This window comes from Pelodiscus sinensis, chromosome 21 (assembly GCF_049634645.1).
Source record: "Pelodiscus sinensis isolate JC-2024 chromosome 21, ASM4963464v1, whole genome shotgun sequence".
In the NCBI taxonomy this organism is placed as follows: Eukaryota; Metazoa; Chordata; order Testudines; family Trionychidae; genus Pelodiscus; species Pelodiscus sinensis.
The window spans coordinates 17360388-17430602 of NC_134731.1; the positions used below are offsets into that span (position 1 = coordinate 17360388).

General features: G+C 50.5%; 1 protein-coding gene and 3 long non-coding RNA genes across 7 annotated transcripts; 1 reads left to right on the top strand and 3 right to left on the bottom strand.

Annotated features, from left to right (window-relative positions):
- Positions 1–8866: 8866 nt before the first annotated feature.
- LOC112547200 (uncharacterized) lies at positions 8867–16620 on the bottom strand. 2 transcript variants are annotated; one of them, XR_003090955.2, is made up of 4 exons: positions 15955–16620; positions 10943–11030; positions 9633–9913; positions 8867–9156 (listed from the first exon to the last, which is right to left on the bottom strand). It is a non-coding gene; the product is annotated as an uncharacterized LOC112547200 (long non-coding RNA). The 2 variants fall into 2 exon arrangements; XR_012897127.1 differs by lacking the exon at positions 15955–16620 and adding an exon at positions 11370–12641.
- A 1008-nt stretch (positions 16621–17628) lies between these two features.
- Positions 17629–25672, top strand: LOC112547199 (uncharacterized). Of its 3 annotated transcripts, XR_012897124.1 has the most exons (5): positions 17629–17918; positions 18872–19031; positions 23078–23278; positions 24804–24968; positions 25189–25672. It is a non-coding gene; the product is annotated as an uncharacterized LOC112547199 (long non-coding RNA). The 3 variants fall into 3 exon arrangements; XR_012897123.1 differs by lacking the exon at positions 18872–19031; XR_012897125.1 differs by lacking the exons at positions 17629–17918; positions 18872–19031 and adding an exon at positions 22619–22758.
- A 19-nt stretch (positions 25673–25691) lies between these two features.
- On the bottom strand, positions 25692–28510 carry LOC142819281 (uncharacterized). The gene is made up of 2 exons (XM_075905013.1): positions 26757–28510; positions 25692–26552 (listed from the first exon to the last, which is right to left on the bottom strand). Exons 1-2 carry the CDS (start codon positions 27397–27399, stop codon positions 26059–26061), a joined length of 1137 nt encoding a protein of 378 aa, XP_075761128.1. The 5' UTR covers positions 27400–28510; the 3' UTR covers positions 25692–26058.
- Positions 28511–29641: 1131 nt separating this feature from the next.
- On the bottom strand, positions 29642–54479 carry LOC142819282 (uncharacterized). The gene is made up of 3 exons (XR_012897128.1): positions 53775–54479; positions 30316–32671; positions 29642–30019 (listed from the first exon to the last, which is right to left on the bottom strand). It is a non-coding gene; the product is annotated as an uncharacterized LOC142819282 (long non-coding RNA).
- Between the last annotated feature and the right edge of the window lie 15736 nt (positions 54480–70215).

The following is a 70215-nucleotide window of genomic DNA, read 5'->3' on the forward strand; positions in this document are numbered from 1 at the left end:
CTGCTACAGCATGAATTATTCAGGGTCAGTGGTGGAGACAGTGTCCCCATTACATTTACAAATATTCCACAAAGAGTTCAAGGCTGAACAGAAATAGATCAAACATCTAATGCCAAGCTTAGTGGCCTCTCATTGCAGATGCAATTTTGCATAGTAATTAATGCAGGATCTGAAATACAACTTTGAAAAGGCGATGGAAAGGCGATGGAACCTTTCCTCACAAACGTAATCATTGGTTGCCTTATCACATGATACAGGGGACTTGGAGCGTGGAACCTTTGGCATTAGTCCTCCGTGTGGTGGATGATTAAAGAGGGAATTGTTCCTGGAGGCTAGTTGGGACTGATGTTTTCTATTAAAAAAATGCATGCATTGGTGGTAAGGTTTTGTGAAATAGAGGGCGCTCCTTTGGTTGTGTGTAGCTTATTATGCAGATGCGATTAAGCTATCAAATAAACGATTGCCATAAACTGGCTGGGTAGCATAAACCAAGGGTAGATTTTTTTCCTCCTTCTAAGAGTCAGAGATACCGATTTACCAAGTCCACTGAGTGAGATGCCCAGACATTGTGAATCAAAGACTTTTCTGTCTGGAGTGGGCATGATGATGAAAGAGAAGAATACTGAATCTCATCAGAATCTCTCATTCCTATTACATTTTCTTGATTCTTTCCCTCTTTTACTGCCTTTTCTTCCGACTTCTGATCATACTGTTCCCTGAAACACTGCGCCCCGAGTCCGCCAGCCAGAGCCTGATGAAAATGTGTAAATAAATGCACACTGCAGTTTCTCCAATGAATCATAGAGCTGCAAGAGACCTCAGAAGGCCATCAAGTCCAGTCCCCTGCCCAAAGCAGGACCAATCCCAAATAAATCAACCCAGCCAGGGCCTTGTCAAGCCGAGACTTAAACACCTCTAGGGATGGAGACTCCACTACTTCCCTAGGGAACCCATTCCAGTGCTTCACTACCCTCCTAGGCTACGTCTACACTGGCACCCTTTTCCGGAAATGCTTAAAACGGAACAGTTTTCTGTTGAAAAAGTGTTTTTCTGGAAAAGCGTCCGTGCCAATGTAGACGCGCTTTTCCGCAAAAAAGCCCCGATCGTCATTTTCGCGATCGGGGCTTTTTTGCGGAAAAGAAATCTGTGCTGTCTACACTGGCCCTTTTCCAGAACAGTTTTCCGGAAAAGGGCTTTTGCCCGAACGGGAGCAGCATAGTTTTTCCGGAAAAGCACTGATGATTTTACAGTAGATCGTCAGTGCTTTTCCGGAAATTGAAGGGGCCAGTGTAGACAGCTGGCAAGTTATTCCGGAAAAGCGGCTGATTTTCCGGAATAAGTGGCCAGTATAGACAGCCCTAGTGAAATAGTTTTTCCTAATATCCAACCTGGACGTCTCCCACCACAAACTTGAGACCATTGCTCCTTGTTCTACCATCTGTCACTATTGAGAACAGCCTCTCTCCATCCTCTTTGGAACCTCCCTTCAGGAAGTAGAAGGCTGCTCTCAAATCCCCCCTCACTCTTCGCTTCTGCAGACTAAACAGACCCAAGTCCCTCAGCCTCTCCTCATAAGTCATATGCTCTAGCCCCCTAATCAATTTGGTTGCCCGCCGCTGGACCTTCTCCAATGCGTCCACATCCTTTTTGTAGTGGGGAGCCCAGAACTGGACACAATACTCCAGATGTGGCCTCACCAAAGCCGAATAAAGGGGAATAATCACATCTCTGGATCTGCTGGCAATGCTCCTCTTAATGCAACCTAATATGCCATTAGCCTTCTTGGCTACAAGGGCACATTGTTGACTCATATCCAGCTTCTCATCTTCTGTAACCCCCAGGTCCTTTTCTGCAGAACTACTACTTATCCACTGGGGAACTACTACTTGGTCCCCACCCTGTAACAATGCTTGGGATTCTTCCGTCCCAAGTGCAGGACTCTGCACTTGTCCTTGTTGAACCTCATCAGATTTCTTGTGGCCAAACCTCCAATTTGTCTAAGTCACTCTGGACCCTATCTCTGCCCTCAAGCGTATCTACCTCTCCCCCTAGCTTAGTGTCATTTGCAAACTTGCTGAGGGTGCAATCCATCCCCTCATCCAGGTCATTAATAAAGATGTTGAACAAAACCAGTCCTAGAACCGAACCTTGGGGCACTCTGCTAGAAACCGACCTCCATCCTGACATTGAGCCGTTGATCACTACCCGCTGGGCCCGGCCTTCTATCCATCTTACCATCCATTTATCCAATCTACATTCCCTTAACTTGCTGGCAAGAATATTGTGGGAGACCGTATCAAAAGCCTTGCTAAAGTCAAGGTATATCACATCCACTGACTTTCCCACGTCCACAGAGCCAGATACCTCATCATAGAAGCTAATCAGATTGGTTAGGCATGACTTACCCTTCGTGAATCCATGCTGACTATTCCTAATCACTTTCCTCTCTTCCAAGTGCCTCAAAATGGATTCCTTAAGGATCCCTTCCATGATTTTTCAGGAACCAAGGTAAGACTGACCGGCCTATAGTTCCCTGGATTGTCCTTCTTTCTTTTTTTGAAGATGGACACTACTAGAGTGGATGAGAAGCTGGATATGAGTCAACAGTGTGCCCTTGTAGCCAAGAAGGCTAATGGCATATTAAGTTGCATTAAGAGGAACATTGGCAGCAGATCCAGAGATGTCATTATTCCCCTTTATTCGGCTTTGGTGAGGCCACATCTGGAGTATTGTGTCCTGTTCTGTGGCCCCCACTACAAAAAGGATGTGGATGCGTTGGAGAGGGTTCAGTGGAGGGCAACCAAAATGATTAGGGGTCTGGACTTATGAGGAGAGGCTGAGGGAGTTGAGTCTCTCTAGTCTGCAGAAGCGAAGAGTGAGGGGGGATTTGATAGCAGCCTTCAACTTCCTGAAGGGAGGTTCCAAAGAGGCTGGAAAAAGGATGTTCTCAGTAGTGACAGGTGGCAAAACAAGGAGCAATGGTCTCAAGTTGTGGTGGGAGAGGTCCAGGTTGGATATTAGGAAAAACTATTTCCCTAGGAGGGTGGTGAAACACTGGAATGGGTTCCCTAGGGAAGTAGTGGAGTCTCCATCCCTAGAGGTGTTTAAGTCTCGGTTTGACAAAGCCCTGGCTGGGTAGATGTAGTTGGAATTGGTCCTGCCTAGAGCAGGGGACTGGACTTGATGACCTTCTGAACTCTCTTCCAGCTCTATGGTTCTATGATTCTAAGCCCCAGGTCCTTTTCTGCAGAACTGCTACTTAGCCAGTCGGTCCCCAGCCTGTAACAATGCTTGGGATTCTTCTGTCCCCAGTGCAGGATTCTACACTTGTTGTTATTGAACCTCAGATTTCTTGAGGCCCAATCCTCCAATTTGTCTAAGTCACTCTGGACTCTATCCTTGACCTTAACTCTGCCCTGCTAACAGTCAGGCAGTAGGAGACAGCCTCATCCATTCATCTCACAGTAGTCTAAAAAATGGCAATATTCCACTCACGCAATGGATGATCAGATTCCAGTCTTCTTTACAGCTCTACACACTCCACAGAGTTCAAAATAACCTGAGAGTTCTTGATTAACAAAAAATCATCCAAAGGGCAATCATTCCTCACCTCAATCATTTCCAGAGCTGGGCAACACAGCTAGTGTTTTGTTTGACACGTGCAAACTTCCTAAGCTGAAACTGTAACCCTTGCCTAATAAGAGCAAAGATTTAGTGAAGAAAGCATAATGTTTATCAGTGAAGACTATAAAACCAGTGCTTCATATTTTTATTTCTTCATGCATAAAGGTTATAAGCACAGTATCTTTGCAGTTTGGAAGCAGAGGTGAGAGACGGGCAGAACTATGGGGGCAGAGTTAAGGTTATTTATATTATGTTACCTGTGCATTTGCTTGTTTTCAAATGTTTGGATTTTTTTGGAAAGTGGATCCTTTACACAGTATTTCCATACTTTCTAAAATTTGCAACTTTGAGTTTAGAAAACTTTCAAATTGATTTTGTTTTAATTGAAGTAAATCCCCCCTCCCATTCCCCAATTATTGCTAATTATTTCCATCATGACAACATTGAGAGAGCCCATTTTGCTAGGAGCTGCATACAAAAAAAAAAGTTAATGGAGATTGCCTATCTCCTAGAACTGGAAGGGACCAGTCTCCTGCCTTCACCGCAGGACCAAGTACCATCCCTGATAAGTTTTTGTCCCAAATCCCTTCTGCAAAGATTGAATTTACAACCCTGTGTTTAACAGGGCACTGCTCAAGCCACTGAGCTATCCCTCCCCCCATGAAACATGCAGTAAGAAATAGTCCTGCTGTGAAGATCTTATTGCCTAAATAGACAAGATAAGATGGAAGAATTTATTAGAGCTGGTTCAGATTCTGAAATTAGTGAGTTTCCTAAAAAACTAAATGAGAAGGGAAAACCTTGATTTTAGGGGGAGGGGAGGAGGGAATATAGTCCTTGTTTTACAACCAGTTTTAATAAATGATCTTCATTCAACAGACACAAAACTACTGAGTGACTTGTGTGATCTTGAGTTTTATAAAGGGGTTAATACTACCTCTTGTCCTCCTTACTCCCAGGGCTATTTTGTCTGGCCTGGAATTTTCCTTCAAAGCATGATCCTAAAGGAAATGCAGTTTCCACAAAATTGACATTTTTTGAGAATTTTGATTTCCCTGAAAACTTTTCACTTCTCATTGGGACAACTGAAATGAAACACTTCATTTCAGGTCCATCTGACGAGCAATGGACTAGTTTCGGTTTTTAATTGCCTCAAAATATTTTGTTGCTAATCAGTTTTTACAAAACATTAACTTTAGTTGCATTAAGCTATCACTTCATTGCCTCATGGGAGTTTTTTCCCCAGCCCCTATTCTTTCACCTGGCTCACATTCCCCGAAGGACTACATTTCCCATAAGGCAATGTGTTCTCCTTCAACTAGAGCTGTGGTGGTGCATCATGGGAGCATCTGTAGTATGGCCATTCTGACTTTGCTTCAGCTTTGCCATTTAGATTGTAATCTCCTTGGTACAAGGTATTTTACTGTATGTTTGTACAGCGCCTTGAACAATGGGGCTTTGATCTCAGTTAGGGCCAACAGATACTACTCTGTAATCCTTCATTTCTATTATTACCATGGATTTAGAGTTAAAACAGTTTGTGCTCTGCCTGCAAATATATATTTTTTCTGGTCCCATTCTGCAAATAGTTCAGGATGCAATAGGAGGAGATCTGGGGATTTGAGCAAATTAACCTGACTCAGATAGCAGGACATAATAATTCCTTCCATGTACAAAGCACCTTTCGTCCTGACACATTAGTTCTACAGACAGTGGGAAAAACCCAACCAAACCCTCACTCAAGACTGAATAAAACACGGCAGTGACACTGCCCACTGTTATTGACTCCAGTGAAAAGTGCCATGGGATTTTTAATTATCGTAATCCTCGGTATGCGATATCAGCATGATCCGGAGCTAGCTGACGCTGAGGGATTATCACTTCAGATGAGGAATAAGCAACAGGTCCAGAGACATTCTGAAGCATTTAGGTGCTTTTCCTCACTCACGTGCCAATGCATTTAGAGCCATAACTGCTCTCCTTTCTCTGTCACTTGCCTCCATACAAAGTTTTCTGGGGCATCAGTTGCTTCCGAACCTTGCCAGCTAATGCTGAAGGACAAGGAAGGCTAGGCTGTCATGAAGGATATAAATATATTATGATTTATTTTTAATCTGTATTAACAGTGGTGAGATTACAAAGTCAAATCCAGTCATATCATAAGGCAGGGAGAACAAGAAATGATCAATGAAGTGTGAGCTGGGTTCTTACCTTTCTCTTTGTTTTTGTTCCTACAAAGCCTATAGATAATGTAATATAGATCATACAGACAAGATCCAAGAGAAAGATATTTGAGAAACTTCTGTTCAAAGAGTCTTGCTGGCATGCATAATCTTGGAAGGCAAGGAGGAGGTTGCCAACTGTTCCATCTGTTTGGAAGGGAGAACTTGGTTTTGTGTGTGGCTTTAAATCTGCTTTCATAGAAACATAATATGTGGGAACAACAAGGAGTCCTGTGGCACAATAAGGACTGACAGATTTATTGGGCATCAGCTTTTGGGGGCAAAGACCCACTTCTTTAAGGTGCCGCAGTACTGGATCGTGACCCATAATTTCGAAATCACTAAGATAGATGTCCTTGGTACTTGTGAAGACCCTGCCTCAGCGGATCTACACGGATTTCTTCTGTGAATGGCAAATTGTATTTCACATTATTCTTTTTGTACAAGTCAGTTTTTAAGGAACTGCAAGAATGCAAGATAGGTGTCCCACACAAAAAGGAAAATGGGTTTTAAGGATGTCGGTGAGCACTGTGCTACTATATTGGGTGTCTGCTTATTTCAGGGAAATTAGAAAGCCTCCATGTGTTCATAAGCACTCAACAGTGTGGCTAACTAACTCCACTTCTGGAAATTTGCTATTGCTCGTGTCAGTCATTTTTGTACCAGCTGGCAAGAGTCTATGTGGCAGACAAATTGTCTCAAGGGAATAGAAGTGCATGCACAGCACGATCATTCTGAAGAGCCAGTTGGACTCAAACTTGGATTTCTATCATGAAATCCCAAAGCACCCTGCCTACTACAGCACACTTCAGCTTGCGCCACATGAAATGCAGCTGCTTCAGGGTGGAGGATGGCGGCCAACTAGAACACAGCCCGCTGAATATCGTCATTCCGTGCCTTTGTCCAAAGTGCCTTCCATGCAGGCAGGCAGCGCTCGTGAAAAATGCCACGAGCTCCGTACTGTCAATGCACGTGAGACAGGGCCTTTCCCTCGGGGTATGTCTACCCTGCAAGACTATTTCGAAATAACTAGCGCTATTAGTTAGTCCACATCTAAGCAACAGGCAGTTATTTTGAAATAATGTCAAAATACTATCAAGCTGGAGGACTTCTGACTCCGACTCCTGTAACCCTCAGTCGGAGGAAGAATGTTCTATTTTGAAATAAGTGCTGTATAGACACTCCCTATTTTGAAAAAAAGATACTCAATTGACATAACTCAAAATAAGCTATGCAAATTGAACTAAGCCCTGCAGTGTAGACATACCCTAGAGTTCCTCAAATGGTACGTCTACACAGCAATGTTATTTCGGAATTACAGAGTGGGCATCGAGAAAGCCAATTATTTTGAAATAATTTTGAAATAATAAGCTTCTTGCTCCAACTTCTGTAACCCTCATTTTACGAGGAGTAAGGGAAGTGGAAGGAAGAACACTCTTCCTTCGATTTCCTGCTGGGTAGACAGCACCAAAAGTCACATTAAGCCATTTCAACTTCAGCAATGCAATTGACACAGCTGAAGTCACATGTCTTAATTTGACTTTTGCCCGCAGTGTAGACATACCCCAAATGTGCACACCAAAAGCAGCATTCATCCATATTGGAAGGCTGAAGGCCAGAGTTGATGGTATTGGGATTTGAACCCATGCCTCTGAAATGAGGCTAGGTCTTTCTGAAAGACCACACCTTAAAGCAGTAATTCTACAGCCTGTCTGTGTGTCAAAGTTCTGGCCGCTCTTTATCCACTTCCTTCATGGGCCATGGGGGAACCCAATCACCTGCAGTTACTTCAGCCGCTTGCGTAAGGACAGTGATGACAATCAAGTCTGAGGGCTTCAGTTGGTCCCTCATAAGGTGTTAGGCAGGAATTCCTCTCCCCTGCCTTTTGAACAGCTATATTTTGGGTGGTTTGGCTTTTTCCCCTCTCATCTTCCTAAGAAGCATCCATGCTTGGGCGCAGCAGGAGACTGGACATGGGACAGGCTGGGCACAGACTAAGGCTATGTCTACACTTGCGTCTTCTTGAGCAAGTATGGTCATTCTTGTGCAAGAATCTGCAGAGTGTCCACATTGTCCGCCCGCTCTTGCACAAGGAAATTTACAGTACAGCGTGGTAAGAGAGGTCTTCTTGCACAAGAGCTATGCTCTTTTTTAACAGGTGTAAGCCCTCTTGTGCAGGAGTTCTTGCGCAAGCGGGCAGTGTGGATGCTCGGCAGGGATTTCTTGTGCAAGAAAGCCCTATGTCTAAAGTGTCCACCTGAGCTTTCTTGCGCAAGAGAGTGTCCACACTGCCATGGGCGCTCTTGCACAAAAGCACAGTGCACACATGGCAGTGTGGGCATTTTCTTGCGCAAGACTTCTTGCACAAGAACCCTTGCGCAAGATGTTCTTGCACAAGAAGCCGCGAGTGTAGACATAGCCTAAAAGCGGTGACAAGGAAGTCCTACAAGAACTCTCTGCCTCTCAGCTGGTACTTGTAAACAAATGTACAGCTTGGCTCAGCAGACAAAGCACCATAGATCTAGACTGCACGTGGAAGGGGAAAACGGGTGAGGCCCATCACCTGTGGCATTGGTGACTAAATGCCAAGACACCTATGCTTTAAAAGATATTGCTAGCTATGTTCCATTAGCAATGCTACATACTCACCCACATGCTGTCAGGCAACCGGCAACAGAAACACAGAACTTGACGGACACACTGAGGGATGACATTGCAGTGTTTGGTAACACTTGGAGGTCGCATAACCAGAGCCCTCCTGGCACCCAACAATGTCTCTACAGTTCCTGCTCTCCTGCAGCATCTCTTCTTCCAGCCACTCCTGACATACCACTAAACTGACTAAATGGGAGGCTTTTAAACAGGGCCAGTCAGTCCTTGACTGACGCCAGGTGTGGCCAATCAATCCTAACTGTCACAACTAGCTCTAGCAGGTTCTTGATTGACTCCAGGTGTCTTAATTAACCTGGGGTAGACCTTGGTTGGTTACCAGGGAAACAGGGACTTGTTTAACATGGGGCTAATCTACCTGATTTTGATTACTTTCTTGTGGACATCTGGCCCAACCCCGTCACACCACAAAAACAGATTTTCCATATTGTTAACAGCATGTTTGTGGAACCATGCCTGATGGCATGTCTACTGTCATCTGTGTTGTTCTTCTCATCCTGTGTCAATTGAGCCAGCGACTGTCTCTTGCCATACAGCACTTAGTAGCTTGCTTGAGGCCTCTGTGCACCACATCATCCCAGTAAGAGTTCATGGTTGAGCTGCACTTCCTGATGCTGGGTCTGAATTTGATTCCACGTTTCTGATGACGAGGAAAATGAGCTGAGTTATGAAGAATAAGCTTGGGGTGTTCTTCTGCCCCCCTCTAGTGTGGCCAACTAGGGCTCAATGAGCCCGTGGGGAGGGGAGGGGAGCGCAGCTAAGAGAAAAGTGTCTTTTTGCTCTGACAGTGGCAGCTTGTGCATTCAGATCTCGTGGTCTCCAGTTCAGTCCTTGCTGCTAACAACCCACCCAGGAGTGACCATGTTACCTGAGTTATAACAAGCATAGTCCCCAGGTTCCAAGGTCCTACTGATCTGTACAACACACCCATCACAAGGAAAGCACCTCAGTCTACAGGGCAGCTCCCCCTGGGGCGTTTTCCTTTGGAATAAGGGTGTTTTGTTTTTTACAGGGACAGAAAATTGGAGGCAGGGGGACTGGCTGCCACCAGAGAACTGGGCACTGGCAAGAGAGCCTCTCACCAAACCAGCCTAGGTCAACCAAGGAAATTCTTACTGTCCAGTGGCCAAGAGGCACTGCATGTGGTTTCCAGTGAACACCACAAAACCCGTCCCTGCAGCGGCTGTTAATTGACAATCTTAGCAGCTACTTCGTTACATGAGAGCTACTAGAACTCTTATCAGCTTCAGACTAGATGTGGAGAAAGCAGTGAAAGGAAGGACTGGCCATCGATCTTGCTCAACACAGGTATTCATCAAGCCCCCGCCTCATCCTGCCATGGCTCACTGTGTCTGAGGGAGAGGGATTTTTAGAGTTTTTCACATAGGAGAAGGCATCTGAAATGGCAAATGCAGAAAGCGTCAGGCTAATCCCAGGTAATGAGGAATGAGCAACCTTTTCACAGTTCAACCCGAGGCTCTGGGCCAAATGCAGCGGTGATGTAAGGGGGAGTGTAAGCTTCATGCAGGGTGTAAACAGCATCGTCATGCCCTTTGGCATTTACCCGGTGTGTTCCAGATCAGGAATTTACCAGCCAAAGAGCAAAATGAGGAGGCTGGCTGAAAAGACCAGAGGTGTGCGGTGTAAGAAACTAACTAGACTAGACTAGACTAGAATGTATCAAGTTAAAAGGTGGATGAGGGAAGTGTATTGCACTACCTGTTGGTTAATTGCTTCTCATAGTATTGCCCTCCTCCCCGCCAAAACCCTATACCAACTGGGCACTCTGAGTGCGTCTACAGTGCACCAGGAGCTCAAAATAAGCTATGCAATGTGAGCTACACAAATTGCGTACTTATTTCGAGTCAATTTCGAAATAGTTTATTTTGAAATGTGGTGCTGTCTACACAGCACATTTCAAAACAGAGCACAGTTCTGAAATGTCCCTTACTCCTCATGGAATGAGGTTTACAGGGATGTCAGAATAGCGTGCCCATTACATTTCAAAATAACAGGTGTGCTCAAAAGATGCAGAATAGCTATTTTGGATACCTCCAGTATCCTGAAATAGTGCTGCAGTGTAGACATAGCCTGTGTGGGTCATAGATGGTGGGGGAATCCTGACTTGCAAAGGCTAGCCCTCCAGCCCCCTTTCACTTGAAGCCCCACTCCTATGACCTCAGCTAGAGTGTGTGACGGGATCCACAGCCTGCCTGGCCCAGCCTGTGACAGAGAACAGTATGCAGAAATATAATTTATGCCATCATGTTCCGAAAGTGTCTGTCTGCTATGTACATTGGACAGACGTCTCAGACACTTCGCCAAAGAGTCAATGCCCACAAAACAGATATTAGACAGGATCACACAGAAAACACTGTTCCTTGCCATTTCAACCAGAAAGGACATTGTCTCAATGACTTGATTACCTGCATCCTGCTTCAAAGACCTTTTCAGACCACACTTGAAAGAGAATCCTCTGAACTGTCATTCATACTTAAATTCGGCACTTTACGCCTAAGTTTAAACAAAGACATTAATTATCTTACCCATTACAAAGATAGCTTCCTCAATTATCACCTCTAATATCATTAGCTCACAGACATTTACCTTCCCCCCCATCCCCCTTCTGTTCTGAAATTTGATTTGTCCTTTTCATATGTGTTCATTTTTTTTAATTGTATCCTTTGGTATATATGGTTGTGAAAATTTTTTTCCACTATTTGATTTGAGGAAGTGGGTCTGGTCCACGAAAGCTCATCATCTAATAAACCATCTTGTTAGTCTTTAAAGTGCTACATAGTCCTGTATTTTGTTTTTTACTAATACCAAGTCTGAATTTGGCCCCTTTTCTACCTGCAGTCCCAGGGTGATGGAGGCTGCTGAGGGTTTCAGTGTTTCCTTCACTGGGCTCCTTCCACTGAAATCCCATCAGAGTTATGGTGTGGAACACGTCAAACAGAAAACTCCTTCTGTGCGTGTCAGCAGCATCGAAGCGACGGGCTCTGCTGGCACAGCTAAGCCAACACAGGCTCTGGAATGTAGACGTAGCCTCGGCTTTCATGAAAAAAGTGTTTCAGGTCCTCAGATTTGCAGAGAAAAGGCTGAAAACACAACCCAAGTGGGTCCCTAAAGCTCAGAAAGCAAAGGCCCATGAAAACCCCAAATGAATTATTTGTTTATTTCTCTTTAATCTCATTATTTTAAGCAGTCTCATGACTTTTTTATTTGGCTCCTGATGTAGGTCCTCCTGAGCTTGGCTGTGCTCCCAGGATGAAGAACTTTGCATTGACTTAGCATCTCTCGGAGGCCAAGTTTCCTTTTTGCTATTCCAGGAAAGTAAGGAGGAGGCAGTGTGCGGCAGGAGGCTACAGAGTTAGCAGAAGTTGTATCAATTCTGGCTCTTACAAGTGTCTGTAGACACAATATTTTTGTTCCTGGGTCAGTAACAGGTTTCTTTGTACAAGGAAGACCACTTAATGCCAGGAATGCTGATGTCTGACAGGCACACCGTGCGCCTGGGTTTTCCTGGCCAGGGCCTCCTTTTTAGTTCTCCAGTCTCCATCCAGACAGAGATTAGAAATATGAAAAGCTTCCCTGAGAATCTACAACCATTTCTGTGGAAGTTGTGGGAAGGGGTCTGCCAGGACCTGCTGGCTGCGTTGGATCTTGGGGAGGTAGAGGAATCTCCTAGTGCAGTGTTTCTCACACTGGGGGTCCCACCCCAAAAGCGAGTGCATGAGGGCCACTAATAGGGTCACCGTGGCTGTGTCTACACTGGCATGAATTTCCGGAACTGCTTAAAACGGAATACTATTCCGTTTTCAGTTTTTCCGGAAAAGGAGCGTCTACATTGGCAGGCTGCTTTTCCGGAAAAGCTGGCTTCATTTGCAAGTGCGGTATGCCTACATTACCCCGCTAGTTCGAACTAGCGGGGTAATGTAGACATACCCTCTCTTACTATTCATGATTAGATAATGTTACTCTAAGACCTTGCTCCCAGTCAGCATTGCAAATTAAGTTGTACCTCATATCTGCATCACAAACTAAGCTGTGTCTTCTAGTAACTGTTGATCTTGTCTGAAGCTCTGTATAATTGTGTGGTGTGAGAGAATGCCATCACAGGTGTGAGGAGGTGTGAGTGAACACCATCACAGGTGTGAGGAGGTGTGAGTGAACGCCATCACAGGTGTGAGGAGGTGTGAGTGAACACCATCACAGGTGTGAGGAGGTGTGAGTGAACGCCATCACAGGTGTGAGGAGGTGTGAGGAGGTGTGAGTGAACACCATCACAGGTGTGAGGAGGTGTGAAGAGGTGTGAGTGAACGCCATCACAGGTGTGAGGAGGTGTGAGTGAACGCCATCACAGGTGTGAGGAGGTGTGAGGAGGTGTGAGTGAACGCCATCACAGATGCCCAGGTGATCAAGAAGAAGTGGAAACTTTGAAGATAAGGAGGAAACAGCCTTTGTGTCTTGAGGCTGAATTAAATTGGCAGCATTGACAACCTTGGAGACACTCTCCCCAAGAGTGAGAGACACCGATGGGCAGCCTGACAATCCCCATCAAAGGAGAACTCTGAAAACAGATTAACACCTCCTAAGGGTTGATGAGGGCAGCATGACACTGTATCCACAGACACCAATGGGAACTGACATGTATAAGAAGGGGGGGCTCTGGCCATGGGACGCTGGGTTCAATCCTGCAAACCGAGCCTCAGAGGAGTCTCAGAGGAACCCGACTCCTCGTTCAGTCAGCCAGGCCTGACCAGTGAGTCTGACTTGAGCCACCATGGACTGGTAACTATGCACCATCTGCAGGACCTGTGTGTGTGTGTGTGTGTGTGTGTGTGTGTGTGTGCAAGTGTCTTTATGAAGCGCATGCTAACTGCTTCTCTACTGTATTCTCAATAAACACAATGTATTGGCCTTTTCCCCTGAAAAAGATCCCGTGTGCTTCTTATAAGCATAACACTGTCAGGGATTTGGTTTGTTGGCTTCTGCACCCCTTGCTGGGACTGTCCCTGGGAGACAGCCCATAGTCTCCTATAAACAACCACCTAACCTCAGGATGATTCTTAACTACAACCACAGGACATACCACACTAATACCAACCCTGGCACTTCCCTTGCAACAAACCCTGGTGCCAGCTTTGTCCACATATTTACTCTGCTGACACCATTATCGGACCTAACCATGCCTATTAGAAGATCAAGAACACATATTCCTGTTCATCCAGAAATATAATGTATGCCATCATGTGCCTGAAGTGTCCGTCTGTATGTACATTGGACAAACTTAAGACACTTCGCCAAAGAATCAATGCCCACAAAACAGACATAAGACTCTCTCACAGAGAGAAAGCTGTTGCCTGCCATTTCAGCCAGACTGACCTTTCCCCCAATGACCTTAAAACATGCATATTGCTTCAGAGAGACTTTAACTCCAGACTTCAACAAGAAGCTTCAGAATTATCATTCATGCTTAAATGTGACACTTTATGTATGGGTCTCAACAAAGTGTGTGCGTGGGGTGCTGAGACGCTCTGATCGGGCATGGGCTCAGCCACCCGCGTGTGTCCTCTCCCCGGTTGTTGCCTCAGTTTCTCGTCCCGCTCGCTGTTCCCCTTCCTGATGCCTGCGGCCCCGTTCCGTGCCTGACACCAGAGTGCGGGGTAGGGGGGCCTGGGCCCACCCTCTCTCACGGGCCCCAGCCCAGGACCCTAAGGACAGGTTTGGTCGCCCCTGTCCAGCCAGCGGGGCTAGCGCCCGAAACTCGCCGGCTCACTGGCTCCACACCCTGTCCTGGGCTGCTTCCTACTCCGCAATCCTCACCCCGTTTGGTCGCAGCCCTGACTGGCTCGCTTCTCTGCAGGGGTCTGCCGTGCTGCTGGGCCGCCTCCCTGCCCCTCCTCCCCTCCGGCTGCTGCCGCCTCCCTTTCAAACGCCGCACTGGTGCTTTGCCGGCGGGACGTCACTGGCCGCCCCGTCATGCCCTCCGGCGTTCGCTCTGCCCGCCCCTCCCACACCACTCAGCTGTGCAGCAGTAGCCGTACAGGGGCTGCACGCCGCTCGCGTCTCCTGGTGAGCTCCCAGGAGCGAGAGCACGACCGCTGGCTCGGCGCGGGGCAGATCTGTTTCCGCGGGGCGGGGGCAGTTTGCCCCGTCACACAAAGACTCTAATTCTCTCACCCATTACAAAGATAGCTTCCCCAATTATCACCCCTCACAGACACTTCCCCTATTATCACCCCTATGTCATTACCTGACAGACACTAACCTTCCCTCCTCACCCCCACTCTGTTCTAAAATTTGATTTGTCAATTTCACATGTGTTCATTTTTTTGATTGTATCCCTTTGGTATATATGGTTGTGACAATTTTCTTCCACTATTTGATCTGAGGAAGTGGGTCTGGCCCACGAAAGCTCATCACCTAATAAACCATCTTGTTAGTCTTTAAAGTGCTGCATAGTCCTGTCTTTTGTCTGGATGACACTCTACCAGTCTGCTGACCAGGGTTCCTTTCTCCTGCCTGGGAGCGGGATCATTTCTGCTCTTTGGTCACCTGCCAGGCTGCTACCCAGCCCTTGGATCCTCCCTACTGGAGCAGGTTCTGCAGGGGCCGTGGGGCGGGATCCCAGTGGCCCAAGCCGGATTTCTAAACCCTCCTGGCCCAGTGGGGTTTCTACATCCCATCAGAGGCACCCTGAAAGGTGCAGCCCTGCTGAGCCTTGGGCACCTGGCGACAGGATCAGATGGAGTGGAGCTGGCGCGTGACCCTGACCATGATGTCCTCCTGCCTCAAGAGGACAAGGGTGTGTCAGAGACTTGGCTGCCTCCATGAATCAGGGGGTCTGTCTACACTGCCACCCTAGTTCGAACTAGGGTGGCTAATGTAGGCATTTGAAGTTGCAAATGAAGCCTGGGATTTAAATATCCCGGGCTTCATTTGCATCTTGCTGGGCACCACTATTTTTAAATCCCCATTAGTGCGGACTCCATGCCCGCGGCTACATGCGGCACGGAGTAAGTAGTTCGAATTAGGCTCTCTAATTCGCACTACTGGTACACCTCATTCCACGAGGAATAACGGTAGTTCGAATTAGAGAGCCTAATTCAAACGACCTTCTCTGTACCGTGTGTAGCCGCGGGCACGGAGTCCACACTAACAGGGATTTAAAAATGGCGGCGCCCGGAAAGATGCAAATGAAGCCGGGGATATTTAAATCCTGGGCTTCATTTGCAACTTCAAATGCCTACATTAGCCTCCCTAGTTCGAACTAGGGTGGCAGTGTAGACAGACCCAGGGATGGTTAATGGCAACTGGCACCTTGCGGTGGATTCATCTTCCTCTCTAATGATTTCCAGTGTCAGACCCCTCCCATTATAGGAGGAGCTCCTGCCTCCACCCCCTCCGCCTCCCTACGACAGCTGCTCCTTACCAGCTTCTCGTTTTCAGATTTCTCTATCTGGTTTGGAGGCCGTGTTTTTCCATTCCCAGTGGGTTGCATCTCTGGCACCATAGAATAGCTGGACTCCCTGTGGTGGGTGGAGTATCCTGGGAAGGGGGCGGGGGTTGACCCTAAATGGAGAAGTGAGATAAACTCATCCCCAGCTGGGGTCAGTCTCAGAGGCTTTGGCGAGTTTCGACAGGGCTCCCATTACCCCATGGGGGGACCATATCAGGTGGGAGGAGGATCATTTCTGCAGCGGTCCAGTTGCCTGGCTTCTGGCAGTATCACTTTTCTATTGGGTCCCGTTTCCCAGCTGGGTTTCCTTTTCTCTGGCATAGCGGCAGCTTGTGGAGATGGGAAATCCCCTCCCTGGCCAACCGGCTGATGCCCATGGCTGGGACACTGATGGACAGTTGCAGGGAAGCCCCCAAGTTCTCCAGTTTAAGGACTTGTGCTCTCCAGTGGAAGGAAGACGAGGGGGCTCCATTCTGCTGTCAGCTCCCAACTTTCCTGGGCTAGGAGTCTTTCTCCTTCATGTCCCTCTGCTGGAGACACTGGGGGACAGGAGCTAGAGCCAGCCCCTCAGACAAGGTCCCCTCTAAGCTGCGCGGCAGCACGGCCCTGCAGCTGCTTAATGAGCCCTGACCAGGTGCTCAAGGCTGCTGCACATGGAGCTGCCTGGCTGGGGAAGGGGGCACTTCTCCCTTAGCTACAGCAGCAGCTCCCTGCCGAGGACAGAGCAGCGAGGTAGGGACACGTCCCCTCCCTACTGGCTGGGAGAGGCTCGCTGCTCTCTCCTCAGCAGGTTGATGCTGCTACAGCTGAGAGAGAAGTGCCCCCTCCCCCAGCCAGGCAGCCCCATGCGTGGCAGCCCTGAGCCCCTGGGCAGGGCTCACTAAGCAGCTGAGGGTAGTGTCATTGTGCAGCTTAGAGGGAACCTTGCTTGCCCTCAGCTCCTTCTGCCCCAAAGGGATGTGAGCAGGGCCTTCCATGAGGACTTGCACCCCCAGCTGCTCCAGGAGAACAAGGAGGGACCCAAGGCCAAGCATGAACCTGGCTGGAGCAGGGGTTGGGACATGATCCCCTAAAAATCCCAGGATGGCCACTGAGCGAGGAAAGGAGGAACTTGACTCAAGTCCATCTCATGCCCTGCTCTGACTCTGCCTTGCCAAGGGGGACACTCCCATCCCACAGCCTCTGGAGCTGCAGGTCCCACAGCCTGTTGGAGCCGGCCTGCCTATGCCTGGGGTCCGGGGTCACTTAACTATAAGGGGTGTGGGGGGGAGGGGGGAGAACGGGAGGGAAGGAATATGTGAAGTTGCCCCTGCCTGGCATCTCTGTCCTGACTGGCTGATGTCAGGGTCTCTCTGTGAGGTCACCACCTCCCCACCACTATCCTCCAATAGGCTGTGATCCTGCAACAGGCCTTTGTGATGTCACTGCCATGCCCACCCCACACCTGCATGGATAATGCCCCTCGGGACAGGTTGACTGATCAGAATGCAGGGCTCTCAAGTGGGCTACAGACCAGCAATGGCTCATTGGCATCACTCAGCAATTATCTGAGAAGAACTGGCACACGAAAGAGAATCGGGAGCTGCACAGAGACAGTAACTGCAGAGAAGCAGCGCGATCCACCCAACGCAGGCTGGTTTGTGACTTGTTTGATCTTAAAAGAGAACAAAAGGACCTGAGTCTCCCAGCAGCTCGGCCAATCAGCATCAAGACTCAGAGCTGGGAGGCAGAGGAGTCTCAGCAGAAGTTCAAAAGGACGGCTCTCTTCCAGCCCCACCTCTCTGGGAGGGCCTCCCATAGTGACAGCCACCCCCCTGACTCCTTGGTGGAAGCAGGGCGGAATGAAAAAGGAGAAAAGAAGAGAAGAAAAGAAAGGGAAGGAGGGAAAGGGAAATCTAAAACGACAAACACTGACGGCCCCTGTGATTCTACGACAGGTACATCCTTGGTAGGAAATCAAACCACCTTAACCTAACGATTTCTGAGCCTAGAATTCAGGGGGTACCAGGTGGATCAGACCGATCAGGTTCCAAGCCTTTCTGAGGCTCTTACTTTCTCAGCAGGGACTGCAAAATCAACAGTAGGGAAGGAGAAAACTCCCAGCAGGTTCCTCCTTGTGCCCACATACATTGATCCCAATTCTCTCTCGGTGCCCCAGGAGAGACCTTGAGAAGGAGCCATGCTGCTGCAGAGCCACAGGAGCCTCTGAGGTTGTCCCTACACTGACCCTCTGTCCTGATTGGCTGATGTCAGGGCCTCTCTGTGAGGTCACCACCTCCTCTCCGCCGTCCCCCAATAGGCTGAGGTCCTGCAACAGGCCTTTGTGAGGTCACTGCCACATCCACCCCATCCCCTGCACGGCCAGCCTCTTTGGATGTGTAAGGGGGTTCCCCTGGATCAGTAGTGATGGCTGAACCTGGGGACTGAGCTGGGTGCACGGTGATGCCCCAGAGGCTGCTCCCTCAGCTGCACTCAGCTGTCATTAATTAGTAGACTTGAAGCCTGGAAGGGACCATAAGAGCATCGAATCTGACCCCTGCATCTGACCATTGCAACACATTTGTTTAAACAACTTAATCGTAGCCAGGCAGGCGATGAAATTTTTGGGTAGAAAAAGTACAAAAATAATAAAACACTGTAAAACTTAATTAAGTTTTCTCCAAATTTCAGTTGTGTTGACGTTACCCCCCCCCCCCCCCCCCACTTCTCTCAAGTACCCTTAAGGATACTCAGACCACTGGTTGAGAAACACTGATCTAGACGTCATCAGTCATCTAGAAATGGAGACGCCCTCACTTGCTTTGATAGTTTGTTCCCACGGTGAGTCATCCACACCGTGAAATATTTGTGCCTCATTTCTAATATAAATTTGTCTCTTTTCACCTTCCAGCCACTGGTCATCTTCTGCCTTTTTCTGTGGCATTAAATAGCCCTTTAATCCCGGACATTTTCTCTCCAGGAAGGCACTTAGACACTTCAATGAAGTCACCTCTCAGCTTTCCCTTGCAGAAGCTAAACATGTCGGGCTCCTTTCAATAGTTCATAAAAAGGTATTTTTCTCCAGCCCTCAGATACTCTGCAGATCCATCTCTGGTTTTCCAACATCTTTTTAAAATGTGGTCCCTACACCAGGCTGCCATCTCCAGCCTCAGTCTCAGGGATGCTGTGTCACCTCCTGGCCCTGCTCACTCCTCTGCTCATGTGTCCAGTGATGGGTGTAGCCATATTCACCTCACCCCCGCCCTGGGAGCCATGGTGAGCGGCTTGCCAGGCATGACCCCTAAATCCTTCTCAGAGTCCCTGCTTGCCTGGGCACAGTTCCCCATTCCAGGGGTGTGGCCTGCAAGCTTTGGGGCTAAGGTAGGATCTTGCATTTGGCTCTGTGAAAACCTGCTGTGTTTGCATGGGTCCAGCTTCCCAAGGGATCCAGATCTCTGTGTCACTGCCCCAGCCTCCGCCTTATTTACCTCTCGGTTCGTATTTTGTCACCCACCCACATTACCCACAGTGATTTCCTATTTTCCTCTGGCTCACTGATAACAATCATTTAAATAGCTTGTTCCTGAGAGCCTCTTTAGACCCTAGCAGAGTACCTGCCCTTCTCCAAATCTTCGCCGCCTGCTTCTTGCGTTGTGTCACCCCAAACTGGGCAGGGGTTTGGAGTGACTCACAGCAGGCTGAGTGACTCGGTGGGAGGAACACAGGTACACGCACTGGGCTAGCGGGAGATGAGTGCCACCCCATTACAAGTAAAAACCACACCCAATCCATTGGACAGGCTTAACGATCACAACCCTGAATTTGGCTTGGAAGCACGTGCCGTGATGCATACAGTTTCTTTACAGGAGCCGTCGAGAGCCCAGCGGAATACTATGAAAAGTTGAAACTGATTTATTAATTGTGTTTTTATTTGTTAATGTTGTTGTTTTGGATGTCATCTTGGCACATTGCATCCCATTAGTTAATCTTTCATTAGCGTTTGTTAGCGAGCGGTTCCCTTGCTAATGTTCAGCTCAGATTCACATCAGGTTACTGGCACTGAAAAAGAAAGGAAAATCCTGCAGGAAGCCTTCCTGTCTCTGTAATTATTTCCCTTGCTTCCACACTACTCCTGTTGATGCCTTTGGATTTAATTAGTTCAAAGAAGAATTAGAGACATTCCTGGAGGATGGATCCTCCAATGGTTAGAGCCAAGATGGTCAGGGCTGCCATCCCATTCACTTGGAGGTCTCTAATCATCTGACTGCCAGAGGCCAGGAGTGGAAGGCCGGGCTGGAGAGACCCATCCCTGTTGTGTACACTCTTCCTGAATCTCTGGTCCTGGGTTCTGTTGGATCAGGACATTGGGGTGGATGGACCAGAGGTCTGGCCCGGTATGGCAGCTCTGACATAATCTGTGCTGGTGGTTCCTGGGGTACAAGTGACTGCTGACTGTGTGATGAATACGTTTCATTTGATAGTTACACCTAAAGGCCCTGAGTTCTCAGCCCGATAGTTCTCAGCCCTATTGCGCTAGGTGCTGTACAAACAGGGCTGAGACACTGCAGTGTGATTGTGGCATGGGTTGCATGCCTCTCCAAGAGAGCAAAGTGAATATGGATCCAGGGGGATGGGATAGCCTGTACTGCTGTATCTTCACTGCTGTTCTTCGCTGGACTAGCTAGATCATGCACACCTCTGATTGGTGTGTCTCCTTAACCGTCTCAGTGAGGGTGGGGAAAATGGGCCCAGAGAAGGTAAGTGACTTGTCCAGCAGGTCACAGCTGGGAACAGAACCTAGGTCTGCTGAGGCTGCGGTGTCTCTGGGCCTCTGCGTTCCTTCACCTTGACACCTGGCTGTGCACTGTGGCCTTATGCACCCTGCCCCTAATTTCCCCTGGCTTTGCAGCTGGCTCAGCCATTTACTCCTGTGCAAAGTGTCTAGGAAACTCTACCCCCAGGGTGAGGGCCTGGAGATGTCTAGCTGGCAGCCTTTGCAAGCCCTTGGCACAAGTGTGAATGACACCATGGACAAAGCTGTGGGATTTTGCACTGCAGGGTAGAGCTGGGGGAGGCAGGGTTTGTGGCAGACTGTAAATGGGCTGGTGAAAACGTGCGTTTTTTCAGAGCTCGGAAAGGTGGGGGTTGGCAAAGAGCTTTGGTGGAAAGAAAGAAAATCAGAAATGCCAAACTATTTCATTTAGCGGCTGTCGTTCCAATTGGCCATGAGCCAACGCTTCGGTCAGCCTGGACCGGTTAGTTTGGTTTGGTTTGGATTTTGCAAGGAAAACAAAATGAGCAGTTAATTGTAACTTAAAATGGGGGGTGAAGATCCATTTCCAATCACAACTCTTTCCCAAGGACTTGCTCAGCCCCACTACGTCAGGTCAGGCTGGGCTTGATCCGGGTTGACTCAGCTGCAGAGAGGCCGGGGATGGCCAGCTCCCTGGGAAGGAACGTGATGCCTTGTGGGGCTTGGCTGAAAACATGCCTTGTTCCAGGGTCACATGTGCACAGCCTTTGGTCTGGGTGTGAAATCCCTGGGCAGGTGAGTCTCCGAGCTCATGGGGGATCTTAACGCCTTGGGTGTCCCCCTTCCTGTTTGCAAAGGGCCATCAGAGTGTCTCCAGGCCAGTGGTTTTCAAATGGCAAGTCACGGCTCAGTACAGGTGGGAGAATGTCGGGCACTGGGTCTTGTGGCTGCAGGGGATCAGGTGAGCAGTGGGGGGCTAAGGCAGCTCCTGCCTGTCCTGGCACCACAGACTGCTGCGCCCAGAAGTGCCTGGCAGCAGGTGGTGCCAGGACAGGCAGGAGCTCTGATGGCCCTTTGCAAACGGAGAGGGGGCCACCCAAGGCGCTAAGATCCCCCCATGAGTATGTTTTCAGCTGAGCCCTACAAGGCATCATAGAATCATAGAGCTGGAAGAGACCTCAGAAGGCCATCGAGTCCAGCCCCCTGCCCAAGGCAGGACCAATCCCAACTAAATCCACCCGTCCAAGACTTACCAACAGGAGCTGATCCTCACTGGCCTCTCTTTCTAGCGCCACATGCCTAGATGTCCTGGTTTGCTGCCCCCAAGTGTGTCGGAAAAGCTAACTCAGAGGACATAGCGTAGGAGCTCAGGGTAGGAGCTCAGTTTTAACAGGCCATTTCAATCTCTCCCTTTTTGATCAGGAAGATGTGATGAACCAGGTCTAGGGCAAAGCCTCTGTGGGATTTCCCATGCTTTAACATTTTATTCCGTCTGGGGAACACGCTTTCATAGCATGGCTGGTGTTCCTTTCTGGAGTGGCTCTCAGAAGTTGAGTGAACCCTTTCCAAACTTGGAAATGCTTTGCTTCAAGTGCTGGGCAAAAGTTTGGGTCCGTTTTTATTTACTTATAACATTTTGTCAAGCTCCTTTTCTAAAGCCTCTGTGGCCAGATTTCCACAACAGCTCAGCACCCCTCTTCATCTGATGTGCTTAAGCTCTCGTGAAATCCGGCCTCGTTACAGGCGTAATTGGATATAAACCCCCGCCCTGGATTCTGCTGGAGGTCACACTTTGATAATTTAACCGGCCCCTCTGGCTGTGCACTCTCTGAATTAGTTGCTTACATGGGTGTTTCAGAGAGTGCCAGTTCCCTTCCCCCGTTCTGCATTTTACTGTAAATATCGAGAAGTTGAAGCAAATTTTAACGGCTGGTGGAACAACCGAAAACCTTTGGCGCACGCTCCAAGCAGCCTTGCAAAGAACAAGATTGGGGTAGATTAGAAGAGAAAGCCGAAGCAGTTTTAGGGGAAGGAAAACCAGTAAGGTTAGAAAAGAAAAAGTAATTATGGGCTTAAAAGGAATAAGAAGCGCCAATTAGTGCTGAGTATCTCAGTCAACAAAGAAAGGATTTTTCAAGTGCACACACGGCGGACCAGGGAGAGAAAACACAGCCCCGTCAATGAATTCCAGCAGGGACTCTGAGATAAAGGGGAGCAGAAGCAATGAAGATATTAAACAATTACTGAGCATCAGCTTTTAGCAATTAAAAGGAAGGCGGGTACCCGTCGTCGGGGAGATTTCCAAAGGGAGGCGACAAGGAGGAGGAAACGGATAATACTGAACACTTGGTTTTCTTCTTTCAGGCACTCCAACTTTGGCCAGACGCCAGCTTCCGACGTCCCAAAGCCAGGGAGCTAATGGTAGCAGGTCGTATGAGAGGAGATTGACAGAACTTCCACTCGGTACCAGGATGGTAACGGGACAGTCTCTCCCGTGAAGGACCAGAGACCAGTGTTCATGGATGGATCAGGCATAGCAGAGGAGAGGCAGGGGTTCCCTACAAGGTGCTGGACTGTCAGTAAGAAAGAGGGATCCCCAGTGATGGGGTGGGAGAGAGAAAGCCCTGGCAGATGAAGCTCAGCTGAAAGAGCAAGGACAAGTTGTGCTATAGGCAGGAGGGAGTGAGGGAGGCAAAGGGGAAATCCCCTGGAGGCTGTAGTCTCTGGTTGAGCTGAGGATTTGAAAATAAATCTATGCTTGCCAGGACGCTGGTATGGCAGAAGGGTCTCCGTGGGCTGGTGATCCAGAGCATGTGGCTGGTTTGAGCTCTGTAGCCAGAAGGTGGGCAATCCCAGCTTAGTTTAAATGGGGAAACTGAGGCACAGAGAAGCAACCTGCTCAAGGTCACCCTGTAGGCCTGTGGCCCAGCCAGGTATGGAACTCAGCTCTTCCCAGCACCCAGTCCTATGCGCTAACCACTAGGCAACACTGCTGTTCATGCCCCTTTATGCTCTACTCCACATGGCTAATCACGTCCGAGCCATAAAGGGGGCCATAATGATAAATGCGGAGTGGTGCTAGAGTCTGCTACCCTCTTGGCCTCACTTGATGAGCTGCAAAGAAGAGACCCCACCATAAGCCCAGCAACATTCCCAGCTTGGGATGAGGTTGGCTCAGTCAACTGCACATTTGGGCTGCATCTCGGGCTTGTTGTGTAGATAGTTCCTGAGTTGAGGGAAGGGGTTTTTTGTTGCTCTAGGCAGCCAGCTCTCCCCCATGTGGCAGCACTCTGGATGGAAGAATCCTTCTGTCAGGGTCTGTCTACACTACAAAGTTAATTCCAACTAACAGCCGTTAGTTCGAATTAACTTTGATAGGGGCTACACATACAAACCGCTAGATCGAACTTAATTCGAACTAGCGGAGCGCTTAATTCGAACTAGGTAAACCTCATTCTGCGAGGACTAAGCCTAGTTCGAATTAAGTAGTTCGAATTAAGGGCTGTGTAGCCACTTAATTGGAACTAGTGGGAGGCTAGCCCTCCCCAGCTTTCCCTGGTGGCCACTCTGGGCACCACCAGGGAAACTTCTGCCCCCCCTTCCGGCCCCGGAGCCCTTAAAGGGGCACGGGCTGGCTACGGTGCCCATGCCAGGTGCAAGCCTGCCAGCACCCAGCCAGCAGACCCTGCACCTGGCACCCAGCCAGCAGACCCTGCACCTCGCTGCCACCCAGCCCTCCACCTCTTCCCGGGACCAGGCTGGCAGCTCCCAGGAGCCTGCCTGGGGCCGCAAGAGGTGGGCTCCCGCCTGGTCTAGTGCGGACATCGTGGACCTCATTGAGGTTTGGGGGGAAGCCTCCAAGGTCCACAATCTCTGCATTAGGCAAAGGAATGCAGCCGTCTACAGCCACATGGCTGCCAGCCTGGCCGCCAGAGGGCACATGCGGACCCGGGAGCAGGTCTGCTGCAAGAACAAGGACCTGCGGCAGTCCTACTCCCAGGCCTCCCAGCCAGGGGCCTACCTGGAGGCCTGCCCCCACTTTGAGGCCCTGGACTGCATCCTGGGGGCTCACGCCATCCATGCCTCCCAGGTGGTGATTGACCCAGGAGCAGAGGGACCCGTCCTGGACATGGAGGAGGAGGAGGAGGATGCCGAGAGCCAGGAGCCTGCAGGGAGCCTGCCCAGGATCCAGGACCCCCAAGACACCCACAGAGCACATCGGCTGTGTTGTCCGAGGCCAGGGACGGCTCCACATGTGAGTGCCATCATGCTCCCCTTATGTGCATGGGGCGGGTGGGGGGAGAGGGAGCCCAGGGACCGTGTGCCTGGGCCTTGCCCACCATGGAGCAGCAGCTGGGTGTCATGCAGGGTCCCTGAACCATTCTCCACACACCGACCTCGCCTTGCAGAGGGGGGCTGGGTTTCACCCACCGTGTCCCCAGGGAGAACTGACCACTGCGCTTGTTTCACCACAGCCACAGCACCTGGTACTGTAGGGCGCACCACCCCACCTGCAACAGCCACCTGCACATGGGCCAGCAGGCGCACCAGGAACCTGGAGGACTACCAGCAGCGGCACCTGTGGCTACTGGAGCACCAGATCCACATCCAGGAGCACTGGGTCCGGGAGGACCTGTGGCTGCGGCAGTGGAGCTTGGAGGCGCTGGAGGAGCAGGGCCGTGCCCTCAGAGGTCACCTCCAGACCCTGGTGGACAGGTTCCTGCCTCCTTCTGCTCCAGCCCCTGCGGCCACCCCAGCTCTCACTCCTCCTCCCACCCCTGCTCCCCCTCCCGCTTCCTCCGCACCCCCGTCCCTCCTGCCCCACTCTCCACACCCACTCACACAGTGCTGCGAGACAGGAGAGCCAGAAGGACCCCCAACCCTGAGCTTTCCCTTCCCTTCCTCCCCTTCCACCCCCTTCCAGCTCCTTTCTCCCAGGTTTCCCCCTCCCCTCTCCCATCCCAGTTATATAAAATAAAAAGAGATTTTTGTTGTTAAAACAGGTGTCTTTATTTGACATTAGGAAGGGGGGCTAGGGAGGGGAAAGGGGAAAGGGGGGAGGGTGGAAGAAGGCCCCAGTGCGGCATGCAGGGAGAGTTCAGTCCTCCTCCTCCACCTGGAAGCTCTCCCGCAGGGCTTCCCGGATCTGGACAGCCCCCTGCTGGGCCTCCCGGATGGTGGCGGTGCGGGGCTGAGCGTACTGGCCAGCCATGCGCTCAGCCTCAGCCGTCCAGGCTGGCAGGAAAGCCTCCCCCTTCCGCTCGGACAAATTGTGCAGCACACAACATGCTGCCACCATGGGAGGGATATTGTGTTCGGAGAGGTTGAGGCGGGTGAGGAGGCACCTAAATCTGGCTTTCAGGCATCTGAAGGCCCCCTCGACCACGATGTGGGCCCTGGTCAACCTGGCATTGAAGGCCTGGCGGGAGAGGTTGAGATGCCCCGTGTAGGGCTTCATGAGCCAGGGCTGCAGTGGGTAGGCCGCATCCCCCACCAGGCACACGGGCATGTCCACGTCCCCGACCCTGATGTGGGGTCAGGGAAGAAGGTCCCGGCCTGCAGCCGCTGGCACACGGAGGAGTTCCGGTACAGCCGTGCGTCATGTGCCTTGCCGGACCAGCCCACATTAATGTCCATGAACTGGCCCCGGTGGTCACACACGGCCTGCAGGAGGACGGAGAAGTAGCCCTTGCAGTTGATGTACTGGGAGGCTTGGTGTTCCGGGGCACGGATGAGGATGTGTGTCCCATCGGCCCCCCCCCCCCCCTCGCAGTTGGGGAAGCCGAGGGCGCCAAACTACTGGATAATGGCGTCTGGGTCAGTTGCTGGCCTTGACCACCTGTAGAGGGACACAGCAAACAGCGAATCACTGGGGTGCCCGGGTGGCTGGGAGTGTTCGTGCCCTGGCAGTGCCCCGCGCCCCACTCCCAGAAGCAACCCCCACGGGTGGCGTGTAGTACGGCTGGGACAGACCGAACCCTCCTGTGCGGGGCACTTTCGCTTCCTCCTTCCCCCCTCCCATTTTCCCTGGGGCGGCCCATACCCTCCTTGCAGCTCCCCTTCCGCTCAGCCCAGTGCATGAGCACTGCTCCGACGGTGGATCTCCCCACGTCGAACTGGTTCCCGACGGATCGGTAGCTGTCCAGCGTGGAGATCTTCCACAGAGCGATGGCCACACGCTTCTGGAGGGGGATGGCAGGCCTCATGTGAGTGTCCCGTTGCTGCAGAGCAGGGGTGAGCCACTCGCAGAGCTCCAGGAAGGTGTCCTTCTTCATCCTGAAGTTCTGGGTCCACTGTCTGTCTCCCCAGCACTCCAGGACGATGCGGTCCCACCAGTCAATGCTGGTGTCCAGATGCCAGATGCGGCGGGGCACGCGGGCGTCCGGGCGCTGCTGCCGCTCCTCCATGACCCCCGGGGAGGCCAGGGGGAGAGGCAGGGGGCTGATGTGCACCAGGTGGTGCAAGGCAGCTTCCACCCATTGCTGACAGGCTTGCAGCAGCAAGTCCAAAAACTGGAGCATGCCCAGGGTGAGCTCTGGCTCCATGTTGCCAACTGCGGCGGCATCCCCAATGGGAAGCACCGACACAGGCAGGCGGAGAGAAAAATACTTTGCTGTCCCTCTGCGAGGTAGGCAAGCAAGCGGAAAAGCTGAGAACCGGCTGTGTAGGGGGGTCCCTTTAAGCATGAGCCTCAGATAGCCTCAGACAGCATCCACACAAAGCAACTACTAATCTGATGCCCTGCCGGAACCAGTTTCAGCTGCCCTTAAATGAGACCCAGCGTCCAATCAGTGTGGAAACGCTAGTTCGAATTAGCAAAACGCTAATTCGAATTAGTTTTTAAGTCTAGATGCCCTAATTCGAATTAGCTTAGCTCAAATTAACTAATTCAAATTAAGTTAGTTCGAATTAGTGCTGTAGTGTAGACATACCCTCACACTGGCCGCAATGTGAGGCAGGTTGACCTACCTATACCTCAGAGGGTGCAAATTATTTCGCAGCCCCAAGTTATGTAACGACATCAGACTAATTCTTAGGTGTAGACCAGGCCTGAGTTTCTCTCTCATTCATGACCCCACCTCCTCTTTCTTCAGTGTAGCCTGAAGCTGAAATACCCCTGGCTTGTCCTGTTGCGGAGCAGTCAGCATTTCAGGGCAGGCGAATGAATGGCGAGCAGTAACTGGATTAATACACTCGTTAATGCACTTTGATTTCCAAACAGCCATCTTCCCTCCAGAGAGTTCAGCAGCAGTGGCTGCCTTGCACGAATTCAGGGGAGCAAACTAAGCCATTCCGAGCCCTGTCTGCTTTTCGCCAGGCCTTCTAGGCAGCAGCAGAAAAAGCGAGAGGGTCAGATTCTGGCTTGTTTCCCTGGGTATGTCTACACTACAGAGTTTTGAGGAACTTGAGTTACGTGCACACTGCAAGCGCATCCTTTCACAAGGAAATGGAAAGCACAGAGGGCTTTCTCCGACTGCGGCAATCCTCATTCCACGAGGAAGACGCCTTTTTGCAAAAGCCCCGGGGACCTGAAGGCGTGCCAGGGTGCATGAGGACCTTATGCAGCAGCAAATCAGTGTCCTTCGCAACATCCACCAGATCCTGGCACACAAGGTCTGTGCAGACTGGGAGTGGCAGGACCGCGCCTGGGCCCAGTTGATGCAGCAGTGTGACAACGTGTGCTATCATGTCCCGTGTGACGGCACACCCGCCTGATGCTGCTGCTCCTGACTTCCACCCTCTTGCCCCCCCGTCATACCCCTTCCCCATCCGCCTGCCCCCCTGCTATGCCTCTGCTCCCTCCCCATGCCATACCTCTGCTCCCCCACCTTGCAATGCCCATGACCCCCCTAAAAATGCCCGAGCCCCTTCCCCAACGATGCCTATGCTCCCTCCCCCTACCCCACCTGCCAACCCTGACCCTGCTTCAGCCCCCCTCCTGTCCACCCCTCTGTGCTCCCCGGACCCACCCGACTGCAACTCCTTGAGGGGGCACTTCAAGCTGCCTCCTCCCTCTCCCAGTTAGGAGCCCTCCCCCCCTTTCCCACCTTTTCAGAAACTTTCATCCATACAGACTGGCATTTTTTGGAAAAGCAAATGGGTGTGTTTCTGGGGAGGTCAGGGAAAGGGCGAAGGGGGATTGTGGTGGGGAAGGACCGCAAGGCAGAGGCCCCTAGAGAGGAGGCCCTGGGGAGAGTGACTGGGGTCCCTGAGAGAACCTCTCCTTCAGGGCTTCCCAGATTTGCACTCTGGCCTGACGGGCCTGTCAGATGGCAGCTGTCTGTGGGTGCTGGAAGGCTCACCCCTCTTGGTCAGCATCTGCCCCCCACCCTTGGGGGGAAGGCCTCCCCCTTTCTCTCCACAATGTTATGGAGGACACGGCATGCTGCCGCCACCTCAGGGATGTTGTGCTTCCCCATGTCCAGGTGGGTGAGGAGGCACCAAAAATGTGCCTTGAAGTGGCCAAAGGCGCACTCCTCCTGCATCCAGGTCCATTGAATTGGTCCCTGCTGGGATCCAGGTGGCCAGTGTACGGCTTCATAAGCCATGGCATCAGGAGATAGGCCACATCCCCCACAATGCATAGTGGCATCTGCACATCCCCAACAGTAAGTTCATGGTGGGGGAAGAATGCGCCCACCTCCAGCTCGTGGTACAGGCTTGAGTTCCTGAACACGCGGGCACCGTGTGCCCTGCCCGACCACCTGACACAAATGTCTGTGAAGTGTTCCCGGTGGTCGACCGGGGCCTGCAGCACCTTGGGGTATGTCTACACTAGCTCGTTAGGGTAATTAGGGCAAGCGGCTACACGCGGCACGGAGTAGGTAGTTCGAATTAAAGATCCTAATTCAAACTACCATCACTCCTCATTCCATTCCATGAGGAGTAACAGTAGTTTGAATTAGGATCTTTAATTCGAACTACCTATTCTGTGCCGCGTGTAGCCGCGTGGAGCCGCGGGCACGGAGTTCGGACTAAGGAGGATTTAAAAATGGCAGCGCCCGGGAACATGCAAATGAAGCCCGGGATAGTTAAATCCCAGGCTTCATTTGCAACTACGTTTGCCCTAATTACCCTACCTAGCTCGAACTAACGAGCTAGTGTAGACATAACCTTGGAGAAGTAGCCCTTCCTATTAATATACTGGGCCGCTTGATGGTGCAGTGTGCGGATGGGGATGTGGGTCCCATCGATTGCTCCCCCCGCAGCTCGGGAACCCCAGGGCAGCAAATCCAGCCATGGCTGCATCCAGGTCTCCCAGATGGACGACCCTCCGCAGCAGGAGGAGTCGATGGCCCTCACCACCTGCAGGAGGAGACAGAGAAACACACAACACAGAGAATGAGAGAGGGTGCCTGAGCCCTTGGGAGGTGGCCACCCTGCTCCCCTCCCCTGCTCCCCCAACACCCTACGAGCCACCTCGTATGAGGCTGCCTCCCCCCAGCAGCAGGGTTGTGTGAGGGTAGGCTGGCACAAACTCTTGGGCACAGGGCTTCCCTCCCACCACTCCACCCCCCACAGCCAACAGTCCCCCTTTCCCGAGGGTGCCCCTTATGCAACACTCTCCCCTCTTGCAGGGACTGCACCCAAGAGCTCCTTACCTCCATGAGGAGGGACCCGACGGTGGACTTCCCCACGCCAAACTGGTTGCCCCCCAACCGGGTAGCTGTGGGAGGTGTCCAGCTTCCAGAGGGCGATGGCGACTCGCTTCTCCAGGGGGATGGCGGCCGCAGGTGGGTGGCGCATTTCTGGAGGGCGGGGCCGGGCCAGGCACACAGCCCCAGCCAGGTGGCCTGCTGCATACGGACATTTTGGAGCCACTGCTGGTTGTCCCACCACTCCATGACCAGCCAGTCCCACCAGTTCAAACTGGTGTCAAGCCTCCAAAGACGCCTCTCCACAATGGGGTGCGGTTGCCAGAGTGGAGCAGCCGCAGCCCCGGAGAGGGTCCCCAGAAGGAGCTTGGGGTCCAGGTCCTGCAGGACCAGCAAGGCAGCTGGCACTAAGTGCTGCAGGAACTGCAGCATGGCCGTGTGGGACCGTCACATGCCCAGGGGCAGCTCTGCTCCATGGCACCAAGAACAAAGCTACAGTGTCCGAAAAGAACAGGGCAACCACAGCAGGCACTGTGAGAGCTTCGCTGCCCCTCGAAGAGGCAGCAGCAGCAGAGGAATGGCTGTCCGGGGGTCCCTTTAAGCGCCTGTCTCTGCAGGGCTCCGGCACCAGCCCTCGGAAGCAACTGGAGACCGAAAGCCCTGGCTGAAGTGGTTCCGGGTGGCCTTTCATGCATGAGAGCGTCCAATCCGTCTGGCCACTCTCTTGCGCAAACGCGCCCCCTGTGTGTGGATGCGCTCTGGAGCAAGAATCTCTTCCAAAAAGCTTCTTGCGCAGGAAGCCTGCAGTCTAGACGTAGCCCCTGTGGCGTAACGTGGAATAGCTCAGTCCAAGCCAATGGGGTTGCTCCAGCCTTGGACAGGGATGGGAATTTGGCCTTTATTTGGTCTGCAGCTCCTGGTGGTCAGTGCTGTGGATGTTTCAAGGGGGTGTTTGCGGTCGGGTGTTGCCCCTAGGGAGCCTTTCTGGGGTTCCTTGGTTGTCTGGCTTGCGGCTCTTTCCAGGGAGATACTTTTAATGGAGGAGTCTGCTCTTTGCAGGGGGAAGGAGGAGAGGTGAAAATCAAAGCACACTGCAGAATCTTAAAGGGGTATTTTTTTTCACCCTCCAATAACTCAAAAAAGGATGGTGGGGATTTGTCTGAAACACTCAAGGATCACAGCAAATCCTCTAAAGACCAATCAGAGGAGATTTGATTCCTAAGGGAGAATTTCTCAGGAAGCCATGAAAAACGGGGCTTTTCATGACAGTCCTCAGACGATGCAAGAGTTTTGCAATCACTGGACAATTTGAGATGGGCTCAAGATAAAACCCTGCTTCTCAATCCCGAGTCGCTGCTGGGGTCCAAGATCTCACACCTGCAAACCAAGCTGAGGTCATCGGGGCTTCATGCAGATGCAGGGCCTGATTATGGACCTGGGTGCTTGGGGTAGCCCCGGTGAAATCAATGAAATCACATCCGTTTGCATTCACTGAGGACTGACAATGGTAATGGGTGGCAGCCAAACAACAAATCAAATGCCATGGGTGAAATCTTGACCCCACTGGGGCATTTTGCCATTCACTTCAGTGGCTGTGGGATTCCACATCTCAGGGGAAGCTGAGAACTGATTTCCAGTTCCCCCTCTTTGCAATTCAGGAGACTTTGCTCACGACTGGGCTTTATAAAGAGACAAACATTCTGATGGAGGGTTTTAACAGGGGCCCATTTCTCATGATGTCAGAGAAGCTGTTTGTAACAGAGAAGAACTTAGGGTTGGTCTGCATGTGGAAACTGACCAGAATGGGTCCTGTGGAATACGCAGCCTGCTATATCAATGGCAGATTAATCGGGGAGTTATTCCCGAATCACAGTAGCACTTTCAATTCACACCCTGTCTTGTTCCACATGAGCCTTTCTTTACCAGCTCTTGTTCAGAGCGTTAGATCCCCTGATGCCTCTTTGCAGTGAGAGTGTTGAATTAAGGAAACCCCAGTAATAAGTCAAATGCGGAATGCATCTTATTTCCTGATGCAAAGGTTTGCAAAACGCCCCCCTCCCCCACACACGAAGGTTTGAAGGGATTCAGTTTGGGGTGGGGTTCTCGTTAGGGGCAGGGAAGTGGAAACATTTCCAGTGACCTAATTCAGGGCTGCTTTTTAATTACAAAAAGAGAGCGAGATAAAATTCAAAGACAAGGAAAATATGCTTAAGGCTGGGCAGGCTATCACGCCAATAAAGGATTGAAGTGGAAAATTGAAGAAATTAGCAGTCACAAGGAGAGGAATGGAAGAGTAGCCAGTGCAAAAAAAGTAAATCTCTGAGTCAGCTCAATAATGAGTTCAGGAGAGTTTTCTTTCTTTCTGGCCAAAAAAAAAAAAAAAAAGACTTTAATTATAAATAATAAATGAAACAAGACCCAAAGCCATAAAACCCCTATCTGTTATTCTTTAAAGTGACTGAGTTATTAGAAGTATGTCTCCAAAAATATATTTGCAAAGGGTCTTTTAAATGGCACAATCCACACCTACTTTATGTCCATGTGTAAACCTCAGCATTTGCCGCAGCCACCTCTGGGGTGGAAGGTGACTGCCATTTAGCACACAAGGAGCAGGCATCTTTGGCACGCTGTGCTCCTTCAGAATGGTGCTGCTGGAAGGTAGCATTTTAAGGTGGACATTTCAAAAGCTCTCCCTGTTGTCCTGATTGCTGTACAATGTACATAGAGAGTAATGCAATACTGGGCTAGATGAGGAGATGATTTGGACAGGGACTTTTTGTTTTGTGTTTGTACAGCACCTAGCACCATGGGATTCGTCCCATGGAGCTGGTAGGTGCTACAGTAAAACAGCGAATAAATCTTAAGCACAGCTGCCCAACAGACCATGCCCAGAGTGCCACCCGCTCCATAACTGACCAGGTAGGACGGTGCACTCTGCAGTGTGCCTCACAGAACAGGTCTGGCCTTGACAGATCCAGGGTATGTCTACACTACCCCGCTAGTTCGAACTAGCGGGGTAATGTATGCATACCGCACTTGCTAATGAAGCCCGGGATTTGAATTTCCCGGGCTTCATTAGCATAAGCGGGGAGCCGCCATTTTTAAATCCCCGCTGCTTCGAACCCCGTGTAGCGCGGCTACACGGGGCTCGAACTAGGTAGTTCGGACTAGGGTCCTATTCCGAACTACCGGTACTCCTCGTGAAACGAGGTGTACCGGTAGTTCGGAATAGGCACCCTAGTCCGAACTACCTAGTTCGAGCCCCGTGTAGCCGCGCTACACGGGGTTCGAAGCAGCGGGGATTTAAAAATGGCGGCTCCCCGCTTATGCTAATGAAGCCCGGGAAATTCAAATCCCGGGCTTCATTAGCAAGTGCGGTATGCATACATTACCCTGCTAGTTCGAACTAGCGGGGTAGTGTAGACATACCCCAAGGGAGTAGTCAGTCCCAGACATCAGAATGCCTCTTAGAGAACATCCTGCCATCAGCAGCCTTTCTACCAGGGATCTATCGGGGACAGAATCATAGAATCCTAGGGTGGGAAGAGACCTCGAGAGGTCATCAAGTCCAGCCCCTGCCCTAGGCAGGACCAATCCCAACTAATAATGTAGATGGTTCTTGGTCCTGCCGTGAGGGCAGGGGACTGGACTCGATGACTCTCGAGGTCCCTCCCAGTTCTAGTGTTCTAGGATTCTCTTTTAAAATAGGGGGCTATTTGCAGGGCTGATCCTCTGACCACAGCTGTGGGGGGCTGGGGCTGCTCGTCATGTGACGATCTTTGACAGACAGATCTTTGACTCCTGGAGCCTGCAGGAAAATCCTGGCAGACTGGCAATTTGGTCCAGAATCGTGGAGGGGCTGTTCAGGTCAAATCTCTCCCATACGCTCCCCCCGGCGCTGGAGGGGGAGCCGGTCCAGCCCGTGCTTGGGCTGCCGGGACAAGAGACCGGGGAGAAGGGGGGTGCTTGTCGTTTGGTTTCTCCTGAGTTAGGGCGAGGGGACGGGAGCTCACAGCTGCTCTGATAAATATATCAGGGAACACAATGGGAGAGCTCAGGCCGATTCTGCCTTTTCCCCTCCATCCTTGCAGTTACCAGGAGGCCCCTAAAAGCCAGGCAGACCTTCACAATAAGTCTGTGGCAGGAGCTAACTATGAAAACAGCCATAATCCCCTGAGAAGCAGCACTAAGAACCGTCCCCACTCAGCAGCTGAAAGTGTCTGGGAGCAGCCTCGCGTCCATGCAGCTCACTGTGCTAGCAGGAGCCCTGAAGCAAACAGCCCTGCCATCTGCCAGACCCTGCCTCTCCGCACTGCCTGGGCGTCTCCCCCGCCAGACCTGGGGAGGGAACCGGCAGTCTCCTGAGCTGGAAAGGTGCGCTGTGGAAGTGGGCTAGCTGGGGGCTGCAAGGGGCTCTCTGGAGGAGGTGCAGAGTGGAGATGTGTGGGACACACTTGCCCGTGGGTTGTGCTTGCAGCCGCCTTCGCTACCCTCTCAGCACTTGATTTTGCAAAGTGTTGAGGGCTCCGTGATGGTTCTGCCCTGAGAGAATGGGAGCAAAAAGCACCCAGCATCTCCGGGAATTGTGCAGCACCCTTCACATGCATTCTGGGCACCCCTGGGTAGCACGTGTCTATGGGGATGCCATGACCACGTCTTAAGGCCAGACAAATGACAGGGAGAGCACACAGCGCAGTATTGTCCAGGGGTTAAGGCAGCAAGCTGGCAGGCAGGACTATGGGGCTGGACCCTCCTCTCTCTCTCTCTGCCTCAGTTTATCAGTCTGAATATTGGGTCTAGCATGTCTGTATCTTAATGGTGCCAGTGCCTGAATTGCTTGGCATGGCAGGGGATGCAGAAGGGAAGCGCTGACTTAGCAGAGTTAATATAATTCCCATACATAGACACAGAAGGGAGCATATGCTCCACCTCCAGGCAGGGGCATGGCTGGATCAGACAGGTTGGCTCTTTTGCGCTGCCCCCATCCCATGCACTAGTGGGAATCAAAACCCAGCTTTGGTAAAATGCACTTTGGGGGTTTTCTGATGAAAAAATTAACCCCTCCCAGAAAACGATTGGTTTTCAATGAAAAACCTAAACATCTTTGGTTTACCAAATCCCTACAGTTTTCCAGTGAAATGACACTCACTTTCCATTAAAAAAAACTGAAAAATGTTCATCAAGGTGAAGTATGAGTCACAGGGCAAAGCAAGTCCCACTGTGACTGGCCGTTTTCGACCTTCCCTCCTGACTTGGGTAACTTTGGGTATGTCTACACAGCAGCGTTATTTCAGAACTGACGTTATTCTACAATAACAAAGAGCGTGTCGACACAGCAAGCCATTCTTTTGAAATAACGTCTAGCTGGAGGACTCGTGGTAACCCTCATTTCCCGAGGAGTAAGGGAAGTTGGAAGCTTGCTTTTCCGTTGACTTCCTGCTGTGTAGACAGTGCCAAACGTCGAAATGAGGTACGGTGATGGTTTGGTGTTTGAGGCAACACAGTGGTGTCATGACAGGGGTACATGGGACTTTGTCAGGTATTAAGGTAACATGGCTGTAGAAGTACTTTAGACAAATCTGATTTCCAGACTGGACCATTACATTGTCATCTCAAGGTGGTGAGCACAGATGAAATCCTGTCCCTCTTGAAGAGTGTTTTTCAGTCCTTAAGTGAGGTCAAGACTTCACCTCCCTCCCTCCATCTTAAAATCGCTATAAACAACCTCATTGCACTGGTGCTTTCTTTATATTCACTGCCAAGAGCAATAGAAAGTTATTATTTTTAATTCCACTGGAACTGCAAGCCTACTACAAGTAAGCAAGGAAGTTCCCCTTTGCAGACACTATAAAACTGGCCTCAGACCAATAGCCTACTACCAAATGACTTCACAGTTATTAGGCCATTTGGTTTTAGTGGTGTTAACCTCAGCATGAAAGTGTCTGTGTTGATAAAGCCCTGGGTGTTGTTTTGTGCAAGCCAAAGAGCAAAGACCAAGAACAGAAGCCACAGACAGAGAGGCAGGCACGGTGAAAGCTTAATGAAGCGAGCTGCAGTGTGAAAGGAAAGTGTGTCAGGTCAGAGACCCTGAAGGGAGAGACGGAGACGTTCCCTGCGAAGAATCAGCTAGTCAAGTCCAAGACCTGAGAATTCAGTAATCGAGCAAGTGAAGTTCAGAGCATCAGGAGAGGCAAGTGTGAATTTAGGACTAGAAATGACCCCTCCGCCCTCCCACACAGCAGGGGAAGGGGAAGAAATCAGGCTTGATGTTGAGTGGCTGCTGAGAGGACAGTACTGGCTGGAGCTGTAGCAAAGAGGAGATTTCTAGAGCTGTGGATTCCATTATGATCACTTACTCAGCTCTCTTGCATGCCTTGCCCAGGCTGTTGAATGCCAGCCAGCAATCCCTGCAGAAACTTTTGGCAGGAGACTCTCTGGAAGATGTTCCCATGGTTAGGCATTGATAGATGGTTGGCAACATGTGTGTGTGTAGGGTTAAGTAAGGGGTCTGAGTAACCGTGACCCTGGTAACTGCTCCTATTGGTTTACAGTTCGAACTAGCGGGGTAGTGTAGACATACCCAGACAGTGTTTGATACCCCCTTTCCTGCTTGTTTGGGATAGATAAGGATGTAGCTGTACCAAGGACGTAACAGCGAATGAATGCTCTGTGTGTTCAGCAATGGTACCTTCCTTCCCTTGGGTCCATTCCCATTCACTCTGACATAGACAGTCAGGGTCACATCTGCTTCCTCTCCTGTATACTGCTGATTCCAGAACTCGGTGATGTGAGAACTGCAGGCTTCAGCTAAAACTGCTGTGAACAAGGGCGGGAGGATCATATTCAACACATGGCTATGACTGTGCATTGTATGGGTGCTCACATTACACACACCCAAAAGGGAGTTCCAAGAAGGAGGGAGAGAAATTGTTCTCCTTGGCTTCTGAGGACAGGACAAGAAGCAATGGGCTTACATTGTAGCTAGGGAGGTTTAGGTTGGACAGTAGGAAAAACTTCCTACCTGTCAGGGTGGTCAAACACTGGAATAAATTGCCTAGGGAGGTTGTGGAATCTCCAGCAATGGAGATATTTAAGAGCAGGTTGGACAGACACCTGTCAGGGATGATCTAGATCAGTGTTTCATAGAATAATACATTCATAGAACCATAGAGCTGGAAGAGACCTCAGAAGGTCATCAAGTCCAGCCCCCTGCTCTAGGCAGGACCAATCCCAACTAAATCAACCCGGCCAGGGCTTTGTCAAGCCGAGACTTAAACACCTCTAGGGATGGAGACTCCACTACTTCCCTAGGGAACCCATTCCAGTACTTCAACACCCTCCTAGGGAACTAGTTTTTCCTAATATCCAACCTGGACCTCTCCCACCACAACTTGAGCCCATTGCTCCTTGTTCTGCCATCTGTCACTACTGAGAACAGCCTCTCTCCATCCTCTTTGGAACCTCCCTTCAGGAAGTTGAAGGCTGCTATCAAATCCCCCCTCACTCTTTGCATCTACAGACTAAACAGACCCAAGTCCCTCAGCCTCTCCTCATAAGTCAAATGCTCCAGCCCCCTAATCATTTTGGTTGCCCTCCGCTGGACCCTCTCCAATGCGTCCACATCCTTTTTGTAGAGGGGGACCCAGAGCTGGACACAACACTCCAGATGTGGACTCACCAAAGCCGAATAAAGGGAAATAATGACATCTCTGGATCTGCTGGCAATGCTCCTCTTAATGCAACTTAATATGCCATTAGCCTTCTTGGCTACAAGGGCACACTGCTGACTCATATCCAGCGCCTCATCCACTGTAACCCCAAAGTCCTTTTCTGCAGAACTACTACTTAAACTAGTTGGTCCCCAGCTTGTAACTATGCTTGGGATTCTTCCGTCCCAAGTGCAGGACTCTGCACTTGTCCTTGTTGAACTTCATCAGATTTCTTGTGGCCCAATCCTCCAATTTGTCTAAGTCACTCTGGACCCTATCTCTGCCCTCAAACGTATCTACCTCTCCTCCTAGCTTAGTGTTATTTGCAAAATTTCTGAGGGTGCAATCCATCCCCTCAGCCAGGTCATTAATAAAGATATTGAACAAAACCGGTCCTAGTACCAAACCTTGGGGCACTCCGCTAGAAACCGACGGCCATCCTGTCATCGAGCTGTTGATCACTACCTGCTGGGCCCGGCCTTCTAGCCATCTTTCTATCCATCTTACTGTCCAATCCACATTCCCTTAACTTGCTGGCAAGAATATTGTGGGAGACCGTATCAAAAGCCTTGCTAAAGTCAAGGTATATCACATCCACTGACTTTCCCATGTCCACAGAGCCAGTTACCTCATCATAGAAGCTAATCAGATTGGTCAGGCACGACTTGCCCTTGGTGAATCTATGCTGAGTATTCTTGATCACTTTCCTCTCTTCCGAGTGCCTCAAAATGGATTCCTTAAGGATCCCTTCCATGATTTTTCCAGGGACCGAGGTAAGACTGAGCGGCCTATAGTTCCCTGGATCGTCCTTCTTCCCTTTTTTGAATATGGGCACTACATTTGCCTTTTTCCAATCATCCGGGATTTCTCCCGATCTCCACGACTTTTCAAAGATAATGGCCAAAGGCTCCTCAATGACATTTGCCAACTCCCTCAGTACCCTCGGATGCACTAAGTCCGGACCCATGGATTTATGTACGTTTAGCTTTTCTAAATAGTTCCTAACCTGTTCTTTACCCACCATGGGCTGTCCATCTTCATCCCATCTTGAGTCACTTAGCGCAGAAGTCCAGGAGCCGACCTTGTCCGTGAATACAGAGGCAAAGAAAGCATTGAGTACCTCAGCTTTCCCCACATCATCTGTCACTAGGGGTATGTCTACACTACAAAGTTAGTTCGAACTAACGGACGTTAGTTCGAATTAACTTTCATAGGTGCTACACTAGCGCTCCGTTAGTTCGAACGTAATTCGAACGAACGGAGCGCTTAGTTTGAACTAGGTAACCCTCATTCCACGAGGATTAAGCCTAGTTCGAACTAGCTAGTTCGAATTAAGGGATGTGTAGCCCCTTAATTCGAACTAGTAGGAGGCTAGCCCTCCCCAGGTTTCCCTGGTGGCCACTCTGGCCAACACCAGGGAAACTCTACTGCCCCGCTCCCGGCCCCGGACCCTTTAAAGGGGCACGGGCTGGCTACGGTGCCCGTGCCAGGTGCAAGCCTGCCACCACCCCACCAGCAGACCCTGCACCTGGCACGGATCGAGCTACCCACCCGATGCCCCCCAGCCCTCCCCCTCTTCCCGGGATCAGGCTGGCGGCTCCCGGGAGCTTGCCCGGGACCGCAAGAGGCAGGCACCCGCCTGGGCTAGTGCGGACATCGTGGACCTCATCCACGATCTCCGCACTAGGCACAAGAAAGTGGCCAGCTTGGGCAGGAGAGCTGCCAGGCTGGCCACCCAGGAGCAGGTGTGCAAGAGAATCAAGGGGGTCCACTGAGACCCCCGACCCTGAGCCCTGAGCTTACAATGGCCGTCCTGGGTCAGACCAAAGGTCCATGTAGCCCAGTAGCCTGTCTGCCGACAGCGGCCAATCCTAGGGACCCTGGAGGGGATGGACCGAAGACAGTGACCAAGCCATTTGTCTCGTGCCATCCCTCTCCAGCCTTCCACAAACCTTGGGCAGGGACACCACTCCTACCCCCTGGCTAATACCACTCCATGGACCCAACCTCCATGACTTGTTGTAGCCTTCACAGCCTCCTGCAGCAAGGAGTTCCGCAGGTTAACTATTTGCTTTGGGAAGAACAACTTTCTCTTACTAGTTTGAAGCCTGCTACCCATTCCTTTCCTTTGGTGTCCTCTAGTCCTTCTTTATGGGAACTCAGGAAGAACTTTTCTGTATGCACCCTCTCCACCCAACTCCTGCTTTTAGAGACCTCTATCCTGTCCCCCTCCGTCTCCTCTTTTCTAAGCTGAAAAGTCCCAGTCTCTTTAGCCTCTCTTCATATGGGACCTGTTCCCAACCCCTGATCATGTTAGTTGCCCTCCCCTCTCCCAGCCTCTCTCTTCCCCTCTCCCACCTCCTTTTCCCAGTCTCCCCTGGTTTTGTTCAATAAAGACAGATTCCATTTTGAAAGACACGTTATCTTTATTTTGTACATCAAGAAGAGGGGCTAGGGAAGGGTAAGTGGAAGGAGGTGAGGGAGGAATGGGGCACGAGCCCCCGATGGGGAGGACTGGGCTGGCTCTGCGGGCTTCTGGGGGTGGAAGCTCTCCTGCAGCCCCCCAATTGCCCCCTCTCCCCAGATGGCAGCCTGCGGCAAGTGCAGCCGGTCTGATGGCGGAGTGCTGTGATGTGCCCAGTGTGGGCACTCAGGGCACTCCAAGCCAGGACTGCTTTGCAAGTGGGGCACCCCTGAGAACTGTCTGTCCGGGGTGGGGGTCGGGACCCTTTAAGCACAGCCCTCGGCTAGCCTGAGACAGCATCTCCATGCTCTAAGTCCTCCTCTGATGCCCTGCCGGCACTGCTTCCCGCCATCCTTAAGCCCGGTTCAGGGTCCACTTAATGTGGACATGCCAGTTCGAATTAGCAAAACGCTAATTCAAACTAGTTTTTTAGTCTGGATCCGTTAGTTTGAATTAGCTTAGTTCGAATTAACTAATTCGAACTAAGTTAGTTCGAATTAACGTTGTAGTGTAGACGTACCCTAGGTTACCTCCTTCATCCATTAGGGGCCGCACACCCTCTCTGATCACCTTCTTCTTGTTAACATGCCTGTAGAAACCTTTCTTGTTATCCTTCACATCCTTAGCCAGTCGCAATTCCATTTGCGCTTTCGCCTTCCTGATAACCCCCCGGCATTCTCGCGCTATACATTTAAACCCCTCCCCGGTCATTTGTCCAAGTTTCCACTTTTTGTAAGCTTCCTTTTTGTGCTTAAGTTCACCAAAGATTGCCTCTGTAAGCCAATCTGGTTTCCTACCATGTTTGCCTCTCTTACTACATGTTGGGATGGTTTCTTTCTGTGCCTTCAATAAGGCTTCTTTAAAATACTGCCAGCTGTCCTGGACTCCTCTCCCCTTCATGTTAGCATCCCAGGGGATTCTGCCCATCAGATCTCTGAGGGAGTCAAAATCTACTTTTTTGAAGTCCAAGGTGTGTATTTTACTACTCTCTTTTCTTCCTTTGGTCAGGATCCTGAAATCTACCATCTTATGATCACTGCTTCCCAGGTTGTCACCCACCTCCACTTCCCCTATTAGTTCCTCCCTGTTTGTGAGCAGAAGGTCAAGCTGCGCATGGCCCCTGGTCGGATCCTTCAGCACAAGAAGTTATCCCCAACATTCTCCAAAAACTTCCTGGATTGCCTGTGTACTGCCGTATTGGTTTCCCAACAGATGTCAGGGTGATTAAAAGTCCCCTACGAGAACCAGGGCCTGTGATCTGGAAGCGTCTCTCAGCTGTCCGAAGAAAGCCTCATCTACCTCATCCACCTGATTCGGTGCCTGTAGCAGACACCAACCGCAACATCACTGCTGTTATTTGCTCCTTTAAACTTAACCCATAGACTCTCAACAGGTTTTTCTCCCTCTTTATACTCGAGTTCAGAGCAACTGTAGTGCTCTCTTACATATAGTGCAACTCCTCCTCCTTTTCTCCCCTGCCTGTTTTTCCTGAACAGTCTATACCCTTCCATGACAGCGCTCCAGTCATGTGAGTCATCCCACCAAGTCTCTGTTATCCCAATTAAATCATATTTCTTGGACTGGGCCAGGGTCTCCAGTTCTTCCTGTTTGTTTCCCAGGCTTCTCACATTAGTGTACAAACACTTCAGGTAACCAGTTGATCGCCCTATCTTCTCCATTCGGAAAGGGGTCCTCCTTTCTTGCTCATTCCTCTCTGCATTTCTTCCCGGTATCCAACTTTCCCACTCCCCTCAGGGTTTTGGTCACTGCCCCCCGACAAACCTAGTTTAAAGCCCTCCTCACTTGGTTTGCAAGCCTGTCCGCAAAGATGCTCCTTCCTCTCTTCATTAGGTGGATCCCATCTCTTCCTAACAATCCTTGTACCCAGAACAGAGTCCCATGGTCAAAGAAACCAAAGCCCTCTCTGCGACACCATCTGCATTTACATCCTCAATTCAACGATCCCTGCCCAGTCCTTTCCCTTCAACAGGAAGGATGGACGAGAACACCACTTGCGCGCCGAATTCTTGAATCCTTCTTTCCAATGCCACAATATCCGCAATATCCCGCTCGACGTCATTCTTGGCCGTATCGTTAGTTCCCACATGGAGAAGCAGGAAGGGGTAGCGATCTGAAGGTTTGATCAGCTTGGTAAGCCTCTCAGTCACATCAGTTTCTGTAAGTGTACCACGGAAACACTTTCAGAAACTCTTTAACTGGCCATCCCAGTTTGTTTATATACTGGCGCCGCGGCCATGGAGCCTCGCAGCTCCCATTGGCTCCGGTTCATAGTTTGCAGGCAAGGGGAGCCACGGGAAGCAGTGGCCCAGCCCCTTGGCTGCAAAGGATGAAAGCTTGGCTGCCCATGAAAGCTCATGATCCCATCTACATGTTTTGTTAGTCTCTAAGGTGCTGCTAGATTACGCATTGTTTTTTATGGTTTTCCAGTTACAGACTAACCCAGCTCCCCCACTGGAGCATCACACAGCGCACAGTCAATCTGTGGAACTCCTTGCCTGGGGAGATTGTGAAGGCTAGGATTATAAAAGGGTTTAGAAGAGAACTAGATAAATTCATGGGGGCTAAGTCCATTAATGGCTATTAGCCAGGGTGGGTAAGGAATGGTGTCCCTAGCCTCTGTTTGTCAGAGGGTGGAGATGGATGACAGGAGAGAGATCGCTTGATCATTACCTGTTCGGTTCACTCCCTCTGGGACACCTGGCATTGGCCACTGTCGGCAGACAGGGTACTGGGCTGGATGGACCTTTGGCCTGACCCAGTCTGGCCATTCTTATGTTCTTATGCTACATGAGGATTCCCAGGTTTTCCGGTCTCTCCTTAGTGCTCATTTGGAGCTGCAGCTGGGTTTGTTTACACGTGATTGCTTAAGGTTGTTTTAATTGGCTTTGAAATGCTGGTTCACAGCTTTGGTTGAAAGCTAGGTAACGCGGTGTGGCTGGTGACCCTGCCCGGCATGGCGGCTCTGGGCCCTAGCCATTGAGCAGTACTATGGGTTGTGCTGAGTCGTGCCGTGGGTTTTACTACAGGTAAAGTCACAGGGAGTTTCCTTCTCACCAGAGTTCTTTTTGAGGGACAGCAGTGAGAGCCAGGCAATTTGTCCCTGGGCTTAACCACCCTGAAGTTTTCCCTGGTGACTGTCCTAAGCCTCCCTTGCTGCAATGTAAGCCCAGTGCGCCTTCCCAGTGGCCCAGAACAATTCTCTCACTTCTCCTCGTAACAGCCTTTCACACCCTGGGAAGCGGTTAGCAGCTCCCATCTCAGGCCTTGGTGCATTTGCTGTTTTTAATAATTCAACCGACCTTTTACGTCATAGCTTCCAATTGGTCACCATTACTTTTTACTAGCTTTCCAGTAGGGTCTTGAGGCCGGATCGGGGCTTTCTAGGTGCTGAACAAAATACATCACTAAGGCCCTGCCCCTAACAATTCAACTGGATTATTTGCAACTTCTGGTATGTAACCGGTCACCTAAGTCACATGGTATTGTTATCTGCTTCCTGACTGGCTGACTGAAATGTTACGAACACAAGGAGTGCAAATAACAAACAGGTACGCACACACACGCGTGTACGCTTCTGAGTCGAAGATCAGTATTGGCCTGTAAATACAGATAGAAACCTGCTTGCACCAATGTTGGTGTAATGCTGGTGAAAAGTGTGCAAGCAAACCAAGCAGGCACTTGTGACAGGAAGCAATGGTCACTAACCCTGTTTACCTAACTCAGTATATGTCAGTACTATGGGGCAGGAGTGAAGAGTGACGTAAGCACTCAAGAGGCCAGATAAAGGCCCTAAATCCAAAAGTGGGCTGTGCCCCCGAAAGCTCATGATCCCATCTACAGGTTTTATTTGTCTTTAAAGTGCTACCAGACTATTTGTTGTGTTTTAAGTTTATCCTGTACAGACTAACTCAGCTACCCCTGAAGCATAATAAAAAGGACACCTTGGCACGAAGGCCCATAGGACTTTATATTTTGTATAGCGCTGGCACAGGCTGGTGTGCAATACAGAACTAAACATAAGCTTCCCCACAAATCAGGATTTAGATGGCAAACATCCCCCTTCCCTCCCCAGAGGGGTGTGCATGACATTCGGAACTGGAAAGTACAAGGGAAGTGCGAGGGACGAGTCAGTGTGAGCCAGAAGGGGTCACTGTTTGTATTGTCTTTTCATCACCCATCCAAACAGGGATGCATTGACTCCCAAGTGTGGGGCTCAGCAGAAGAATTGAAAGAGGAGCTGATTTTTCCAACACCTTCTTGAAAAGGAGTAAATGTATTCGTAATGTGGGAGTCTAGACATGTACTGCGGGACTGATTTGGGATCTGAGCTAGCATTCTTTCTTTCATTTTTGCTTTTACTAAAGGCTTTGTAGTACCTCTTCAAAGAACTACCCAACGCAGATTGAAAGGCAAAATGGGGACACGGGGGAAAAAGAAGACTAGAAGTGAAAAGACTTTTTTTTAAACTGATTCCTCTCTCCGCCCCCAATTTTCTCTCCACGATTCATTGTTAAGCCTATTTGCATTAAAACAATCTCCCTTGCTCATGCAGCAAACTTGTCCCTTAGCGACAGACTAAATCTCTAGGGGCCCAGATCAGTCTGGGCTTTGAAGAGGGACCTAAAAGGCCTCTGTAGTTTGGATGCAAAACAGGTCGCAACTCACCATGAGCCTTATTGTCTTCAGGACAAAGTGCTGCTGTAAATCAAGATGGCTCCATGGGGAACAGGCACTTGACAAAGCAGCCCTACTGATTTATAGAGCTGGTCGGAGGATTTTTGACAAAATGTATGTTCATTGAAGTGGGCCGTTTGTCACAGCTGAAACGCTTTGCGGAGACGTATCGATCGGGGCGGTGCTTAAGGTCTCTGGTAGCCAGGGTGGCCCCTTTACATGCTTCGGAGGGGGGGAACCCGACACTTCTGATCTGCAAATGGATGTTTGGACGTAATGCTCTTTCATGAAAATGTTCGGCATTTTCTGACAAAAAGAAAATTCTGGTGGAAAAATGTGGATAGCTGTAATGGAGACTTCTTGTGTCCAGTTCTGGGCACCACATTTCAAGAAAGATGTGAGGGAAATTGGAGAAGGTCCAGAGAAGAGCAACACAAATGATTAAAGGTCTAGAAACCATGAGCTACGCGGGAAGACTGAAAGAATGGGGCTTGTTTATTTTGGAAAAGAGAAGACTGAGATGGGACATGGTAGCGGTTTTCAAGTACCTAAAAGGGTGTCACAAGGAGGCGGGAGAGAAATTATTCTTCTTGGCCTCTGATGAGAGGACAAGAAGCGATGGGCTTAAACTGCAGCCAGGGAGATTTAGGTTGGATATTAGGAAAAACACTTCCTGCCTGTCAGGGTGGTTAAACACTGAGATAAGTTGCCTAGGGATGTTGTGGAATCTCCATCATTGGAGATATTTAAGAGCAGGTTAGAGAAACATCAGGGATGGTCTAGAGTGCTTGGTCCTGCCGTGCAGGGACTGGACTTATGACCTCTTGAGGCCCCTTCTAGTTCTAGTGTTCTATGATTCCATGATTCTGTGCACTGGGTAGCCATCGAGGGATTGGCTTGTATTTGTCAAAAGCTTGGTTGATCTTTTCTTTAGTCTTCCTGGTTTGCTTATTCCTTCCTGTGCCCTTTTCATAATTCAGAGGCAGGAAAACCCATCCCTTGAGTTATTTCCTGCCGGTCGGACAACACACTGGACAAGTTACCAGAGGCTTCTTCTAGACTACAGGCTTCTTCTGGAAGAAGCTTTTTTTGGAAGAGATCTGAAAAAACTTCATCCGAAAGAGAGCGTCCACACTGCCAAAGCGCATCAGAAAAGCTATGTGCTTTTTCAAAAGAGGGTGTCGACACTGAATGGACGCTCTCTCACATGTAACCTGTGATTGCTATGGACGGAGCGGCCACCAGGGCACCTGTGATTTTTCCTCTTCCCTCTTCTTCCAAAAAAACTCCCTCTTTCCTCCCACACACGCCTTTTGGCAAGAGAGCTCTTTCGCAAAAAGGCTTCTTCCTCCTAGAATGAGGATTATCAATGCTAGAGCCCCCCTGGCCCCCGTTCTTTCGATTTTCTTGCAGAAAAACGCAATTGCAGTGTGGACCTTCCTCAAGTTTTGTAAGAAAAACAGTCATTTTCCCAACAAAACCCTGTAGTGTAGACATACCCTGTGTGGGGGAGAGATGGGAAAAGCGGCTTTTGGAACAGGGCCCCTCCCTTCTCTAGTGTCTAACATACTCTCTGCTGTCACCAGCCACGCTGTCCCCCTCAGAGCTCCTTGTCTTCAGGTGTGGAACAAGCACGAGGAGCAGATGGATTCCTAGGCAGCAAAGAGCCCATTTCATGCAAATGTTTCTCTGTGACAGAGAGCAATGGGACATGGAGCTGTTTCTCTCAGCTTCTTGGAGGTGCTGGTGGGTCTCTGACAGGTGCACAGCAGAACTGGGCTGTTGTTAATTCAACAGGATTTTTTTATATGCTGCAGAGGTCCCCGGGAACAAAGAGGCGAGGTTTATAGCGGCTTCCCATGAAATGCAAATGCACCACCGTTATCAGCCATACTTTAACCAGCTTGCCCTCCCTCACAGGGGGGAAGCACCAACATTTGCATATAGATAAGGTCAGCTCGCGCTCCTCAATAGGAACTGAGACGGGTTTATTATCCATGTTTGTTCTTCAAAGAGAGGGTCGCCCCCCCAACCCACCCTGTCAAGCTCACACCAACCTTTTTGCACTTTCAATCCTTCATTTGGAAATCAAGAAACTTTAATCAACCATCTGCCTGACTTTATCCTACGTATGTTCTCCCTGGCCCTTGGGAGAGATGAAGGAAAACCCCTCTGAGAAACTGGCTGTTGTCTGGAGTGCTCCTGACCTGAAGAGTGGTTCATAAGAACATAAGAACGGCCGCACTGGGTCAGACCAAAGGTCCATCTAGCCCAGTATCCTGTCTACCGACAGCGGCCAACACTAGGTACCCTGGAGGGGATGGACCAAAGACAATGAACAAGCCATTTGTCTCGTGCCATCCATCTCCAGCCTTTGACAAACAGAGGCCAGGGACACCATTTCTATCCCCTGGCTATTAGCTTTTTATGGACCTAACCTCCATGAGATTATCTAGCTTCTCTTTAAACTCTGCTATAGTCCCAGCCTTCACAGCCTCCTCTGGCAAGGAGTTCCACAGGTTGACTACACGCTGTGTGAAGAAGAACTTTCTTTTATTAGTTTTAAACCTGCTACCCATTAATTTCATTTGGAGTCCTCTAGTTCTTCTGTTATGGGAACTAATAAATAACTTTTCTTTATTCACCTTCTCCACACCACTCATCATATCCCCGCTCAGTCTCCTCTTTTCTAAACTGAAAAGTCCCAGTCGCTTTAGCCTCTCTTCATATGGGACCCGTTCCAAACCCCTAATCATTTTAGTTGCCCTTTTCTGAACCCTTTCCAAGGCCAAAATATCTTTTTTGAGGTGAGGAGACCACACCTGTACACAGAATTCAAGATGTGGGCGAACCATAGTTTTATAAAGAGGAATGAAGATATTCTGTCTTATTTTCTATCCCTTTCTTAATAACTAGCCAATTAGCCCACCATAAGACAGGATTTTCAGGTCTCTCCTCCACCTTGGTCTTCTCTCCTGAGCCTCCGGTCTCTCGTGCCGCCTCTCTCTCTCTTTCTCCTCCTACTGCCTCCCCCTCTCTGTCTCAGCTCTCCTCCACCTCCTGCCTCTCTCGCCTTCTGCCTCTCTCTCCCTCTCTCTTCTCCTCCTCCTCCTGCCTCTCCCTCCCCTCCATCTCTCCCCGCCCCCCTTCCCTTTCTGCTGTGGCGCTCGGCTGAGCGCTGCCTGCTCAGCTAGGCCATCGCGAGGGAGAGGGGCGGGGCGGTGTCGTACACAGCCAGGAGGCAGGGCCGTGTACGTCACCGCCCTGCCCCCCCTTCTCCTCCCGCCACGGGAGAGCCCAAATGGCCCCTTGTGCCGCTGGCTCCCCCGTGGCAGCCCGGCTGAGGGGTGCAGCACTCAGCTGAGCGCCACAGCGGGAGGGGAAGGGGGGGCGGTGATGTTCACGGTCCCGCCCCCTGGCTGTGTACGTCACCGCCCTGCCCCCTTCCCCGCCCTCCGTGGTGGCTCGGCTGAGTGTTGCGCGCTCAGCCGGGCCGCTGCGGGGGAGGAGGGGCGGGTAGGGTTGCCAGGTGGCTGGTATTGTACCGGACAGTCCGGTATTTGCGTTCTCTGTCTGGTTAAAAAAATCAGAAAATACTGGACAGGTGCATTTCTCTGATTTTTCCGGCTGCGCACTGGACGGAAGCCTGGCGGGGGCGGGGGAGCGGCTGGGAGTCCCAGCTGTGAGTCGGGGCTGCGATTGCCGCCGGGAGCCTGCACGGGACAGGCAGCAAGTGCCCAGGTGAATCCCGCTCCCCGCCGGTTCATTTGCTCACTCGCCCCTTCCTGGCTGGCCGGTTCTCCCCCACTTCCCCTCCTGATCTTCCCCGGCCAGCCCCCCTGCACCCCCCCAGCTCTGCTTCCTGCCGGCCCGTTCCTCTTCCTGATCTCCCTGGCCAGCGCTGCTGCACCTCTCCCCACCCCCACCAGCTCTGCTTCCCGCCCCCCTTCCTCCCAGCTACCCTTGTGGCCCCTGAACTCCCCCAGCTGTGCTTCCCGCTCCCCCTTACTCCCAGCCAGCCCCGCCCCCTCCCGGCTGGTGGTCCCCCCCCGATATCCCGTGGCCTTCCCCGTTCTGCCTGACCCCCCTCCATTACCAGCCCTGCTTCCCATTGGCCCCCCATATCCCCCGAACAGCCCCATTGCCCCCCCCATTAGCTGTTTCCAGGCCCCCACCTTCCCGGCCAGCACCGCTCCCTTCCTGGCTGGTCCCACCCCCAATGAAGCGGGCCGCTGTGGGGGAGGAGAAGAGGGCAGGGTGCTGACATACACGGCCAGGGGGCGGGGCTGTGTATGTTACTGCCCCGCCTCTCCTTCCCCTCCCGCCGTGGCGCCCGGCTGAGCGCAGACCCCAAATGGCCGCTTGCTGCTGCTTGCTCCCCCACTGCGGCCCAGCTGAGCCGCCACAGAGGGAGGGGAAGGGGGTGCGGGGTGCTGACGTACACGGCCAGGGAGTGTGGCCGTGTACATCAGCGTTACAGACTCACAGACACTGGGCTAGTATATATTTGATTCCTAACATCCTATTTGCCTTTTTGACCGCCACTGCACACTGTGTGGAAGTTTTCAGAGAACTATCCATGATAACTCCAAGATCTCTTCCTGATCTGTCATAGCCAAATTAGCCCCCATCACACTGTACGTATAGTTGGGGTTATTTTTCCCGACGTGCATTACTTTACACTTATCCACATTAAATTTCATTTGCCATTTTGTTGCCCAATCACTCAGTTTGGTGAGATCTTTCTGAAGTTCTTCACAGTCTGCTTCTGTCTTGACTATCTCAAACAGTTTAGTATCATCCGCAAACTTTACCACCTCTCTGCTTACCCCTTTCTCCAGATCATTTATGAATAAGTTGAAAAGGACTGGTCCCAGGACTGACCCTTGGGGGACACCACTAGTTACCCCTCTCCATTCTGAAAATTTACCATTTATTCCTACCCTTTGTTTCCTGTCTTTTAACCAGTTCTCAATCTGGTTAGAGGACCTTCCCTCTTATCCCATGACAATGTAATTTATACAAGAGCCTTTGGTGAGGGGCCTTGTCAAAGGCTTTCTGAAAATCCAAGTATACTATATCTAGTGGATCCCCCTTGTCCGCATGTTTGTTAACCCCTTCAAAGAACTCTAAGGATACGTCTACACTAGCCCCCTAGTTCAAACTAGGGAGGCTAATGAGGGCAACTGAAATTGCTAATGAAATGCTGTTACTCCTCGTGGAATGAGGTTTAACAGTTAATTCAAACTTAGGGGTTTATCTCGGAATCCTGCTTCTCTTCTGTGTGTAGACGCAGGCAGTTACTTCAAGCTAGTCAGTTTCCAAGATATTTAAATCCTGCACTTCATTAGCAATTTCAGTCGCCCTCATTAGCCTTCCTAGTTCAAACTAGGGGGCTAGTGTAGACATACCCTAATAGATTTGTAAGCAGGGACTGAACTGCTGCTTGCTATGAGCCAGCTAAAAGGAGAGGTGGGTGTGCCCACTACAATTGTTTAGCTCTGCAAGGTGCTAACTGTTATGTAAATACAGCTCAGGAGAGAATCTGAGGTGTGACCTTTGGATGAATGCCATCCGGTCCTGGTGATTTGTTAACATTAAGTTTCTCTATTTGTTCCAAAACCTCCTCTAATGACACCAATCCAGGACAGTTCCTCAGATTCATCACCCACAAAAGACGGTGCAGATTTGGGAATCTCCCTAACATCCTCAGCCCTGAAGACTGAAGCAAAGAAATCATTTAGTTTCTTCGCAATGGCTTTATTGTCCTTGATTGCTCCTTTTGCATCTCTATCGTTTAGGGGACCCACTGGTTTTTTAGCAGGCTTCCTGCTTCTAATGTACTTTAGAAACACTTTGCTATTGCTTTTTGAGTTTTTGTCTAGTTGTTCCTCAAAATCTTTTTTTGCTTTTCTTATTACATTTTTACACTTGATTTGACAGTGTTTATGTTCCTTTCTATTTATCTCATTAAGATTAGACTTCCACTTCTTGAAAGATGCCTTTTTGTCCCTCACTGCTTCTTTTATATGGTGGTTAAGCCACGGTGACTTTTTTTTAGGTCTCTTACTATGTTTTTTAATTTGTGGTATACATTTAAGTTGGGCCTCTTTAATGGTGTATTTAAAATGTTTCCATGCAGCTTGCAGGGATTTGGCTCTAGTCATTGTGCCTTTTAATTTCTGTTTAACTAACCTCCTCATTTTTGCATAATTCCCCTTTTTGCAATTAAATGCCAGAGTGCTGGACTGCTGAGGTGTTCTTCCCACCACAGGAATGTTGAATGTTATTATATTATGGTCACTATTCCCAGCGGTCCTGTAACGGTTATCTCCTGGACCTGATCCTGCGCTCCACTCAGGACTAAATTGAGAATTGCCTCTCCGCTTGTGGGTTCTTGTACCAGCTGCTCCAAGAAGCAATCATTTAAGCCATTGAGAAATTTTATCTCTGCTTCTCTTCCTGAGGTGACATGTATCCAGGCAATATGGGGATAATTAAAATCCCCCATTATTATAGTTTTTTTTATTTTGGTAGCTTCTCTAACCTCCCTTAGCCTTTCAATGTCAGTATCACTGTCCAGGTCAGGTGGTCGATAATATATCCCTACTGCTAAATTCTTATTATTGGAGCATTGAATCCATAGTGATTCTATTGAATATGTTGATTCATTTAAGATTTTTATTTCATTTGATTCTATGTCATCTCTCACATATAGTGCCACTCTGCCACCCACATGGCCTGCTCTATCCTTCCGATATATTTTATGGTATGATTGTGTCCCACAGATTTTCCTCATTCCACCAGGTTTCAGTGATGCTTATTATGTCAACCTCCTCCATTAATACGAGGTACTCTAGTTCACCCATCTTATCAGTCAGACTCCTAGCATTTGTGTACAAGCACTTTACAAATTGCTACTGTTTATTTGTCTGTCCTTCCCTGATGCATTGGATTCCTTTGTATGTGGTTGTTTGTCTGCTCTGGCCATGGTTTGTCCTCTCCCCTCCTTTCTTTCTGACTACAGCCTCAAGAATCTCTATCAATGGATTCTCCTCTAAGAGAAGTCTCCATCCGATATAAGTGCTTCTCCGCACCAATCGGCTTTCCCCATCTCTTAGTTTAAAAACTGCTCTACGGCCTTTTTAAATATTTAGTGCCAGCAGCCTAGTTCTACCCTGGTTTAGGTGGAGCCCATCCCTCCTGCATAGGCTCCCCCTCTCCCAAAAGTGTCCCCAGTTCCTAATAAATCTAAACCCCTCTTCCCTACACCATCGTCTCATCCACGCATTGGGTATGTCTACACTACCCTCCTAGTTCGAACTAGGAGGGTAATGTATGCATACCGCATTTGCTAATGAAGCCCGGGATTTGAATTTCCCGGGCTTCATTAGCATAAGCGGGGAGCCGCCATTTTTAAATCCCCGCTGCTTCGAACCCCGTGTAGCGCGGCTACACGGGGCTCGAACTAGGTAGTTCGGACTAGGGTCCTATTCCGAACTACCGGTACTCCTCGTGAAACGAGGTGTACCGGTAGTTCGGAATAGGCACCCTAGTCCGAACTACCTAGTTCGAGCCCCGTGTAGCCGCGCTACACGGGGTTCGAAGCAGCGGGGATTTAAAAATGGCGGCTCCCCGCTTATGCTAATGAAGCCCGGGAAATTCAAATCCCGGGCTTCATTAGCAAGTGCGGTATGCATACATTACCCCGCTAGTTCGAACTAGCGGGGTAGTGTAGACATACCCATTGAGACTCTGAAGTTCTGCCTGCCTACCTGGCCCTGTGCGTGAAACTGGAAGCATTTCCGAGAAGGCCACCATAGAGGTCCTGGATTTCAGTCTCTTTCCTAGCAGCCTAAATTTGGCCTCCAGGACGTCTCTGCTACCCTTCCCTATGTCATTGGTACCTTCGTGCAGATCGCCCGAACCCGGCTCTTCCGGGTTGCAGTCTACTTGCCATGGGCGAGTAGATTGTATTATTTGTCGAGCCCTGCTCATCAACATAGCTTTCTGCCTCCCTTAGCTCCTCCAGTTCAGCCACCCCGTCCTCCAAAGCCCGAACTCGGTCTCTGAGGATCAGGAGCTCCTTGCAACGGGTGCACACAGACGCCACCCGCCCACAGGGCAGGTAATCATACATGTTACACTCGACGCAATAAACAGGATAGCCCCCACTCTGCTGCTGGGCTTCTGTCTGCATCTTTTCCTGTGTATGAGTTTGATTGATAAGGTTTCTAGTTAAAACAGGAAGTTTTTCATTAAAACCTTTAAACTAAACTATAAAGACTGGCAAGAAAACCTGGCCCCTTTCCAACTCCCTCTCAGTACTCCCTTTTTGCTGCTCCTGGTCGCAAAGCTCCCTGATCGTTGACTCACAGCTTTATAAAGCCCTGGTCTGCCTGGTAGCCCTGCTTCCTGACTAAGGCTCAGCCAATTAACAGAGGCTTCTAGATGTCAAATCTTTAGATTTGAAAACTTCCAGCTGCCGGCCACAGCACACGCTCCTTCAAACAAAGAAACCAAAGAGACAAACACAAGTTCAGCACACAGCAAGTAACTCCCCCCTCCACAAACACACACTCCAGACAGCCACTTACCTCGAGGGTCCCGGATTTACTCCTCCTTTACCTGGAGAACTCTCTTTCAAAACTCCCTGCTTGCTGTTCCTGTTCACAAAGCCTGTTCATTGTTGCCATTCTACAGATGGGGAAACTGAGGCACAGAGCAGGGTCATACCCTGGGTTGCCAGCAGAGCTGGGGTTAGACCTGAGGTCTCCTGATTGTACCGGGTTGCTTCATCCCAGGTCTCTCCCTGACCCGGCACCCTGGAGCTCCAGGCCCTGCTCTGCAGGCCCAGAGGCCTAATCACAGTTCCACAGGCCCAGAGGCTGAATCACAGTTCCATAGTAAAGGGTGGAATAAGGGGGCCCGGGTCCTCCCTCTCCTCCGGGCCCCAGCCCAGGGGTTCCCACCACTGGTTCGGCAGGGAGCTTTCCCCGAAACATGCCAAGTCCGCCCTGTCCCTGCCGGTGCCCCGCCCTGGGCTGCTTTCTACCCCATCCCCCTGGCTACCGTGGACCCTACCATCATGTCCAGATCCCACGTCAGTGGCTGGGTTGGTGTGTCCTACGGCAATTGCGCGTGCGGTGATAGTGGCGAGTCTGGCTGCAAGGCGGGGCTGGCAAGGCGGATGAGATTGTCTCAAGGGTGGTGTCAGCAGCATCGGTGGCACTGGTGGCAGTAGCCATGGCTCTGGTGCTCTGGCAGGAGCTCCTTTCCCTCCCGAGGTCTAGGCCAACTGAGCTGCGCTCTAGGCTTTTATACTCGGGCTTCACTGGGAGCATGCCCAGCAGGGTTGTGGGGGAGGGGCGTATTCCCTCCCATAGGCGTGCTCTACTTCCCCTTGTTCAGTGCAGGGCTGGCCTGCCCCGTCCCTCCCCCCCACTTCAGAGGGTCCCCTTGGCAGGCTTCTTGTCTCCTTTCTTTCTATACGGGAAAAGAAATCCACATTTGCGTGGGCTTTCCCTGGCCTGCGTACTACCTGAAACGAATACGGCTGTAGGGACAAATACCAGCGCATAATTCGGGCATTGGTGTCTTCATAGAGTCCAGGCACCTCAGTGGGGTATGGTCTGTCACTAACAAGAAGAGGCTGCACAGCAAATAATACGTAAGGGCCTCAATGGCCCATTTCATCGCCAGCACCTCTCTTTCTATAGTGGAGTACTTGGTCTCTCGAGGGCATAGCTTTCAGCTAAGGTATAGAATAGGGTAGTGGTCCCCAGCGTGGTGCCTGCAGACACCATGGCGCCCGCCGGGGCATTTATGTGCGCCCACCGAATGATCTGGGCCGGCCCCGCCCCTGGCACGCAGTGCAGGCGCAGTGCTGGCCCCGGGTGCACGGCGCATGGGCGGCCCCTGCCTTGGTCACATGGCACATGCGCGGTGCTGGCCCTCAGTGTGTGGCACATGGGTGGCCCCGCCCATGGGCGCATGGCTCATGCGCGGCCTCGCCCCCGGACACGCGGCACATGAGCAGCCCCGCCCCCAGACATGCGGTGTGTGAGTGTCCCTGCCCCCGGATGTGCAGCACGTGAGTGTCCCCACCCCCGGACACGCAGCATGTGTGGCCCCGCCCCTGGATGTGCGACATGTGAGTAGCCTCACGCCAGGGCGCCCGGCAGCCCCAAAAGGTTAGGGACCACTGGAATAGGGTGTTCTGCTCCCTCTACCTCCTGAGCTAACACAGCGCTGAGGTCTGCATCAAAGGCGTCCGTTTGCAGGACAAATGGCTTGGAAAAGTCCAGTTGGGCCAATACCAGCCCCTGGGTAAGCTGGTCCTGTAAGGTCCGAAATGCCCTCTCGCATTCTGGTGACCATTCCACCTGCCGGGAATGTTGGTTTTTGGTCAGGTCCGTCAGGGAGGCTGCTATGGCTGAAAAATTGGGAATAAATTGCCGATAATACCCCACAAATCCTAAGAATTGTCTCGCCTGCTGTTTTGTAGTAGGGGTGGGGTATTCCCGGAGGGCTTGCATCTTGTCAATCAAGGGTTTCACCCGTCCATTCCCTACCGTATACCCCAAGTATGTCACCTCTCTTTTCCCTAAGTGACACTTGGCCGGATTTGCTGTTAATCGGGCCTCCCCGAAGGCTCTTAGTACCTTCTCCCAGTGGTTTAGGTGATCCTCCCAACCCTCACTATTCACGACAATGTCATCGATGTATGCCGCAGCGTACTCTTCATGAGGTGCCAAGACCTGATTGAGAAGACACTGGAATGTAGCAGTGGCCCCATGTAGTCTGAAAGGCATCATCGTGAATTGGTATAGCCCAAAAGGGGTTGGGAATGCCGTTTTTGTCTTGGCTGCCGGGGTCAATGGGATCTGCCAGTATCCCTTTGTGAGATCCAATGTCAAAACATACTTGGCCCTCCCTAGGCATTCAAGTAGCACTTCTACCTGGGGCATCAAACCGGGAGATGGTGTTCACTTTACGGAAGGCAACGCAAAACCTCACTGAGCCATTAGGGTTGGAGACCAGCACGATGGGGCTTCGCTATTCGCTCCTGGACTCCTCCACTATGCCTAGGGCCAGCATTTCTTTCAGTTCCTTGCGCACAGTGTCCCACATTTTCCAGGGCAGAGATCAGTGGTTATCCCGTACTTTCTGACCTGGCAATGTGGCGATGTGATGACTTGTTAACGGGGTCCTCCCTGGTTTATCTGACAGTACATGTGGGAATCGTGCAATGAGGTACTGAAGCTGTCGCTGTTGTTGCCCTTCTAGGTCTTGCCTGAGCTCCACCTGCAGGCATTCGAGTGTGGACCTCCTTCCCCTCCTGAGGTCCGGGCCAACTGAGCTGCACTCCAGGCTTTTATACCCGTGCTGCACTGGGAGCATGCCCAGTAGGGTTGCGGGAGAGGAGCGTATTCCCCGCCTCCATAGGCGTGCTCTACTTCCCCTTGTTCAGTGTGGGGCTGGCCTGCCCCATCACACTGATGCTCAACCCTGTGCTCTACCCACGGAAGGGAAAGCCATTCTGGCCGCACCAAGACATTTGCTCTGGGTGTAGGGGAATCCAGAATAGAGTATGATCCTGATTATTGTTCAGAGGTTCCAGAAATTACAAAAATACACCCTTGTTGGGTCCCAATTACACTATATGCTGGGAGATTCCCAAAGTGGTAGGTAGTCAAAATTCAGGCCAGATATTTGGCTGTCTGAATGGGAGCAGAGCAACTTTGGATAAGGGGCTATAGTCTCGCAAGAGCTCAGCAAACGGAGAGTTGGAAAAATCTGGTCACCAGCAGTGTTCCCTGTAAGTTGAGTGCTTGGGTGGCCACCCAGGAAGTCAGGTGCCACCCAGCTGATTGGTAGGGTGCCCACAGCTGCCCATAGCCGGCACCATGTGTTTCTATGGATGGAGTACATCCACACCTGCCTTGGTGCGCATAACAAAATTTAATCTGCACATGAGTGGAAATATTTAGAGGGAACATTAGTCACCCATGTTCCTTTGGGAGCTGTAGGATGCTAAACATTACTTAAAATCTGGCCTTTTATTTATTTGCCTAAATGGAACTGAGATTTTGGGAAGATTTGGCCGTATAAGTGTAGTTACCTAAATCTTAGGTTGGTTGCCTTCATCTGGAGCAAATGGAAGGGGAGAATGGAACATAGCTGTGAACCCTCTGTGCTCTAGGCATGATAAGTGAGGGGCAAGATATGCCTAAAGGGGACATGACAGAGGTCTCTAAAATCATGGCTGGTGTGGCTCAGGTAAACAAGGAAGTGTTATTTACTCCTTATGAAACAAGAACGAGGAGTCACCCCATTCAAGTAATAGGCATCAGGGTTAAAACAAATAAAAGAAAGCATGTCTTCACATAAGGCACTGGCAACTTGTGGAACTCCTTGCCTGAGGATGTTGTGAAGGCCAAGACTAGAACAGAGTTCAAATAAGAACAAGATAAGTTCCTGGAGGATAGGCCTTCGATGACTAGTAGCCAAAATGGGCAGCGACGGTGTCCCTAGTTTGCCCAAATCTGGGAATGGATTCCAGGGGATGGATCACTTAATGATTATCTATTCTATTAATTCCCTCTGGGGCACCTGGCATTGAACGCTGTCAGAAGAAAGAGTACTGAGCTCGATAGAACTTCGCTCTCTCCCAGAATGGCAGCTTTTGTGCTCTTATGAGGGGGAAAGCGCATTTATAGATCACGCAGCCAGACCATCTCATCTGACCTCTTGCATCGAACTGACCAGTTTGTGTCAGGACACAACTTGTAGCCAAATGTCCAGTCTGGATTTAAAAAGTGTCAAGTCTTGCAGTGAATTCTCCACCACTGGCAAGCTGCTCTAATAGTTCATTAACTTCACTCATCAAGAATCACCCCTTATTTCTGGTCGGAATGCATCTATCTTCAAGAAGCCATTCATTAGGCCTAGCAGGGGCAAAATTGATACATGGTTGCTCCTGTTCGGCTGACCTCACAAAGCTACTTCGTCCATCCCGGGGGCGGCTCTAGTCGAGCCTCGCCCCCAAGAACCACTGTGAGGTCCACCTACCAGCTGGCGATGTGTGCTGAGTGGCTATAAATGGTCTGTGATGTGTGGGCACCCATCAGTGTGCGGCAACGGGCGGCAGGTGTGGGTTGGAAACATCTGTTCTCAGGGCAAGCCCCAGTATTGGAACCATGCGCGTCTCCGTGTGAGCGCAGCAGCAGGGAGCAGCCCTGGTCGCTCGGCGAAGCAGCTGGTCTGCCGTGGCTGCAGCTTATGGTGCTGATTGCGAGCGTTTCCTGGGGACAGCTGGGCGCTCCCCATTTCAGTGTTGTAGCCACTGGTCATCTTGCCCAGACTGAAAGCTCCTGGAGGGCAGGGATTGTCTCTGGGCTGAGTGTTTATGGCACAGTGGGAGCCAGGTTCCTAATAGGGGTAGTTTTTCAAAGACACAAAGGGGATCTCAGGTGCTAGCAGCCTCTTGCACCTTTGAAAGTCTCCGCCCACACCTCTTGCCAAGAGATCTTAGGTTTGTCTTTCTCTATCCATCAGGAATGTTCAGCTTGACACGTGTCTTTGTCAAATTTGCCTCAGCTTTCTGGCCCCTCTTTGACAGTGTTTTCATGGGGCTGTGTGACGGGGTGAAGTGGGACCGAAACTCCCTGCTGGAGGCTGGTGGCCTTGCTGCACCCCACCCCAGGGAAAAGAGCAGAAGAGAGGTCCTCTGGGCAAACTAGAGTGGTTGCTTCTGCTGCAGCCAATCAGGATCCAGCAAGCTGGTATAAAGGAAGCTACTAGGCCAGGACATGGCAGTTTCTTGCTGGCGCTCAACCCAGGCAGACCCAGCGAAAGGGTGGAAGGACAGCGGCACCACGGACAGCTCTGAGTGTGAGCTGGGCTTCGGGCCTGGCTGAAGACCAGCTGTGGTTAGACAGTGGCAAATTGCAGAACCCTGGACAGGGTGCTTTGAGAGACGGGGCTGGATGGAGCAGATTCTTGGGGAGGAAGCCCAGGGAGTGAGGTAGCCGTGGCCAGCAGAAGCATTTAGTGGGCAACTGCTACTTACAGGGTCCCTGGGCCAGAGGAGTGGGCGGGTCTGGGTCACCCCCAAATTTTCCAGCAGTTACACAAAGGGGGCAAGAAGAAGGTTGGTCCCAGGTGACTGACCAGAAAGGCCATGTGAGACATTTCCCCTCCCAGAGCCAGTCAGAGTGGAGGGGCTGGGGTGCTTGTGAGGGGGAGAGCCCCTTTACAGGCTGACACAATGAAATGCAGGGAGGTGAGTGGCCCACAATGCTTGGCAACCGTCGCTCTGGGATACTCGCCCAGTGGGGTCTGCTGGACATGCTGGAGTCACTAGCCACATGGGAGGCGTGGACTGGAGACATGCCCTTGGTGAAGGCTGGGGCAGCGAAGTGGCTAAAGCAGCGCCAGATGAGTGCAATGTGCTTAATTCTCACCCTCGTGTCAGTGGGAAGCCACCTGCCCCTCTTTCAGTAAATAGCAAGTTCTTACATAACCACGATGTTGCATCTCGTCCCACAACAGTGACAAATGGGACATCTTTGTGCAGCCGGGCTGAACAGAGAGGGGGCGGAGAGGAGGAGGGGTGCTCCAGAGGCTGCATCACATACAATTTACACTTCGTAGGGTCCATGACAATGCAAAACCATCATGTATTATAAATGCATCTGGTATTAAAAACCGGCAAAGGGCAGAATCAAATCCCAGCACTTACCGCGGCCCTTTGTTCCCCACACAGGCCTTAAAACACCTGCTTACTGTCATGGGGTGGGGTGGGGAGAGGAAACCCACTGGCTGAGCTGACTCCAATTCCCCATGGCTCTCAGAGTCTGCTGGGAGTGGAGGGGTCTCGCTGAATGTCGATATAAGCCGACCCAGCTCATTCCATGAGTTCAGAGTGGAGGAGAGGAAATCCCCAAGGAGACCGGATTTAATGGGAGAAACATAGTTCTAGGAAGGCAAAGGTCACCTTAGGGGAAATTATTTGGGCACTATAAAGGGCTTGACTCCCCTGGGAAACACTGGATTTGCCTAAGTGGCAAGAGAACTTGTGGGAGAACTGAGCAAAAGGCTTTTGGGGATTCCCTATAAAGCTGAATATTGATAAACTCTCTTCCAAATACTGCTTCAGTCTCTCTGACATCCTTAACCCAAGCAGGCTGGACACTGAGGGCTGGGCCTCGGGAGTTAACTACAGTACTGAGAGATGTTAGTTAACTGCAGGGCTGGATTGCCTGGAAAACGGTACTCCCCTGCCCCCAGCTCCAATCATCACCCCTACTTAATCACTATTTGTTAACAATCAGCCAAGCCAGAGCGCACACTCACCACGCCCAGTCAGACACTTGAACTTTTCTGGACGGCTAGTCAGGATCAGGGGATTTCAGTTTTAGCGTGCTGTGATTGGCACAGGGTTGAGGTCTGTGGCAGCTCTGATCTTGGAGCTGTGTCCTGGAGCTGGTGCCCAAAGAATTCCTTTGGAGTCCCAGTTTACACAGTGAAACCTGAATCCTGCTTAGCTCGACCGTCATCAATTATTTTACTAACAGTTTTCTAACCAGACATAACACGTCACAGAACTCTGGTTCCTCTCTTTCTAATGGCCAAGTCTCAGCACCCACAAGTGCTGGTGGGCTGGAAATGGAAGGCCTGGCTTTCATGCACTGAATAGAGAATGAGTTGATCTTTTTGCTTGCCAAGTCCCATGTCCGATTCATAGACAAAGACAATCTCTTGTGATAATGTTACACAAACTACCAGACTGGGACAGACTGGAAATCTTCCCAGTCCGGTGTCCTGGCTCTGACAGTTGCTTCTGAGAAACTTGTGAGAACTTCTCAGAAAGTTCTGAGTGGCTGTTGTGGGTTGATCTGCCTCTGTATCAGGTCCCACCCCAACCTCTAATAGCTTCAAATCACATTAAACATTGTGGAGCAGATATTAAACCACCTGCTCCGAGGCTGATAAAGATCATGAGTCCGGGTTTTCTTGTCTGCCCGCCTGCATGACACAAGTACGCAGTGACTCCTCTTGGCGCCCAAGAAATTGTGGCTAGTGTATTGTGGAAACACATGGTGGTTGTGTTTCCCTGTACAGTTGATGGCTTTCCTAAAACATAAAGCGCCATCAGAAACACAGCTCTCTTCTCAGATACTACCATATGTTTCCTGGTTCTTCCTAACTCTGCAAGTTATGTTAGATATGGTATCACTTACACCTTTCTGGGGGTTGCTTTATTGTTAGCATACAACAGCAAGTGTGACCTCTATGTGAACCCGAGAAGGCTGCTCCTAGGACTTCTCCCTACAAGACCCTTCTGTCCCAGAAATCAGTCCTGAGTTGACACTAATATGACCCACCTCGGGTGGCTGCCCAGGGGAGTCAACCAAAGAGGTTCTGTCTCTGATTCTGTCTGTGAACCTGACAGTCGGTCACAACATGTTTGCAATTCCCGGCCCCTTCTCTGTGCTTGGATTGATGTGGTTTGGGGTGTTGGCATTCTGATCTCATGAAGACCATTGTACGCACCAACCACACTAAGCGATAATGATGATTAATGGTACAATATTGAAGACGTATTATATGTGTTTCTATAGGGCCTTTCCTCTCAAAGTGATTAACAGACTAGTGAACACAGAAATCATTTTTCGCTCACCAGGGAAATGCAGCCGGCACAGAGGTGGAATGAGGGTAGCTGTAACAGCACAGGAGAGCACGGTGCAGGGAGTGAAAAGTCCTGCCCCTGCCTGAAATTGCAGGGGAAATGGAGAGAGCGGAAGGTAATTTTGCAGTGGGGAATTGAGTTGCAACCTTGGGGCTAATTGTCCTTCTCAAGCATCATGGGGCTGTTACTGATCCCTGTGGGAATTTGTGGAGAAGCTCAAGGAAACGTTGCGTCCCTCTTGCATTGGACACTGGCAACCAAGTCCCTTAGGTGTCTTTGGGGTTTGGACCTCTCTCTGGCTGGCATTTCCAGGGTTATAGTCCAGCTGAATATAAAGTGGGAGACTGAGTTAGGAGCTGACACAGGGTATGTCTACACTGGCCCCTTTGTTCAATCTAGGGAGGCTAATGAGGGTGACCGAAATTGCAAATGAAGTATGGGATTTAAATATCCTGTGCTTCATTAGCATGTTCCCGGCCGGTCGCCATTTTAGAAGTTGACTAGCCTGAAGTAACTGCCCATGTCAGTGAAACGGGATTCCGAATTAAAGCCCTAACTCGAATTAGCTGTTATTCCTCCTGCAATGAGGTTTACCAGCTAATTTGATTTAGGGCTTTAATTCAGAATCCCGTTTCACTACCGCATGTAGATGCGGGCAGTTATTTCGGGCTAGTCAATCTAAAATGGCGACCGGCCAGGAACTTGCTAATAAAGCACGGGATATTTAAATCACTCGCTTCATTTGCAATTTCGGTCGCCCTCATTAGCCTCCCTAGATCGCTCTAGGGGGCTAGTGCAGACAAGCCCACAGTGTGGACTTCAAGGCGAAAATAGATGTTTTATACATTCTTAGACAGAATTATTGGGACATTGTTTCTGATCATATATTTATGATGGACAACAGATAAGGGTGAGGCTCAAGTTATTGAATGCCAGATTCTTTCTTATAAAAACAAAACAAAAGAAAACCGAGTGGCCCTGTATCTCCTTACAAATATATAGAGATACGGTATCATGAGCTTGCGTGGGCAAAACCCACTTCTTCAGATGAGTGTGGAGAAGAAAGGGGGAACCTCCCAATTTAGAACAGGAAAAGAAGGGAAAGAGAGGGGAAAATACCTGTCAGTTGTAGTGCTGGTGCTAATGAAGTGAACTGGGTGGGCTGTAAATGTCCCAGACTTAGCTTTTTATGTTATTTGGGTATCCCCCTCCCTTCTTTTTCTGTTATAAATTGGGAGGCTCCCCCTTTTTCTGCACTCTCATCTGAGGAAGTGGGTTTTCTCCATGCAAGCTCATATTAGATGTGTACTTTTGTTAGTCTCTAAGGGTATGTCTACACTACCCTCCTAGTTCGAACTAGGAGGGTAATGTAGGCATACCGCACTTGCAAATGAAGCCCGGGATTTGAATTTCCCGGGCTTCATTTGCATAAGCGGGGAGCTGCCATTTTTAAAACCCCGCTGGTTCGAACCCCGTGCAGCGCGGCTACACGGGGCTCGAACTAGGTAGTTCGGACTAGGATTCCTATTCCGAACTACCGGTACACCGGTACACTTTGCAAGTGCGGTATGCCTACATTACCCCGCTAGTTCGAACTAGTGGGGTAGTGTAGACATACCCTAAGGATCTGTCTAGACTCTAAGTCTGCATGCCTCTGCCGACAGAGGCATGTCAATTAGACATACCGACATAGTCAATGAAGCAGGGATTTAAATATCCCCCGCTTCATTAGAATAAAAATGGCCACCGCGTTGTGCCGGCTCAGCTGTTTGTTGGCACGAAGCGGCAGTCAAGACAGAGATCGGTCGCCAAGGAAAGCTTTTGTTGACTGATCCTGTAAACCTTGTTTCTCGAGGCATAAGGGATCGGTCGACAAAGGCTTTCCTTGGTGACCGATCCTCGTCTTGACTGCCGCTTCGTGCCAACAAACAGCTGAGCCAGCACAATGCAGTGGCCATTTTTATTCTAATGAAGTGGGGGATATTTGAATCCCCGCTTCATTGACTATGTTGGTATGTCTAATTTACATGCCTCGGTCAGCAGAGGCATGTAGTCTAGACATACCCTAAAATTCCACAGGACTCCTCGTGGTTTTTTTAAAGTTACAGACTAATACGGCAACCCCGCTGACTATCTCCCTTGTATTTCATCATGATTGTTTCACTCTCTTGCCACTAGTGTGTCCTTCGGTTTCTGGACCAATCTCCAAGTTTCTCAGGGTTAGTTTCTCTAGCTTGGGCCTTGTTCATTTGGGGTATGTCTACAGTGCAATTAAAACCCGTGGCTGGCCATGCCAGCTGACTTGGGATCGGGCTAAGGGGCTGTTTAATTATGGTGCTGGTCCCAGGTTTCCAGGATCCTGCTAGGTGGGAAAGTCCCAGTGCCAGGGATGCAGCGAAAGGTCCACACTTTAGCCCAAGTCCCATGAGCCTGAGTTAGCTGGCACGGACCAGCCACGGGTTTTCAATTGCACTATACCCTTTGGTTTTTTAACACCTTGCCACATTACGTACTCATTAGCTTCCCTCCAAGCAATGTTACCGATGTATTGCATTTTACATAACCGGTACAACCTGCACGCGCAAGTTTCCCCTTCCACAGCTTTTGCTGCTTATGCTCTGGGTCTATTTTTTTGTCACCTTGCTGCTGTTTTCCCCTGGACAGGGACTTTTAGCCTTCCAGTTTGTGCCTTTCTAATATTAATTAACTCCCTTCAATCTAAGTCCTCTGCTGCAAGAGCAAAGCATCCCTTTTGTCCTCTCAGCAGTGAGCATTACCTAGCAAATCTGCACAAAAGAACGTGATTGGCAAAACAACCCAGGTCAAGGCCTTGGAGTAAGTGTTACCTCTGCCAAACTCATTCACTAGCCACAATGATAAGCATTGAAAGGAAGCTGATACAACCCTTTAACATGCAGCAATTCGCCATTTTGATATTGCAGCTAGAGGATTTACGCGGCATCACTCGAGTCCTTGTGGGGGTCAGGGCAGAGGATAGAGGGCACAGGAGTCAGGACTGGGAGGCTGGAGGAGTTCACTGAGGCTCCTGCAGTGGTGAGGGTCCTGCTGCTCAGGTGATGGTGGCTCCCTGGAGTGACCAGGGCCAGGCTGCCTGGCAAGGGGCTCCTCCCAGGAGGCCAGGGATGTGTCTCCCGAAGGAGATGGGGGCCACACTGCCAGATCTTCTGGCCCATGGCTCCTCTGGGGAGCAGCAGGGCTGTGTGGGCTGGCCCTGGTGGTGCTCTTGGGAGATGCAATAGTGGGGCTGATGGCCAGTGATGACCATCAATATGGAGAGCTCTGGCCTCAGCTGACCGCTCTCTGCCTGGTGTGGCTGCCCTGCCCCCTCCATGGTTAGTCTGCAGGTTAACTGTCCCCTGAATTTGCTGCCCCGAGTGGTCATTGTGGAGCATAACTGTTCCTGTTCTCAGCCCCCTCCCTTTCCGTGTTATGGAAATCAGTCCCATTCCAGGCACTTCCCATCTTCCTGGCACAACCAAACCCTGACCGTACAAAGTTAGGAGACAAAGAAGTTACCTACCGAATTTGGTGGTCCCAGCTCTGACTGTTTAGGAGTTCTTGAATAAATGGACTCACAGGCAGACAGGCAGACAGACAGATACAAAAACTCTCCCTCTCTCTCTCAATGTATATTTATTTAATAGGGAATATGGGGGAACATCATTGACCCATCCCAAAAATGAGTTTTCAGGAGACTTTTTACCTGAGTCTAGCAACATGTTTGTAAAGCCATACCACTAATTTTATCTGTTGCATTTTTTAAAGGATTTGTATGGTGTGTTTTTTACAAAAAAAGATTAGTTTAGGACATTCCATTATATTAAATTGAAAAGGGAACATTTTAGCAATTGAGAGTAGTCAATGGGAGAAAATTTTGCCATCCTGCAAATATTTTCAAAGGTTTTAAAAATTTTCCCCTTCCCGAATGGGCAGGAAAAGTCAAAATCTCAAAAACATTTGCCAATAGAACTAGTCTCATTTTGGACCCATCAAAATGTTGTGTTTAGATCGTTTCAAAATGTTTTGGGCTTGTTCACCTCTGTCTTCTTTAAATCATCAGTCTAATTAGCTGAAATGCACAAAACAAAAGTAACTGAACAGGAAAATGTGAATTTATCATCTTGAAATGTCAAAAGGCAATGTTTAGACAATTTCAGCCCTTTATTCTTACAGCCAGGAAGTTGGTCAAAGGTCACCCTGCGTTGCCAACAGCATCAGCAAAACAACCTACTTCTCAGCACCCCGGCTTTTCCCATGCAAGAGCTGACCACTGTCTGACCCTGCTTAGCTTGTAAAAGCTGATGAGATTACAACCCAAGGTGGAATGTTTCCTGGACACATTTGTCTTTTGGAAAAACTAAAGACACCAGATGTCTCATGCTTATTAAATGGCTCCGTTTCTGTTTATAGAAGCAGATTGAAAAGAGCTGGCTCTCCCTGCTGGTGCACGTTCCCCGGTGATATATGAGGTTAATAATATTTGCAATACAAGCATTATGCAAAGCGGGACATCCACTCCACTGGCTGGCAACCAGAGAGCAGTAAGCAAAGAGAGGCAAGGTGATCAGTCTCCCAACGTCTCTGTCTACCAAGGTGGGCATGGACACTTCCAGAGCATAGCAGGCACCGAGGAACAGCTCTTCAGAGCTCGGTTGCTGAAGTACCCAGCCCCACCTGAGAAACAATTGTTTTTTTCCAAAGAACATGGGCCCCCAGCCCTGGGAGTTAGGCTTCTACACACCCTTGAGCATCAAGGCCTTGGTGTCCAACTTGTTAAGGTCTTTTGAAAACCTGGCCACAAGAAGTTGGCTTCTGTAGGAGATTTATTTATTGCATAGAAAATGGAAGCCCATCTAGAAGTGGCCGTTCCAAACAGCTGGGATACCAGCTGGTGTTTACCACTGAAAGCGAGTGGGAGCCCCTAGGGGAGGAAGTCAGACTAGCTGAGCCTGCCTGGCTCCATATATCTTAAACAGCAACAAAACCTGACCCGCTGGAGCTAATGACCATTCAGTCAGTTCGGAGAATTAGGCCACAGGGATGAAGAGGGATCAAGGATCAAGAGACCCTGGGAAACAAGAGTTGCTGGGGAAGTTCTGGCGCCAATCGGCAATCGGATCTGGTTCGAATGGGGACTTGCCATGCATTTTGGGGATACCAGATGTTTTCAGGGTGTGAGCAGCCACATTTCAAGCAGGAACAGTGTTATGGGAAGTGCTGGCTCAGCCAGTCCAGGACCAGAAGTGATCCCAATGTGACTTGTTGGGCCATAGGCACCTGAGCTAGGCAGCTCGTCGACTGCACGGTGCCCAAGGAGGGTCACAATCAGCCCAGAGAATGTGAAAGTAGGCAACACATTTGTTCCTCTCTGCCTCAGTTTCCCCAGCTCTTCTATGGGGATAGTGATACTGACCTACTTTGTAAAGCGCTTTTGAGATCTACTGCTGAAAAAAAATGCTCTAAAATATCTAGTCTCAGAGGGGTAGTTGAGTTAGCCTGTCATTGTTCTATAATATCTAGATCGTATTAATTATTTGTATCACAGTGGCACCTAGTGATCCCAACTAAAGACCTTTTCCCAAAGAGCTGCTAGTTTAAATAACTGAGGCTGTGTGGGGAAACTGAGGTGGACATCATGCCTTGGCCAAGTCCCACAGTAGACCAGCGGCAGACAACTTGTGCGAGCAACTGCATGCTCTTGTGTGTATGGGCTTTGCAAAACAGCTTCCAAATATCCCCCCAAAGAAAAAGAAGCTGAATTAAATGAATAGGATTAATCACGGAGCGTGAATTATTTGCCTGTCTCCACTTTCAGCTCGCTGGGCGAATGACTTGCCCAACCTGAAAATAAATGTTTATTTTAACCTAAGCACATTGTAAAAAGGCACCAACCCCCAGAACAGCTCTCTGGCTAAATATATTTTCTCGGTGTGTATACAAGGCTCTAATTAAGGATTTGTCAGCAGTTCCATTACACATTTCTCCTCTCAGTCACTTACATATTTATCACCCATTTCACACCGCTCCAGCCTGACACCAAGGGATCACTCACACCTCCCACAATACTTGCCCCCCCCCAAAAAAAACTGTTTTAAACCAACAGTGGCAGGAAAAATCTTTGCTTTAAAATGAGGGCGCATCATGGCTTCCTACGGCACCACCCGGCCCAGCAGGGGGTATTTCTAGAATGGCCTTGATGTGGCTTTCCCATGACAACCCCAGCTTTGCTGTGTTCCATCTCCATGGACGGACATGGCTGGAGTCCCCACCAAGACCCCCCAAATGGCTGCCCAGCTTTGCAATCCCAAGCCGCTTGCAGGTGGCTTCCAGCGTAGCTCTCCTGCTGGGCCTCCATGGACCAGTGCTGCTGTGGCTTTCTGGGACCTCCAGGCCATTATAGGTGGCTCTGCAGACTGGAGGCCACTATGCTGTCCCTGCCCCTGAGCTGAGGTGCAGTGGGGATTGTATCTGCTCCGCTCACTTTGTTATGTGGCGTGTGGTTTCTACTGTCCTGTGGTAACCCCGGGTGTGTGCCTCAGTTTCCCTGGGCACTACACCAATAGCGGGCTGGAGGTGGGAATTTCGGTAGGATGTCTCCTCCACACACACAATGGCTGATGCTTTCTGTCACCTGAGCCTGGGAGAGGGAGGGGGACCATGAGCATCTGGTAATGCAGGCAAGGGAAGGCACAGCCTTCCCCAAACCACCTACATGCCCGACGCCGAAGACTGGGGCCGCCGGCGGGGAAGGCTGGGGTGGCGATGCAGCTGCTCGGCTCTGTCTGGCTGCTGGGGAAGGCAGCCCAGCTCAGCAGCCCAGCCACTTGGGAGAGAGAGAGCCACTGCACAGCAGCCCAGCTTCCCCTGGCCACCAGAGAGAGCCGGGCCGGGGCCACAGCACAGCACAGCAGCGCTGGCTCTCCACAAGGACCGGAAGGATCAAGCTGGGAGGGGCAGGGCTGGAGTGTGACAAAGGAAGCTGGACAAAGGCTGAGGTGTGGCCGGCTGCAGGGGGAGACGGGTTTCTGAGGCTGTGAGTGAGTCTGGCTGGCTTGGGGGCAGAGATGGGGGATGGCGGGTCCTGGGCTCTGAGCCCCCTCTCCCCAAAATGGATTGTACCGCTGGCTCCTGGTGTCTGTGCTGACAAGTCTGTTCTAGGCTGTGTCCCTGTGGACTAATGCACCTGTTCTCTCTGTGGATGGGGGTGCAGGGCCGGTGGCTCCCCCGCTCCTCAGTGACATGAGCTAACTGGTCCCTAGAGCCAGCATGGCTGCTCGTCCATTTCCCTGTCTTTGGGCTCCCTCTAGAGTAGTGTGACCCCGCTTTGTAGGATCCCAGCAGCCTGGAGAAAGCTTGTTTGTTGTGGTCTGGCTCTGTTCCAGGGCCGGCATGACGGCCACTCCTGGACGCGGTCTCAGATGCTCCTTGCAGAGCAGCGCCAGCATGACTGCATTGGTGGGTCCCATAATCAGGTTCCAGGTCTGCTCCGTGGACAGGGTGCCAGCCTGGAGTCAGGAGACCGAGGTTCTTTTCACTCTGGGTGAGTCGCAGCCAATGTTCCCTCTCATTTTTTTCCATCCATGTGTGGAATAAATGTTGTGCACCAAGGCATGTGCGGATGTGCACCACCAGTAGAAACACATGCTGACAGCTGTGGGTGCTCTGCTAATCAGCTGGGCTGCTGCCGAAGTGCTTAGCTTACAGGAAACACTGGTTGCATCCCCCTCTATATTTTTAGCTAGGCTGTAATCTCTCTGGGGCAGGGATTGCCTCTCGGGACATGGCCTCATGGGCCCTTCCTCTCAGTTGTGGCTTGTAGGTGCTACTCTGGCACTAATAATTCGCACAGCCCGTCATGGCAGCCGCTTCCCAAGGCTGATCCCTGTTCTCTGCATAAAGGATTGAGTTATGACTTTCCAGGAGCGGGTGGGAGGGAAGAAGGTGCCTCAGCCTAGTGCAAACAGCAGAGTAATCTATGGGCATCAGTATGTAAGCCTGGTGTAGCTACCATGCTAATTCATTTGGGTTGAATGAGAAGCATTTATTATCTGTCAGGGGGAGGGTGATGAATGGGAAGTCAGGCTTTCCCCTGTATTATTTCAGTTCCTTAGCCTAGGGGTGATTTATGCAGCAGCGTTTATGGTGCTACTAGGCTAAAACCAAAAGGAAAGTTATTCAGCTCTTTTTCTTTCCTCCTGCTGGTTTTTGGTTTGAATGGCAGCCCTCTGTGTATTTTCAATGAGTGTTCCCAGTCCTGGGGCATGGGGCCAGGTTTGCATGAGAGCCCGTTGCACTGGGTCATTTGCTGGGGCGCTCTTTGG

What these genes read in the sequence shown, in the direction of transcription:
- LOC142819281 (XM_075905013.1), bottom strand. Translation starts at nt 27,399, where the DNA reads ATGCTTAAAGGGACCCCCCTACACAGCCGGTTCTCAGCTTTTCCGCTT. An exon ending in GAAGGGGAGCTGCAAGGAGG is followed by an intron (nt 26,553 to 26,756) that starts GTATGGGCCGCC and finishes GTCCCTCTACAG; the next exon opens with GTGGTCAAGGCCAGCAACTG.